Consider the following 50,634-nt stretch of genomic DNA (forward strand, 5'->3'; position numbering starts at 1 on the left):
ATAATGCCTTACTCTCTATCTGTTTTTGCTTTTTTCTGAAAACCTTTTTGTACAAAACTGTCCTTTTCGGCAAGCATTATTTGAATACGAGCTATCAGAAGTGGTCTTGTTAGTGCTCCTCGTGAACCATAATAACATGGATAAGAGTCCTTTTGGTCCCAGTGGTAGAGATCATGGACATCCGTGACACTTGTAATCTCTGTAAATGCCAGTCAGGTGGCAGGAGAGTTACACACCTAAAACAATCGGAAAACCGAAAACGGATTCCTGAGTACTAAGGAGTTGAATGAGGGGTCATGAAGCAGTGGGGCGGGGGGGAAACTGTGGCGGTCACAAGGGTAGACGTGAGACATTTAAAGCATGAGTGTAAATGTCACCAACCAAATGAAAGCACAACGTGTCACACACACGTCAGGGATGCTCCGTCTTGGAGTTCATGGCCACTAAAATGCCAACAGGAACAGGTTGATTTCTATTTTTTGCAGCTTGTAAATATATCCTGAAAATGTATAATGCATGCGCATTTGAATATTTACTTATTTACCGAAAATGATTTGTTGTTTGTTATGTTTCTCCTGGTAATAAAATAACATAACATGTACATATCACGTGACTTTATTACCATGTCAGAAACACAGTTATACTACGACATTATACTACTATACTAAGTAAAAACACACCTCTTGGCTTGCTTTTGCATACGAGCCATTGGACTTTCATCTTACTGGCTCACACATTCATACGCTGAAATATTAATCTGTTGGAGGACTGATAATGCTTCTCCTGATGGCGTAATTAGAAAGCATCAGTCATGTCGATTGCTTTCGGGGCTCTTGTGGATGTTTAAATTATAATTTCACTCAATGACTTCAAACTGGGGGTCTCTCACAAAAGGAAAAGCTGTTCAGCAAAAATGGCACAATCGCGCAACTCCATCTGAATTGATAAGTGGACCTGACATTAATACGAGGGGGAGAGGAAGGGGCTATTCTTCCAGTACAAAGGGGCGGGAGGGGGGGACATTAATTATACATGATTCTGTTCACAGTGTGTTCAATGTGTGAAAAATGAATCAAAATGCATTCAATCTTCACATTTACGTGTGAAGAAATGGTGCACAAAACCAGGTACGCATTTGGCTTGATAGTCTAAAGAACAACAATAAGCCTTAATATAATATAATATAATATAATATATATATATATAAGATTTTGTCAGTTAAGAACAATGGACCAACTTCATGTGACCACTAGCGAAATAGTAGTGATACTAAGGTATCACCACTAGCATGCTAGTTAAGTTTTTGCGATTAAAACATATTAATTTATCTGTGTATATATAGTATATATTATTATTATATTATATTATTATATATAATATTATTCATTCATTCATTCATTCATTTTCTGCCGCTTTTTCCTCATGAGGGTCGCGGGGGTGCTGGAGCCTATCCCAGCTGTTTTTGGGCGAGAGGCGGGGTACACCCTGGACTGGTGGCCAGCCAATCACAGGGCACATATAGACAAACAACCATTCACACTCACATTCATACCTATGGACAATTTGGAGTCGCCAATTAGCCTAGCATGTTTTTGGAATGTGGGAGGAAACCGGAGTACCCGGAGAAAACCCACGCATGCACGGGGAGAACATGCAAACTCCACACAGAGATGGCCGAGGGTGGAATTGAACCCTGGTCCCACTCGACCGCCGTGCCGCTCGTATATAGAGTTAATATATATTATTAGCGTTTTTAATAGATACTATAAGTACTGTTGGAAACAGCATCGTGGTAAAGAAATTCGGTTATTTATGATGTTGAACCGGGACTGCACGGCGGTCAATTGGTTAGCGCGCAGACCTCACAGCTAGGAGACCAGGGTTCAATTCCACCCTGGAGTTTGCATGTTCTCCCTGTGCGTGCCTGGGTTTTCTCCGGTTTCCTCCCACATTCCAAAAACATGCTAGGTTAATTGGCCACTCCAAATTGTCCATAGGTATGAATGTGAGTGTGAATGGTTGTTTGTCTATATGTGCCCTGTGATTGGCTGGCCACCAGTCCAGGGTGTACCCTGCCTCTCGCCCTTGTGAGGATAAGCGGGAGAAAATGAATGAATGATGTTGAACCAAGAAAGCTAGCAGCATTGAATGCTAATTGCTAGCTGGTTTATGTGGAATTCCTCCTCCTCGGTAATCAAAGCAGCTATTGGCTGTCGCAAAGGTCGGTAGAATGACATTGTCAAATTAGCATACTTGGATGTACTGGACTATTTATTTATTTACTATTTATTTCAATTTACTCCAATCTAATTCACACTAATATAAATCAAAATATTATCTAGCGATTTATGTGCAACAGTGAAGACATATTAATGTTTAAAGTAGTCTAGTGTGTTCATCCCACAGGTCTTCTTTCACTTACTCACTTCACTGACTCAGATATAAGCGACCCAAGTGATCAGATACCCTACATAAACACATCTACATAAGTACGAGGCCTTAATTGCAACTCTACTGTTCACAGTCCACAAATACTGTATATGTGAGGTTATGACTAAGCATACTGTATACACATATTTTTAAACAGGATATCTACTAAACAAGCTTTGTACACCACATTGCACCACCAGCCTTACTACTGATTTAACCTTGTCTTAAATACGGATGGATGCAAAACTACAACTGCTCTCAAAGTCTCCGAATTGAAGGCTTTCTTTCTGATTGGGTATTGAACGAATAAAAAATAAAAGGCATGCATATACTGTGCATTTGTGACTCACAGATAATTAAATGCTTTTATGGTTGATCCCTAACCGCACTTGGGCACTGGAGCTAATTAACAGACAGAGCTTTGACGGGGATCTTGCTGATGCAAGATCCACCAAGCTCTGATGCTTCTGTTTGCTCGTCTCCATTTTGCCAGCACCAAAAAGCTCACAGAATCCAACAGATGTGGAGCAAGACTCTTCGACGATTTGCGGCTCATTTATCCGCAAAGGAGACGAGATCAGTTTGCAGACTAACTACAGAACACAAGCTGCTTGCTTTGGCCTCAAATGGGTTTTTATACCGAGGATGAGATGGAGGCTGAGGTCCATTATTGTGCACTAAAATGACCAATTCAAATCAGGGTAAAATGTAGAGTTCCCTCTGAAGAATTTACACCTGCTGTTTTCTACATCTGCCTCATACTTTACATTAAAGTGCAAATGGCTGCAAAGAATGTTTCGCTAGATGCAAACACGAGTGTAATCCCTGCTGGTTAAAAGCTTCAAACTGGTTGCTATTTGCCAGCTGGGAGCCATAAAAGTCTGAACTGGCAAAAATTCCTTCTTTTACAAAATCAGCCAGTCGTTTTGGCTGCAGTGACTATCCATCTAAAGTCGACCACTAAAATAGCCATTTGGGTCCGTTTCAGCCAAATTAAAACCCAGTTGGAGCCAGAAAAGCAATTTGACCACTAAATGGAAGGTAACGCTACATATATAGTTTCCTTAATTGTAAGTGTCATGCCTCTTTTCGGTCTTCCTGTTCCTCCTGATTGAGTGATGAGCCACATTCCAAGTCAAAATTCTCAACTCAATTGGGACATTTAGCCTTCTGTTATCATTGCTAGTATGCTAACATTTTTAGTTAATTAATTAGTTTCATCGGTAGACACATTCATTCATTCATTTTCTAACACTTATCCTCACGAGGGTCGCAGAAGGTGCTGGAGCCTATCCTAGCTGTCTTCGGGCGAGAGGCGGGGTACACCCTGGACTGGTGGCCAGCCAATCACAGGGCACATATAGACAAACAACCATTCACACTCACATTCATACCTATGGACAATTTGGAGTGGCCAATTAACCTAGCATGTTTTTGGAATGTGGGAGGAAACCGGAGTACCCGGAGAAAACCCACGCATGCACGGGGAGAACATGCAAACTCCACACAGAGATGACCGAGGGGGCGGAATTGAACCCTGGTCTCCTAGCTGTGAGGTCTGCGCGCTAACCACTTGTCCACGTGCAATACTTACTACTGTCAAAGTAGGTGTTAGAATGACAATGTTAGCATTTTTAGCCATTTTCATGACTAGGCATGTTAAAAGCACTGTTATGCTATGTGCATGCATGCTAAAATTAGCATTGTAAATTTTCATAGCATGACAGTTATATAAACACTTACCATAACACCATTATGGTAGGTGTTAGCACGTTAACGTTAGCATTGCTAGCATGCCGACATTAGCATAGATGCATTTTTAGCTGTTTCACAGGTAGACTATTATATAAACACTGAGCACTATCATGCCATGTGTTAGCATGCTAACATCATCATGTAGAGCACTTGGCTGAGTGCTTTTCTAGCATGGTAATGTGAACGACAACATTCATTCATTTTCTACCGCTTTTCCTCACGAGGGTCACGGGGGTGCTGGAGCCTATCCCAGATGTCTTTGGGCGAGAGGCGGGGTACACCCTGGACTGGTCGCCAGCCAATCACAGGGCACATATAGACAAACAACCATTCACACTCACATTCATACCTATGGACAATTTGGAGTCACCAATTAACCTAGCATGTTTTTGGAATGTGGGAGGAAACCGAAGTACCCCGAGAAAACCCACGCATGCACGGGGAGAACATGCAAACTCCACACAGAGATGGCCGAGGGTGGAAGTGAAACTCGGGTCTCCTAGCTGTGTGGCCTGCGTGCTAACCACTTGACCACCATGCAACACTTACTACTGTCAAAGTAGGTGTTAGCATATTTTGCCATTTTCATGTCTAGGCATATTAACAGCACTATTATGCTATGTGCAAGCATGCTAAAATTAGCATAGTAACATTTTTAGCCATTTCCATACCTAGACAGTTATATAAACACTTACCATAGTACCATTATGCCAGGTGGTAGCAAGCTAACGTTAGCATTGCTAGCATGCCAACATTAGCATAGTTGCATTTTTAGCTGTTTTCACAGGTAGACTATTATATAAACACTGAGCACTATCATGCCATGTGTTAGCATGCTAACATTATCATGTAGAGCGCTTGGCAGAGTGCTTTTTTTAGTTTGGCAATGTGAACGACAACATAAAAATTGAATTTTAACAAAAACCTGAATTGGGCATCATATCCTGCTGTGTGAACACAGCCAATATCACAAAATGGTCATAACGACATGGTAGAGACGTTCAAGAAGAACCCATTAAAAAGGGATGAGATGAGCACACAATGTCTAAATTGGTATGAAAACATCAAACCAGGACACAGTGCCTCCCTCATAGAAGCCCCTGCACACACCTACCGGTGAGGCGCTGAGTGGCTTTACAAGAAGCCCTCAGCCCCCCTGGACGAGGGGCCCCCATCTATCAAAGCAATCTGCAGTAATTGCAAGTATGGTCCGCAGGCGACAGGAAGAAGCTCAATAAGTGGAGACGTATTCATTTGCTAATAATGCCAGATTTGCTTTCCTGAGCACACACTCACAGAAGAGCATCCTGACTACTCCACACACCATGGCAACATGTTGCACATATTTTCTCACCTAATACGCCATGAACAGCTAGAGGCTAGTCTAGTGACCACCATCTTGTAGTCCATAGTCTCAACCTTTTTGGACACTTGGTCATTTGCATGGCTTTTCTTCCCCCTGAGGATTGTTTCCAAGCAATGGGAAAGCCTGCGAACGACAGCAAAAGAACCATAGTGATTACGCAATAAACACGCAAATGACACGGTTTAATCGCTGTACATGTCACATTTTATTTGTGTATATTTTTCTGTGACATTCTAGATCAGGGGTCTCAAACTCAATTTACTTGGGGGGCCACTGGAGCTCGGGTCTGGGTGAGACTGGGCATCATCAGGTTACAAAATAATAAAAATAATAAAAACACAAAATAATCAAACTTGTTCCACGTTGGTAGGTGTCTATTTTTTTTAAACTCAATGTAAATGGTAATGGTTTTATTTCATTTGAACATGCATCAGATTACAATTGAGTGCATCCCATAATCAGTTCACAGTTCCACATTCCATTAACAAGCAAAGCTTATTAAATCCTACCCCTCCATCTGGTACTTTTACAATCAGTAACTGTTACATTTGTTCACTTCCTGCTTTCCATAATAAAGTTTTTTTTTTTTTGTGATATGACCATACAATGACATAATGGGTACAATAGTAACTGTCCATATGTCCTTATATGCATTTGCATTTTAGGTCATTTTTATGCTTGAAAATGCTAAATCTATACAAAAAATACATACCATTTGCTACAATATGTATATTTTAGACCAAGTATAGGCTGTATTCAACCATGAAACAGCATGATTCATTCATTAGTATTTTTTTAAATCGAATAAAGCTGCAAAATCGATGACTGTATTAACATTTTGGATTGACCAAGAGCACTTGAGAGTAGTAGTTATTAACGAATCTTAAAAGTGTAGTGTATGTTTTGTGTAGTATTTTGGAATAGTGGTTTGAAAGTGATTTGAAGCAATTTTGTGCACAATCTAAAAACAAAGTGCTCTCATAATCAATGAACTGATCTGAGCTTGATTAGAAATGTGAGATACTTACAGCAGTGTGATCACACTTGCATATCGCTAAGCTTATTAAAGGATGCACAGTACAAAGCAGACAATAGAGACAGAGTGCTCGTGCAGGTGCCTGAGACACTGTGTTATTATTCTAATAAAGGAGGAAGATTAGAGGCTGACAGCTTCATGAAAATCTTTGTTCTACGGTACAGTACTTGCTACGACTGAGAGAAACTAGTTGCTGCTCGTATACTTGATTGAATGTGTTGCTTTGTGCTGATGTTGATGAAAAAGGTTTCAGGGTTTTTGATCTTTCAATGTGTCGTCAAAAGATGACGGTCCTAATTACATATCCATCAACAAACTAAATGTCACTTTTTGAATAGTCACAAAAAGGTATTTTTCCCAGGTATGAAAGACCCATGAAAGAGCATATTCAGGTTGTCTTCAAATCTAATTAAAAGCAAGACATAATTCATATAAGCCTATATGGCTTTTTTTATAGCGCTTTTTTACATTTTTAAATAAACGCTAGACATGCATGGTTTTAAACAATGATGTCTCCCACAGGGCGTTTCCCAATTATTCATGAAACTGAATATGGTATGATAAAAAAGGATGCTCTACATCACAGTCAGGTTCCAGTAATAATGTCAGCTCATATGAAACGTTCCTGTTTGCACGATTCGCTTGCTACAGCACCGCAAGGTGCATGCCATGTTCCTACACCGACTGTCGAGCTTGAGTAGGGTGTCTGGCAACACACAGCTGCAGATATCTGCTAGACAAGAACACACCATAAAAATATAGTATCTTAGAGCTGCAAAACAGACCTTAAAATATAAGATATGAACAATTTGAGTTGAAAGCGCCCAAACAAAGCACCCCATGTGCATACTACTGGGGTGAGCTAAATAAATAACCTGCCATGGGGCCAAAGGAAGTTGCAAGTGCCAGCAATTTGATTAAGATGAGAAACACTATTGAACTCAATCTTGACAAGGCTGCATCAATAAGTTATATCCATTTATTATTTTTCCACTGTTTTCTGCATGTAAAACTGTTATTTGTAAAAAAAATATGCTGTTTAATATTAGTGCATTTATCATTGCACTAAAATTAATATATCTGCAATATGTCTATTCCTGCATATGCTCCTGTGCAATACTATGTGTATATTGTGGACATCTTGTATATATCTTGTTAAATTGTCTTTTTTATTCTACTTTTATATACTTTTTTTTTAACTTGACTACTGCACTGAAAGGAGAAGCTCTCCAATCTTGTTGTACATCTTGTATAATGACAATAAAGGCCATTCAATTCCAATCCAACAAATGATTTGGATTTACTTTATTTCCAATGCAGAAAAAATTGCTTTGGTTTTCGCATATTGATATTTATTTTCTGAAAAGTTACCAAATTAAAACTACTGTTACTGCACTATAGTAGTAAATTGTCTTGACTTTTCTAATTATAACATGAATCAGTAAGCGCATTTTAACCCTTTTTTTAATCATCACTTCAGATTTTTTTTTACAAGCCTTAACTTCAGAATTCATCCTTAGTTGAGATCCTCAGGTTATCACTGATTAACCTTGTGCATCTCAAATGTTGTTCCATCATTTGCATCCTAAGCGCTCTTGATTGCCATGAATGTAATTTGCATGAGTATAGTCAGAAAACAAGCGAAGCAATTATTCCCGCTGCATATGCTGTATGTGGCGTTAATCAATGGCTTAACAGGACACACCCACAGAACTGATAACATCAAAGAAATAGTACGCATTTAGCCCGGCTAACTAAATAAACAATGTTCTGTTCTAGTGTGCTGATTAGGAAAAGGGATAATGAGCAAGAAGTTAATTTTTGTGTTGTTCCCTCTCTGCGGAAACTGCAACACTGCAAGAATTATCCACACAATCACTTAGCTGTGAAATGTGCAGCACAGGAAATAAAACGCAGCACACACACCAAAATACACATTAAAAACGTGTAAGTATTAATGAGCTTGTTACAAGATAAGGCTAAAAATCACCAATTAGCTAAAAATGTCATCCAATACTTCTCTACAAGAGAGGAGAAATATGATCTCAGGGAAGAAGTACATTTGAAACACTTCTATGCTAGGACTACGTTATGCTAGCCATAGCATTTCAGTATGTGGAATCAAACTATGGAATGGATTGAGTAAGACCCTCAAACAATGCACAACGATGAGCCAATTCAAGAAACAATACAAGCAGTTGATGTTTGCTAAATACAAGGATGAAGAGTCTTGAACCAGTCATGATGTGCTATACATATCACTATATTGACACTTACTATGGTACCCATTATGTCATTGGATGCTCATATCACCTTGTACTTAGGTACATGAAAAAAAAAGTATTTTTTTTTCTCTCAAAAAATACATTTTTTATTTAAAAAAAACGTAATTATATTAGGAAAGCAGGAAGTGAACAAATATAACTTACTGATTGTAAAAGTGCCAGATGGAGGGGTATGATTTAATAAGCTTTGCTTATTAAATTATTAGCAAATTGTATTTTTTGTATAGATTAAACATTTTCAAGCATAAAAATTACCTAAAATGCAAATATAAAGGACATAGACAGTTACTATGGTACCCATTATGTCATTGTATGGTCATATCACAAAAAAAAAAAAAAAAACTTAAACTGTATTATGGAAAGCAGGAAGTGAACAAATGTAACAGTTACTGATTGTAAAAGTACCAGATGGAGGGGTAGGATTTAATAAGCTTTGCTTCTTCCTACTCCTTTTGGACATGTGGAACTGTGAACTGATTATGGGATGCACTCAATTGTAATCTGATGCATGTTCAAATGAAATAAAACCATTACCAGAGTCCACAAAAACTACACAAGCATATTCCACAATTGTAGGTGTGTGTGTTACTTGACATTAATGTGAGAAACCCATTTCTGAGCAGACGGTAGTTCATTAGGGCCTCTTGGCAATACAGCAATTTGGCCCGTACATCAATCTCTGACTTTTGAGTTGACATCATGCATGTGTCATGAAGAGTCAACTGACCATCTGCCGGCAACTTGGCTCCGAGATAGAAGAGTGGTGTTCCTGACAGATGCAGCGAGTCCAAATAGCGAGTGAAGTCAAGTGGAAAGGCATATGTAGAAATAATGGGGAGGCACCTCAGCTTTGAAATACGACACGTCCTGAGTGGAAAGTTCAACAAATAAGAGACAGGGTCTTTCAAGGCTGCAAAAGGCAGGATGGCATCAGAAGTATTAGGAGGATGGGACTCACCTTAGCAACTCAAATGCATCAATTAAGCCAGTGCTGATACATTCCTGATCAAAAGAAGTAACATGTTGCACTGATCAAAGGGAGTACTAAGTAGAACTTCAAAATGCAAAAAGAACAAATGGGATCGAGTAAAAAAAAACACAAAAAAAAAGATCTGAGGACAACAACTATTAAAGTGCAATTCATCAGCTGAGCAATACTTTAAGACTGCAACCTTTAAAAGCCAAAGTCTTACAGTTACTGCTGAGGTTAGAACCCCCAAAAATGTCACTGGCCCAGCTCCGGAACATTCCATGGGCTGTCCGTCAAGACACGGTCCAATGGTCGACCCAAGTGGTTGCCGCTGGTGCAAGGGTGCAGTTCAATAACCATCAGACGGTATATGTGAGACAAGGGTTATAAGACCAAAAAACTGCCACAAAGCTGCCCGTTGGGACTTCAGGTTGTGCAGGGGCGTCAAATGGTGTGGTAATAACTACCTTTTATATGCTGTTCACAATGACCAAGTCTCCATAATGACAAAGAACTTCTTCCAGAGGAAAAACATCACTCTTTCGGACCATCCTGCGTGTAACCGTGATCTAAATCCAGTTGGGAACATTTGAGATGGTTTACAAAAATGGACAGTTCCAGACAGTGGATGCCTTCCGTGAAGCCATCTTCACCACTTGGAGCAACATTCCCACTAGCCTTCTGGAAATGCTTTTTGTGAGTTTTTTTTTTTGCTTGATCAGCTGATGTACGGCCTATTTCAGTTTAATGGTTTAATGGCTCTTTTGTGTCACATTTCTTGTTTTAGCATTTTGAAGCTCAACTTACACCTTCTTGGATCCAACATATTGTCATTTTTCAGCTGGTCTTAATTTTTTGATGACTGTATAACTGTAAATAATAAAAAAAGTAATATAAACGAAACAGCAAAGTAAAATCTAAAATTTATTCTCAGACATGAACAGTAGCAAAATACAGGATGTTGTTACCCAAACAGTGAAAACATGAGTGCCCTCTGAACAGCAGTTTAGCGCCTAAACTCTATGGGTAAAAATATCCTGTCATCAGCATCCATGCAATCAAAATTAATAAAAAATTTATATCCATGGCAACAGTCAAACACCACACACATCGTCTTCCAGTCATACAAATGACTTACTGATAATCCGAAGGATGAGGTTTTAAAAAAATAGTCTATTAGTCACAATATACTGAAACATCAGCAAGGGAATTTTACCTGACGGGGTTGAACGTCAGTACTTTCTTAGCCGTGATTCCCCTGCACTTACTTAGCTGAGCGTAGAACGCCACATAAAGACATATCACTCTCACTGTAGGAACAGTAAACAGTCAGAAGTATCATTACATGCCTGAGAGGAACATCAGCTTTCCTCTTTGTCTTTAACCAAAAGAGCTGTGTGCTGCCCTCCGCTGGACGCCATCAGTACTGCGCAATTCTCCAGCTGCTTGCCGGTCATCTTCACTGGGCTCCACTCGTCGTCTTCCTTTCCCGTGCCGAGTTGCAGGTTGGTGCCCATTCCCCAGGCGTACACAAAGCCTGGAGTAGACGCGGTTAGCATGACGTGCTTCTCAGCGACTACTTCCAATGCTGGAATGTTCCGTGTGTATTATAGTTTCTTACCGTCTTTAGTGACGGCATAGCTGACGGACGCCCCGCAGGTCACCCCTCTCGCCGATTCTATCCCGGCCACAGGGGTGGGCTCACTTTTCTCTTCGGCCCCTTCGCCGAGACCAAGGCGACCGTACTCTGCTCTGCCCAAGCTGTACACCCGTCCTGTTATAAAAGTCAGAATTCTGTCAATTCAGCCCCCAAAGACGTTACGGAAAAAACGCAATACTAGACGGTTACCTTCTGAATCGAGACAAACTGTGTGATGTTGTCCTCCGGAAAAGTCAACCCAGGCTGTGGTGGAATTCTTGAAGGAAGTCAGTTTCACAGGGACAAAACACATCTTTGTACTTCTGGTGCCTGAACAAACAAATAAAAATGCAAGTTGAGAGAGGAGATGGGCGTGGCTAATTTATTGCACTTTACATTAACACAGTGCTTCTCAATTCATTATTTTCAGTCATGCCCCCCCTAAGGGACAGAAATGTTTTTGATGCCCCCCCAATTTCAAATACTAGAGAAAGAGAGTACTAGAGAGAGTACTTTTACTTTTTATATCTGACTGCTGTGCCCCGCCCCGCTTTTACTCATGTTTTAACTGTGTATTAACCAATGAATGTTGTATTTTGGTGTGTCTTCTACTCTGTTTACTTGCTTTATTCAACTCCATTCTTCTGTAAAGCGTCTTTGAGTATTTTGAAAGGCGCTATACAAATAAAATGTATTATTATTATTATTACTGTACAGACTGAACCTGAAACTGGGACAATACAGCAAAATGGGGAGTATACAAGTGAACATGAGTACTATGACTTTGTTTATGTTGGTAGGTCTGCATTGAGATGAAAGCCTCTCTCTCGTCTCCCCTAACAGGTCCCCCGTGCCCCACCCCACTATTTGACAAGCACTGCATAAACAGCACGTTTTCAATCTGTGGCAGTTTAATTGATTTCATTAATTGGAGGCAACTTGCAGGCTGGCTGCAAAATATACACTCCTAATCAAAAATGTTAAGGCCAGTTGAAATATTTTAAACACTTACATTTTGCACTGTTGAACCAGTGATTTTCAACCACTGTGCCGCGGCACACTAGTGTACCTTGAGAAACCGTCAGGTGTGCCATGAGGACATATCCAATATCACTTTTTATAGTTAAAATATTGCAATTGTCATATTGTCAATAGCCATGAATATATGGACCCAAAAATTCAAATTGCATTTGGTTTATTTGCTCAAACGGAAAGAATTGAACAGGGGTGGAATATTCCTTTAACCAATCTGATTGAGGTATCTTGTACCCGCTCAAACGGAAATTTGTCAGGGTGCGTGTTTTTCTTCTTCTGTTTATTGGCGGTTGGCAAGCAGCTTTCGTGTGCATTAGCGCCATCTGTGGAACAGAATCTAAACCCTTCTATACGCCATTCACAAGTCCAGTTTTATTTAAAAAAAAAAAGAATATATATCTATATAAAACATGTCCCGAGTTTAATTATAAAATATTAGCAAGATTGGATGTGATCTTTTCCTTTTTAAATTTATCCCGGGTGCGTTCTTTCAGCGCATACTCAGATATGACATAACATGCAGATCCAGACATTCTTCAGTTTTAAAAATGGATGGCCAGCAATCGGCACTGGACTAAGCAAAGTTTGTTTTTGATTCAAACTAAATTTCAAGACTGGACAGACGAAAAACTGGCAATACGGAGTTATTCCAACAAGTGAAAGAAAAACTCGAGGAAGTCGGTATCACGTGATGTTGACGTTTACGTTTTACTGCACATGACCCATTGACTATTCTGGTTGATTTTCACGGTGCATGTAGACAAGAGATTGGAATATTCCTTTCCATGGATACCATTGTTTCCCGAAAAGGTCATTCGGAAAGAGAAAAAGTTGTCATGTAAAAACGTGTCTACAGTTGAGTGTCTGTGGTGTAAAGACTCGCAGAGCAATGTAATATTGGTCCATGTGGCAACACCTACCTTGTTCCTTCGATAGACTTTTGGATGCATGTGTGAGGTCGTGGTGACATTTTGTAACTTTTGGTTAGTGGTGTGCCACAAGATTTTTCCGTGCCGTGGCTCAAAAAAGGTTGAAAAACACTGCTCTATACAATGGCGCATCAAAAGAAATGAAGAAAGGGAAGTGAGACTTTTGGGGGGGGGGGGCAATTTATGGCAAACCGTGAAATTGATAAGCTGTTCATCAGCAGATCAAATGTTTAAGACTGCAGCTTATAATATCTAAAATCTTGGAAAATTTGTGGATACAATGTCTTTACTTCCAGTCCTGTCTGTTTTGGGCCAGATTTTTAATGGTTCTCCAGGTATGATGGAGGATCTTGAGCTCCCGTTCTACAGCAGGTGTCGAGTGAAGGGCTACGTGGGAGATGGGGCCTGGTTCTCTTAGTAAGTGTCCAATCCATCTCCACTGCCCTCGCATAATAATGGTGTCCATACTGTTAGTTGCGCCGGGGCGATACGATACGGAGATTATTTCAGTCCACAATATTTCCAGAAGTCTTGTAAGGTTCCTAGTCTGGACGGTGGCCGGTTCAAGGTCTGTTTCAGTCACCCCTTAGCTTGGTGCTACACTGGGATGACTTCCACAAATAGTCTAGCATTCTGAATGTATGTATTCTTGGCCTTGTTGAGGCGATTCCTGATATCGCTGCCTGCTCTGCCGTCATGCCCTTAGAGTGCGCTACTGATGTACGAGAACTCCTCAGTTTTTGGAATATCTTCTCCGTCACCAGTGACCTACTGTATCGCTACCTGTCTTTGCAATGTGTGAGTAGGTTGCTTTGTTTGTTTTATTAAATTTTATTTCATGGGGTCAGCGTCGTTTTACACCTGAATGAACACTTGAATGTAAAACTGTTGACAGCCAACCCCAAAAGGGTCTACCGATTATTAAAACGGCAGGACACTTACCCAACTGGTGGTAGTTGGAGAGGCCGAATCCATACACCTGTTCATCTTTTGACACAGCAAAGGTGGCATAAGCTGCACAGAAGGCGTCGATGAAGTGAACCCTCCCTTTGACTTTCACAATCTGAGGAACCAATAAACGACCTGAAATCACAGGAACAGAAATTAAGCTAGTACAGAGACTAGATCTGTAACAGTATGGCATTATCATGGTTATATAAGTACCACAAAACTATTTAGCCAATAAAATAACATTTTGAATAAAGTAAATATTTATGACATACAACACATTTCAGAATGCCTTTTTATTTTTCCCTTTTTGCAGTTTTTTTTTGCCACCCGGCAATTGAGGAACAAGCAGAGGTCTACAAATGGCCCCTGGGCCACATTTTGGACACCCCAGATCAACGTATTTCACAGGGAAGGTGAAGTGTTACAAAGCGAAGGAAGAATGTCCTAGCATTTCACCCTTCGCCGCTGTAGTTATGCACACTCTGTGGGCTTGTGGAGGTGTCCTGCATGTCTGGATGGCTGCTCCAACAGCAAACTATTTGTATTTGGTTACAAAGTAACAGAGGTCTCTGTCCCGAACCCAAGGCTCCATAATGACAAATCTGAATACATGTACCCTTGACCTCTCATGGAGTCGATGAATGACACATTTACAGTATCGTCGCGAGTTCTCCATACTCACCAAGGCCTTTCCTGCCTCCCCTGACTGAGAATTGTTCAGGCACCCTGCCTAGCTGTCCTTGTTCCGCAGCGCCTGACGTGTAGAGCCTTCCCTCCATGGTCACCATTACCAGGTGGTCGTTACCTGTCAACACATGACCGACCTTTAAAATTCGACTTTTGCCTCATAGTAAAAACATGTTGTGGAAATGTAATCAAGCCCCACCTGATGCTACTTTCACAACGGTTTCTGTCATGGGTAGTTTAAGTGGGAGAGCAGCTGTTTGTAATGGATCCAAGAGCCCGATAACACCATTATTATCCTGGATGGTGGGGAAAAGATCAGTAGAAATGAGGACAACCTTCCCCTCATGCAACATACAGTACTTCAAAAAATACAACAACCCACAATACAGCTAGCATCTACCCAGACCATCATTTTATGATGGATCGGTTGATAACATAATCACATATTATGTTGTGCGCTTTTCAAACAACAGTGAGTGAGGTTTCTGTGGGGAAATCTGCTCTTGTCTTAATAAAAAGGGATTGCTGAAGGAAAGCAGAGTTAATACAGATGTAATTACCAGTGTGCCACTGAGCATTGATGAAAATCTAATTACTAAATAAAATAACAAGACAAATATGAAATCCTGAAAGATGAAAACAGCCCAGATATATAAAAAAAAAACATGGTTTTAACGACATCAACTTGATGGTTTGTCTTCTAGTATCAAATGCTAGAAAAATGAGATGTGTTAATTTAGGTTGGTGAGCACCAGAGACCACAATACAAGTTATAATTAGGAGAAAATAAACATATGCTCAGACAATGCAAGAAATCAAGAGAGGCGGAAGAAATAGGCATATGCAACAGGTGAAAGAGAAGCCGGCAATGGTTACATTGAAAACAAAAAAAAAGGCTAGACAGATTTAAGACAAAATAATAACAGTCTTAAGTTAACCCGTTCTTATTCACATAATTATTTTCAGATACAGGGGGAAAAAAATCAAAATGATATATACTTAATTGAAATGCCCTTATGAACCAATAAACACATCTGTTCACACATCTTCCATTCCCTTATTCATTGGTGGGGACTAACTAGATTTTATAATTTAAATGTGTTTACCAAGTGTGTGAGGCATATAATAATAATAATAATAATACATTTTATTTGTATAGCGCTTTTCAAAATACTTAGACACTTTACAGAAGAACGAAGTTGAATAAAGCAAGTAAACAGAATAGAAGACACACCAAAATACAACATTAATTGGTTAATACACAGTTAAAACATGAGTAAAAGCGGGGCGGGACACATATGTAGGCTTTAAACCTGGATTGTGGTGAGAGTGAAAATGGCAATTAAAGAGAGAAGTGGAGCTGAATCATCTAGTAATTACAACAGCTGCTTTTATTGCAAATGTTGATCTGCAAATGTTGATATTGAAAGACATTCATATCAATTACCCATGGTTTTTCGCTGGTTATGGAATGTAACCCCCATGAAACGCGAGGCTCTACTGTGTTTGTGAGGAGTAAGGAGTCGAGTACTCACCCTGAAGGAGCCCCACACATACACTGTTCCCTCCTCTGTTAGTGCGGCTGTGTGACTGTCTCCTGCAGACACCTGAACCACCTTCTCTTCCAGCACCACCTTCCCTGGAATCATCTCAGACCCTTCCTCTTTAGTGTCCCGACCAAGAGCCCCTTCATCATTACAGCCAAATGTGTAAACCTTAAGAAAACGGTTCATAAGGAGCTCAATTAAAAATGTCACTTTTTTTTTTTTGAAGGTGTGTTAGATGTCTACTTACCACACCCGTTTCGCTGAGGCACACAGTGTGCATTCCTCCAGCTATCACCTGTATTATCTTCTCAGGCAGGGACAATAGAGCTGGCTTCTTCCTCTCAATGATGTCCTCTCCCAAACCCAACTGTCCAACATCACCCTGGCCCAGAACAAGAACATGACCAGGGTCTGTGCCATGACTCCTGTGATAAACTGATTTAAAAAACACACACAACGTACATCAACTCATAAGCCAGCACAATCTTGTTAATATGTATAAATTGGTTCTGCTGCAGTGAATTGTTTTTTACAATCCCCACCTTTTACTCTCTTGGGTTCGGTTTTCACCTCTTCTAAAACAACCTCAGACTTCCTCTTGGTGGTCGACTTTCCAGCAGGCATGGCAGCAACTCTTAAAAACTGTGGAAAACATGAGAGAAGGCGTATTTAAAAGTGATGGGAGTTCCAAACTTTTAGAGATGCATGCTTTAAAGAGAATAACTTTTAAATATTACTTGGGGGAACCCAGAGTGGAAGTGTGTGTGGTACAATAAGGCACTGTATTACAGTTGTCAGGAAGCTGGCACCATTCCAGCATCCCGACTCACAACCTTCGCTTGCTGCTCATTTAAACTAAGCCCTCTTAAATAAAAATACACATAAAGTGAGAACCCGATACTGTCTTCTGTTAAGGAGGCGTCTTATTATGAGGAAATGTCTTCACGTACTGCTACATTTGCAGGGTTAGAAAAGTTACCAGTGTTAGCTTGCGTTGGCAGCATGGACGTGCTTCTAAGCGAGTAGCTCGATGTTCGCGTTGAGAATAACTTACCAAAACAAACTAAACTCTATACTTATTAAAAATATATACGTATTTACCACAAAATCTACTTTGCTAGCAGCGAGGAACGCGTAAGTGTACGTCCGAGTCACAGCTAGCATTAGTTAGCAGCGCTAGCATGCCATTCCGGAATAGGTAACACACAACTTAAACAACAAACATAGAGTTTGATTTACTAGGTTTACTAATTTGTAATCTTTCTGGGAGAAAGTTAAAGTTTTTGATAGTTGACCAACCTGTGACAAATACAAGTTTGTGGCTGGCTGGAAACCGGCATGCACATGTATGTCCCTGGTCTGGAGAACCAGTTGACTATTCTCGCGATAACTCCAATCGTGAGTTGGGTCTTAAAGAGACAGCGCACAGAGCTTTGGCACAAGCGTAAACGAAACGAAAAATAACATTCTCATGTGGGAGAACCGATCTCATTTTCACTGGGAATCTATAGGCATGTTTTTTCCCCCCTGCTTCAATCGCTTTCAGGATTTTAATTTTAAAAACATTTCTCAGAAGCACCAAAGCTTCCGGTCCACTTGGCATCACGCAACCAGTAAAATTAGGCCTTCAAAATAAAAGCAAACTTGCTCTGAATTGGTACGTTTTAATATACATTATGTGCCAGTGTATTTTTTTTTTATCTCTGCTGGAATACACAATTCGGCGGAGTTAACGCGAGTCTATGATCTTGCCAGCAGGTGTCACTGGAGCTCCGTTTTTTCAATGTAAAAATTAAGCTGCCCTTTGAACGCCAACAAAAATAGAACCCTTTAATTGCACAGCAAGTGTTGAATCACTGCACAGAAGGTTCAAGCTGTAAGATTTTTAATTAGATCCAGATGTTACTATGTACAGTTAAAAGGAAAAGAACTATCAGTCCAAACATCTTCACATTCAATTAAAAATGAACTTAGTTTTACAGAAAGGGTACACATTGATATTCCCATTCTTGTAGCATTTTAATCATAAACTAAGATATTTGTGCTTAAAAAAATAGCAACCTATAACACTTTATTTAAAATTTCTTTTCAAACGAAAGGAAGACAAGATATACACAAGCATCAGTTAAACCTATATCCACCTGTACACAGCATAGAGAACCCTGTAAGCTACTGGCCAGACAACACTACAAAATTGAAAAAAAAACAAACAAAAAAGAAAATTCCAGCCAAAATGATCCCCTGTTGACCGTTCACATGTATTATGATTTCTTTTGTGATAAATCCCTGATCTACTAACAACAGCAATTTACATTGGATTCTTAGCAGACAACACCAACATGACCTTATCAGAAAATGGCTACAGAAATGTCTTGCCTGTGTGATTTTAAAGGGAAGTAGAAAAAACTCATAGAAAAGTAGAAATGAAGAGAGGATATCCAGATCCTGGGAACGGGGGGATCCTTATTGGCTCATGCAGATTTCAGAAATAGATGATATGAATACCAATATCCTATATTTACTAGGCATTGGGTACATTGGCACACAAACTCACCAAGAGCATCCTGGCCTGCACTTTCTTTTCTATTTCTACACTCACGCTTAAATGGCCAGCGCACATCACAACGATAAATACAGCCAAGCCCAAAAAAAAAAAAAAAAAAAAAATCAAAAACAAAAAAGCCGTCACTAACGATGTGATCAAAACTTGAATATAAAATATCTTGTGCATGACACAATACTTTGTAATTAGATCTTTGCAAGTTTCATTCTAACGTATTATTATAATAGCAATCTGTACAGTTAATATAAAAACACACAATATCCCAGAGATGTTCAACCCTAAAACAGAATATCCCAGTCTTCAACCTCCAGTCCACACTGGCTAATGCCATGCGTCATCTCCAATATTATTGTGTGGAGTACTAGAAATGAACATTTTTTCTTTACTATTATTATTTTATGTTCTCACATTAACAAGACAAATGAGTTAGCGTTTCCATATACAGTAGAGAAGAAAAAAAGGCAACACAGAATGAGGCCGCATTTAAAGGTATTGACTAGATTCCAGGTCCCTGAGGGCCGCCACATTACAGCAGAGCGAGAAGCAGCCCTGTACTGTTAGGTCCTTTGTAAATGTCACCATTTTGGTTGGCACATGGTTACCCCCTGTTGTCCGGGAAAAAAAAAATACTGCATCTGCATCATCTCCAAACCACTACCGCTTCCGTTGGCTGAAAGCAATGCCGTGTGAGGGTAAATGGAAGGGACGCGAGAAGCATTCATGTCAGTTCCAGGCTGTCCCTGATCAAATGTAGAGTACATTCAGGAAATGAGAAAGGGCAATCTGTCTGCACAGTCAGCAGATGCTTGCCACGAAGACCTTAAGTGCTTCATTCACCAGGTGAAGAAGGCGGAGAGGCTAAGGCCGGTGAAACCTGGAAGGAAATCAAATTCACGTAAACAATACTTATACAGTATTCCAACTCCTTTTATTAAGATGAAAATATACCTTGTGTAGATTCTGCTCTCTTCGTGAACCTCCATTTCAGTACTTTTATAATCGTTAAGCTCTTTCCGAATGGCTGCCTATAAGACAACATCACATGAATTGTAGGAGAGCAAAGTAATGACGCTTTGTCATGCATTCTTTTGACTGACTGACTTACCTTATCAGCAGGAGTCAGCTTGGTCCACGGTTTGTCTGCCCTGCGATCATAGTCTTGGGCATCTGTGACTTCCACATATTCGTGGAATCGCAAAATTTTTCTCGCCTGCAGTTCTGCAACTGTGGGTCTTTGACTCAGCTACAAGAAATGAAATTTTGTTAGTTACAGTATGTCAATATCAGCTAGTAGGGATGTCCCGATCCACATTTTTTGCCATCTGATCAAATTTTTTTTAAATAGTCTTGATGATCTTAATCTTAATTTATGGAAGTGAATATGGTTATGAAAATAACTCATTGAAAATAATGCAACCAGAGTTGCTGAATGTACTTTTTAATTACTCAACACAACCAACAATATAGTTTGGCTTTGGTATCAAACCTCTGAGAGTCAGGCCCCGAATCCAATAGACGACACAATAAAAGTTCAACCATTCATTCTCTACTGTGGGGGTGCTGGAGCCTATCCCAGCCTGGACTGGTCGCCAGCCAATCACAGGGCACATATAGACAAACAACCATTCACACTTTCATACATTCATAAAACCCACATGCACGGGGAGAACATGCAAACTCCACAGGGTGGGATTGAACCCTGGTCTCGTAGCTGTGAGGTCTGCGCACTAACCACTCGCCCACGCGTGCAGCCAAAAGTTCAACCATTCATTCATTTTCTACCGCTTTTCCTCACAAGGGTCGCGGGGGGTGCTGGAGCCTATCCCAGCTGTCTTTGGGCGAGAGGCGGGGTACACCCTGGACTGGTCTCCAGCCAATCACAGGGCACATATAGACAAACAACCATTCACATTCATACCTATGGACAATTTGGACTCGCCAATTAACCTAGCATGTTTTTGGAATGTGGGAGGAAACCGGAGTACCCGGAGAAAACCCACGCATGCACAGGGAGAACATGCAAACTCCACACAGAGAGATGGCCGAGGTTGGAATTAAACCCTGGTCTCCTGGCTGTGAGGTCTGCGCGCTAACCACTTGACCACTCGTGCAGCCAAAAGTTCAACCAATAAAACAAAATTTAAATGGTAGGACGAATCATTTCACATGGTTATTTGACCATGTGATTTCAACACAATAGTCATTTATTGACGGTCTCTAGCAGTTAAGAGAGGCACTTCCCGTGCACTATGACACAGAAGTCCAGGCCCAGTGAGGGGCAACTACTGCTGTTGCTATGGAGCCGAATATCAAACGTCCAACTAATTTAACCATGGTACAACACGGACATGTCTGCATGGTGGCGTTGCGGGGCGGCAGGAGTCGAGTGGCAACCAGCTTTGAGGCGCATTACCGCAAAATTATCAGTCATCCCAATCCTGGAGATCGGATCGGGACATCACCATCAGCTTATACACAATATGAGACATGATGTCAGATGTAGAATTCTCACCTTTCTGGTCAGTCGTCGCTTAATCTCCCGAACTTCCGCTTGTCTGTCAGCCTGATTTTTAGCTGTAAAAGACAGCATAAGAAGAAGAAAAAAGGGCTGTATTTAGACACCGTATTCAAGTCCGGCTTGATGTGCACACAAAGAAGAAGAGAAGTGGCTTCTAAAATTAGATCTATTCTGCAACACAGGTTAAGCCTTCCTTCTCTCCCTCTGATATGGTTCTCTATATGTCAGGTCATAGAAGAGGAGAAGACAGAATAAACAACATAAATCATGTCCCTTGGTTCTAGCATGGTTTAAGTTACTGACACAAAAGTTAAAGCAGGAAAAGTTGATACTAACGTTGGAGGATGTTTCTTTGCTCCAGCTCCTCAGCGGTGGGTCGCTGGCTGAGACGTCTGATGGGAACAAAAGAGAGTAGATTCTATTTTTAAGACAGTTTCATTGCTTTGTAATTCAAACCAAAAAGGTAAGTAGAGCAGTTGACAAGTACTCTTATCATTTCTAAATAAATTGTGTCTTTCTTTACCTTGTGAGCGCCGTGCCAATCTGCGTGCGGATGGCCTCCCACTGCTCCCTGCTCTGCCAGGTGAGGCCGGTCTGTCCCGGTGGCAGAGGAGTGTCATCTCTGGCACTTCTCTCCTGCGAAAATCTGTCCCTGTCAGGTGCAGAGGGACGGCTGTTCAGCTTCAAAGCCAGAGTGTCTTTCCTCTTCACTCTGCTGGCCAGGGCACCTGATTAATGGACACGAGAAGACAATAATTATGGCATAGTTTATCTTCAGGGACATTTCAAAACATATATCATTCTGAAGACTAACTGGATTTACATTAACGCTTATAGGGGAAAATAGCTGTGTTGTTGTTGGTTGTCCTTCATTTATTGCAGTGAATTGGTCCCAGACCCAACCGTGATAATTGAATTTCTACAAACTAGGGTTTGATATTAATACATGGAATACTTAGAGCAGGGGTCTCAAACTCAATTTACCTGGGGGCCACTGGAGCTAGGTTCTGGGTGAAGCCAGGCCGCATCAGGTTTTCAAAAAAAAAAACGAAAAAAAACCCAAAACGCATTTATTACAAAAATTATAAAAAAAATCAATAAAAAAAAAACTATCTTCAATGCTTTTGCTACTACTATACACTACACTTTTTCAGTACTTTGGTTCCGGTTTTCCATACCAAAATATCTGATAAAACATTCCACTGTTCTCAAATATCTTAATTTTAATTTTTTTATACACAAAATAAGTTAAAAAAATAAACAAATTAAGAATAAAGACAATAAATCAATCAATCAGTAATAAATAAGTAAAATAATAATAAAACAGCAAATAAGAAAAACGTAATAAACCACATACAGTTGGTAGAGAAATTATTTTTTTCAGATTCAAATGTACAGTATTAACAGTTATTTAACCTTTAACATGAACATTAATGAAACTTAATAATTTGACCCAATTAGCAAGTTAGCATCGTACTCAGTTCCATCTGGGAGCAGCGTCGTAACTTTTAACAACATGTTTGATGAGATGCTTTATCTTGACGTGTATTTTCCGTTTTATTCCAAATCATTTCCTGCATTTATTTGTACCCAGCGTCATAACCCTTTATCTTCATTGCTAATCCAAAGCAAAACAGGGTGGGGTAACAGGGTAGGGTAACAGTATGGGCGGGGCAAAATCATGTTAATTGTGTCCGGTGTGCACACAGCTTTAAGCTGTCATTTCAACATTAAACTTTGGTATCAAGGTGGGGGCCTCAAACTAGCGTCTCACGGGCCGCATTTGGCCCGCGAGTTTGAGACCACTGACTTAGAGCATAGAAAACCTGTATAAGAACATTTAACATTATTAGAGCCCCGTAGACACCTTTACACCCTTATTATTTAATATAGTAGACATGATAAGTGATAAGAAGACATAATAACTCACACATTAGCATTGGGAAAGTCCCTGGTTGTAGCATATCAAACATAAAGTGGGTTGATTACGTTGCATAAAAAAAACAAAAAGATCCTATCCTCACGTTTGTCACTTGATTGATATAAAGTACAACTAGCCTGACATGCATCTGGCATAAATACACGTACATTTGTATTGCTGTCTTTGTTTACACCACATTGCGCAACTCTTACATGCAGGCTACAGGATCTCTGCCGGGACCTTACGAGAATGTAACTAAGCGACCAAGCTAACTATTTAGCCACCAGTTTCTTTATTCTAAATTTAAGAAAGGGTTTGAAACCGTCACTGGGTGTCAGTCACAACAAAACATCAATGAACCATGACATTCATTACATTGCATTACTTTAACACTGCATGTCCGACTTGACCTATTGAATTAAAAAAAAATCCTCCCATTTTGTGTGGAAGTGGTGAGTTTTTGGCTTCTTACTTCGTCCTTCTTCCCCAATGTTTTGTTGTGACTGACACCCAGTGACCTGAATACAACATATAACTCATCCCATAGTTAGTGATTATTTATTCAATTAAGAATTTTGGAAAAATCTCGGTAAAGAGAGTAAACGATGTTCGAACCACGATGTAGCGAGAGACGACTGTGTTTTTTTTGGTTGTTCTGCTGGTAACAGACACACTGTACATACAAAAAGAAAGCAAGCGTGCTTTAATCAGGATATTGTGATGCTTACTCAGTGGGGGTTCTTCCTCTTCATCCTCATCGGATTCATCATCTCTATAACGCACAGGACCGTCCGAGTCGCTGTCCTCTCGGTGCAGGCCGTGCTCGTCATCATCCTCGTCATCTTGCTCCTCATCTTCCTCGTTGTCATCGTCTCCACTGGGAATGACACATATTCCGACATCGCCGACCAAGCCTCGGCGACTCCGTGGCTCAAGCTCTGGCTGGGGGATCTCCCCGTCGTACTCCTCTTCCTCATCATCATCATCGTCCTCCTCTTCCTCATCCTCTTCGGAGTAGTCGTCCTCAGACCTATTGGGAATGGAAAGTGTGAATGAAAACTTTCATTTGTAGTGTTAATTAACAAGCAAATGCAAATAAGACAAGATCTCTCTTTAAGATCGAGCAGTGGGCTTCATTCATGAAGTGGAACTCACAGTTTCAGTGGTTGGATGCTGACAGGAAGCGGGCGACCTCGGTCTGCTTGGTAATCAGGAGGCGTTTCAAAGAGCAAGCTGTGCGCACGCTGTGACCCGTCCGGGTTGGGTTGAATTGGGCCAGGACTGGACAGAGCTCTCTGGATCATGATATGCAGTGGAATGGGAGCTTGGCGCTGGGGAGACTCGACGGTAGGGCTCGGTGGATCAAACAAGATGGGTATGGGCTGGGGCAGCGGGTGCGGATAAGAGTGCTGATGGTGGAGGTGGTGAGTGTGCATGTGTTGGCGCGGCGGAGAGGGGGGTATGTGCGCTGGCAGCGGAGGAGAGGCAGGAGGGGGTGGCAGCTGAAAGCTCACGGAGCTGTGCTCCTCGACAGAAAGCGGCGAGGGGGGGATGGGATGGCCTGAAGTAGACGGATCCTCCGAGTTGCGTTTGGTGACGGGTGTGGTTCTCTTTGGGGGCATCGGTGGGGAGGGCTTGGCTGGGACAAGACCCCCCGGGCCTTGTGTGACATCTGCTGCAGACAAGAAGCTAAGTCAATAACAAAGTCAACTTTAAAACATCTGACATCATTAATTGAGTGCCATATATTATACTTTGCTTTCTATCTGGCTTGCTAATGTGGAATGAAAGCACATGCTTCTTCTGCTGAACAGACAGACATCCAGTTTGACAGAATACAAATTAACTGAAATTACATGTCTTGTCTGAGCAGGAAGGCATACAGAGAAAATTACATCACATGACTATCAACATGGATGCACACATTGATCTAGTGTGCAACTTGTGCCCCAGCCTGCATGCTCAACACAGCCAGACTAAAATCCTGTGTATCAAAACCTTGTAGACAAAAAAGCTCAATTTCAGCCTTATAAAAGGGACATGCACATTTTGCTGTGTTATGCCTGAAAGCTTTAAAGTCATATCTACAGCATGTTAAAGTCATAGCCGTGATGAGTGCTGCCAATCCATAAGCATGCAGATAAGTCAACCATTATGTGACAACCATTATTGTCCATCCCATCCGAGTAGCCTTGAGGGAATCACTTCCTTAAAATTCCACTGATAAATTGCAGGCTATCGACCTGCTAAAAGCTCACTCTCATTGACATGCCAAATGAGAGCATCAAGCTGAAGTATGCTCAACTGCTTATATACATGAAGCACGCAGCACACTCATTATTCGCTGAAGATGGGCATGCAACTTGTATAAGTCGGTGACACAATCAAGATCCATCAGGAATAAAAAGACATTGGGGAGGAAATACGTGGACAGCCAGAAAGGACGCCACATGGTGAAGAATGCAGACTCCGATGGTGAGGAAGGGGGGTGCTTCAGACATGGGGCATCCTGGTTTTTTCGGATACCAGAGTGTCTCATTTTACCTGAGCGCAGGCCTCCAGCCCGCCGGCACAGGTAGACAGGCAGGGATAGATAGACATCATACTCGCACTCTCGCTTCCAGCAGGACCAGTAGAGCGGAAGCTGTGCATTCTCTCCCCCCTGCAGGGCGGAGACTAACAGGGGGAGATGGAGGCCTTCAGCTGGAGTGTTTAAAAGGCTACGGTGTACATTGCTGCAGGCTTTATGCAGTGTTCAGGTGTGTTTACACACTGTCAACTTCATTTACAACATAAACAAATTTCCTTTAACACTGCTGACAGAGCGACAAGTACATGTTCTATAAACCAGTTGACTTTTTTTTTTTTTTACCCCCAATAGGTTCTCTCGATAATTGGGTTAAAAAACTGAGAAAGATGGTTTTCTACTTGTCCACGTATCACTCACAAATACACAAGTACATCCTGTAATGTCAACATCATGCCTTGAGTTGTGCGCACTCTCGCACACAACACAATGTTCAAAGTTGAATCATCAGTGATAAGTTTCACAACAATGAACCACAGTACAGTCTCACTCCAATGGGAATTAGGCAGCAATCCCATGCGACACAGAAAAAACAACAGCCACTGAACTGCAGCCATGTGAGCGCAGACTCGCAGTCACAAGAGTCCCTGTTGTATTAAAAGTGTCAAATGATGAGAGAAAAAAAATGTTGCGACAATAGTCAGTAATCTGCTGAATAAACGATGCTTAAACTGTTTGATGGGCTCTATCAGACTCGAGTGTTTTCCCCATACATTCATTTATTTATTTGGGGCAGCCTGCCATCAATACATTTGGACCACCACTGATACATCTCTTGATACTTTTTAGGGGTTTTGATTTGGTGTTACCTGTTCACCCTACAACCACCTAATGCCACATATAGATAGCAGTCCTGTGGGAAACACTGCATTCTAACATTAGCCGATTGATAAAATACCCAACGTATTATTTAGAAAAACATACATTTGAGGCTTCAGCGTGTTACTTACCCAGCACGCCCGGGTTGCCCCTGTTCACCGGCTTGGGCGGAGGTAAAGGCGGCTGCTTGGCGGCCTGAGTGGTGGATGACGACGATGCCGCCGATGAGGACTGCTGGGTACTCGCACCCGCAGAGGAGACGTTCCTTGTAGGCTTAGACGCGGCACCCGAGGAGGAAGAGGAGGTCTGGTACTGGGCCGGTGGATGGTTGGATGGGGGGCGAGACGGTCCCTCGCTGCCGGGTTCGGGCGTGGAGCTTATCAGCCACTTTGGAGGCATGATGGACTGTTTAGGCGGCAGAGGTTCACGAAGAGTATCTCTCAGGGTTTCAGGGTCAGGGGCAAAATGGCTGTCTGACTCTATGAAAACAAGCACAGGATTGTAATTTTGAACTTTTGTTTTAGCACATTTGATTATACTACACTAGAAAAGTACAAATGTATATAACAGCGTTTCATTTTTTCACCATTACAAAGTATCATTTTAAATTCTAGCTTAACATGGCTGGCTGTAAATATTGCATTTGAGAGAAACAACAGCGGGCTATTTGCTGCCAGTTCACCACTCAAAGCATGCACCGTGATAGCACTTGATTGAGAATAGCATTATCTCTGGATCAGTGGCAGTGCGATAAACAGTGTAGGCGACTGCAATTACCACCACACCACACAACCCTCAGCCTTCCCCACATGGTATATCCGAGGAATCCCACATTCTTCTGCAATTCCTAAGCCTTTCTTTCTGCTGTAACTCGAAATCATCTGATTATCTGTCTCTACTGAGAGAAGACCAGAGGAAGTGGGTGCCAGCTGGAACTAGCTCACTCGTATTCCATCTTTTTCCACTTATCCGGGGTCGGTTGTGGGGTCATCAGCTCTGAGTACTTCCAGCTCTTTGGAGGATCCCAGATCAGTTGAGAGACAGAGGATGAAGCCCAATTCTACCCCTTATTCCTTGCATGTTCACAAGAATCAAGTGTGGGTAAATTCTAAGCAATAGCCCTAGAAACCAAGTGTGGCCAAGACCTGGCTTGACACGGATTTTGACATCACCACAAAATCCTGTAAACAACATGGCCGTACGCGAACAGGACAACATCATTACTCTATATTTATTTTCAGCACACTATTACTACTATTGCCATTATTATTGCATTTACATTGTGTTCATAGTAGCCAATCAACCATGCTTATGTGTCATTCCTGCAGGAGATCCTGAGCCAAGTGAAGCCCCTCTGCTACACCCCATAGCACTCCAGGACCATTCAACTGCTGCAATCCCGGGGTGGAAAAGTCAAATGCAACAAAATGCCATTCGGGACTTTCTTCCAAAGGGAGAGAACATCAACAACAGTAGGAGATCCAGGCCAAAGCAGGGGGGTTTTGAAATAATGGTTGATTATGTATATACATGTGTTGATGTTCATATTGTTATTTCTATTTCATATGCATGTTTGATACATAGTCTATTTGTATAAATGTAGATACAGTGCTGGCCCATGGGCCAAATGTGGCCCGCAGGACACTAGTTTGAGGCCCCCGCCTTGATATGAAAGTTTAATGTTAGTGCGGCCCACGCAAGTTTGTTATGGATGCTGTATGGTATCATGTACCCAGAAAAAATTATTATTGTTGTATCGTTGGATTAATGTTCATGTTAAAGGTTAAATAACTGTTAATAGTTATCCTCCCTATCCGTGTGGAAGTGGTAAGTTTTTGGCTATTAAGTTTAAAGGAAATAACTTGAAGACTACCGTTTAGGTCGCTAGCTCTCTAGTTTGCGAGTTAGCATGTGTCTCAAGACCCTGCAGTTGCGCAATATGTTGTAAATAAAAACTATAAATGTGACTATAGTCGTGTTTTGTCATGTCTACAGGGCTCTAATAATGCTTTGTTCATTTTAATCTGAAAAAAATAATTTGTCTACCCACCAACTATATGTGGTTTCTTAAGTTTTTATTATTTGCCGTTTTATTATTATTATTATTATTATTATTATTGTATTTATTTATTACTGATTGATTTTCTTTATTCTTGATTTGTTTATTTATTTTTCATCTTATTTTGTGCAGAAAAATAAAAAATAAGATATTTGAGAACAGTGGAATGTTTTATCAGAGCTTTTCTTGTAGAAAATCAGAACCAAAGCACTGAAAAAGTTTGTATATTTTTCTGTTTTTAATAAATGTGTTTTTTTGGAAAACCTGATGCGGCCCAGCCTTGCCCAGACCCTAGCTCCAGTGGCCCCCAGGTAAATTGAGTTTGAGACCCCTGCTGTAAAGGTTTGGTGTGTTTAAGCTCGATGTGTTGACGCTCATTGCGGATGTTTGCACAGCATTTGGCAAAATATCTTTCTTTGAAACAGAAGTAATGCTTAAGTGGAGATTCATTCATGTATTTCTTTTTATTAGTTATTGCCTCTATTTTCATAATTCCTCATATCAGGCCCTATTAAAAACATTTGCTTGTAACATGAAGTTGCAATGTCTTCAGTCCAAATATGCATCCAAAATTCAAGTACAAATGTAAGCTGCCGTAGTAAATCTGTCGTATTACTGCATTAATGCCTGCTCTGTGCATATTTCCAAAACGGGTTTAAACTTGTCAACCTCAGAAGAATGCACCAGTCTTTTCTACATGAGAAATGGAGAGTATTCTTTTAAATACTAGTTCCATAATTATCAGTCATCACCTTTAGTTAAAAGCACATTGCTATTGTCAATATTAATATCGAGAGAACATTTGTTATTGTTATCCTATTTTTAATTCCCTGTCTACACACATACGGGAGACAGAGTTTCTAAAAGTCTCCACCCTGGCTGGAGGGATATAAAACACTGTATGCGTATAAAAGCCAAAATATGATTCAAACGCAGCATTGGAGTGGTCAGCTCAATGTGTGCCTACACAACAGTAATCCATAAAAATCATTGTTCACAACCACTGACAAGCTTGCTCAGTTCAGAATGAGCTATTTTTGATGCCATTTCTTCTCAAGTCCTCCACAAGCACAGTGCATCCACTACACAGCCTCATTCATCAGACTGTGACAACCTGAATCTAAAAACAGCGCTTAACACCATTGTTTCACAAAGAGTAATGTTGCGTTAAAGCAATTAACTTAGCATCTTTACCAATTATCCCAGTGCTAAACTCCTTCACACTGCAAGTGTTAAAGGGCAATGACGGGTATAATGATTGTGCCATGTTAATTAGGAGAGGAGCTGAGAGTACGAGCTATTCCCCAATGTTCCTGAATAAGAAGCTGGAGCAGCACCCCTGGGAGTTGTCAAGAAGCCTGTCTATATCTGGGAGACCAGCACCTGACAGCGAGACCAGTGAAATATGCTACCACCCTTTAAAACAAAGAAGGAGGTCATTGTGTAAAACATGTGGAGCCTGCTGTTTCCTATGTGAAATTTGAGGAGGTAAACATGCACAACTCACCTCTACGAGCCCGTCCCTCTTCAGCAGACGCATGACGCGGGAGCGTGGGCTTCCAGTCCACATCAGTCTGCCGACTCCTCCTGCCATCCTCTGATGGAGCTTTCTGCAGCCCAGGTCTCCTCTGTCCATTTTCAGGGAGAAGCTGGCCCCCAGTTTGGCCGTCGCTCATCTGATTGTGAACCTGTCCTTGCCAGGCCATGTTAGACTTCCACTCGTTCTCCCCGTGTACTCGAGTTCCCATTAAACCACTTCCTCTCTGGACTTCTTCCGGCGGTCCAGAACCCCTGGAGGACGGAACTCTCCGTCGATCACCATCTGAGGGAGATCGGCCCCTATGGTCGTCCGTCTGGGGGAGCCAGGTAGGGTTTATCCTAAAGTCCGAATCAGAGGGGGCTTTGCCCTGGTTGCTCCGTCCAGCATTCACACCCCCTCCTCCACTCACAGGCAGAGTGTGACCATTCTTCACGTAGGGGTGCTTCAGGCTTTGGGACGCTCCATCTGCAAGACAACATTGCAATTATTCCTTTATTTGGCTTTTTGAGAAAACATAACACTTCTTGCAGCAAATGTAGAAATTAACTTTTGGCATGGAAGTTAATAAATATATTAATCGTTACAACTTGTGTTGATTGTGTAGCACTGATTGAGACACAATGGACTGCCCTACTTAACTGCAACCAGCAGAGGCGCTGTTGATTCCATCTCAACCAGCTCAGGTATTAAGAATAGCAACATGTCGGCTATACAAAAGAACTACATTCACACCATTGCTGAACCCTTTCAGGTACTCGTATAAGTGCTCTGGGCACAGATATTGAAAGAGGAGTTCAAAACATTCAAAGACTTGACAATGTATTCTAAAATGGTGATTAACATTAGTATGATAAATAACATTTTAAAATGATTTCCTACTATTTAATGATATTTTCATCCATGCCCAGCCTAAATGTCAATTTACTATTAGATTCTCAATGGAAAACTACATGAAACATGAACACACGTCTCTTTTTTGTGCGTTCTAAGATATAAAAACAGATAAAGAGAGACTTTCTCTGCACGTAATGGATCTACATTACTGGTGTGGTATGGCCAAGTGTCAATGAGCAAGTAATGCAGTTCAATGGCAGTAACAATGTTAACAATAACAACAATGCAGGTTGGTTCATGTGCATGTCACATTATAAGTAAATGGAGCGATGTTTGCTCTTTTTGGAGACGACTTCATAGGTGGAATACGTTCAGGAATGAGCCGTCTCTATATGTTTTTGAACACAAAGAAAAGAAAAAAAACATGCGTGTTGAAGTCTTAAACATTGTGGATGATAGGCAAAATAACAAAATAAAATGTGCCGTTTTGACCGTCATTTGCCAGTGAAGAAAAACGATTCAGAAAATTGATTAATAATTTGGGTAATTTATCAAGAAAATATGTCTTGATTTGTGTTTCACTAATATTTGCTTCATGATCCAGAAAACACTATCAATTAAATATCTGTGGGCTGTGTCAGCTACTGAAATACATTTTCCATACATCCCTGTCTGACATAAAATAGATAATAATAAGTTGCTTATTCAATACTGAAAATAATCAATGGCTAGAGCCCTTTCCACAGTCATAAAAAAACAAGCCCTGTAGACACTGATGTGTGTGTGTGTGTGTGTGTGGGTTAGTATGATGAAGGAGCAGCTGGAGATTTAATAAATGGGCTCCTGCAACAGCGGCCCGCTGCATTTTGATTGCACACGCCCCATTCAAAGCTAGTTTGCTGCAGGCCACCATTTGTTCCACTTTACCTCAGCTCGAGAGAGGCATTTTAAAAACAGAGATTACATTACCCCTAAAAACAAGCAAGGTGAAAGGACATTTGACATTTTCTAAATATGTCGCTGACACCCAAGGGGGCGTGGCAAGGATTTGTGACGCCATGAAAAAAATATCCTGTTGGACCCCCGCCCCCAAAAGAGTAAGTCATGGGCATGTCTCTTTCGCCCCCTTACAGTGCCCCTGCTTGATGGGAGTACAGTGTTCCTGCTATTATGTACTGATGACTTCACTTTGCAGACTGTGTGGGTGCAACAGCGTCAGCACTGCAAAAGAGCGGATACCGACGTTGCTGTGCAAAGATCAGATGAATCACAGACAAACTTGTACCATTGTCCGGCACCTCCTTCAGCACTCCCTGTTCTATAAGCTCCTGTCGGGTACGCCTCGTCGACATCCTTCTCTCCAGTTCTGCCATAAAAACACAAAAATGCATGCGTTAATATGGCAATCACGTAGGTTACAAGGTCCCTAAACAACAGGGTATCATACTACCGCTAATTGTCATTGTTCAGTGTGTACCAGGAGCCACATCAGACCCATCACAGAATATCCAGTATTAAGAGCTCGGCAAGTCACACCCCGATCCCTGCATTCCCTTTTACACAGCTACAGCAGCTCTGATAGTACCCTCCAAAACGTGAAATATTGGAGGGAGTACTACACTCCCCCATTCCCTGTCAGTGCTGTTTATACAGAACAGCTAAAAGAAAAAAGCTCTGTAAACACAATAAATTTCACAAAAACAAACCTTCTGATGCTTCCTTGAACTTCTCACTGCTTTTCTTCTTACGCCATTTCCACGGCTTGAAGATCTTGCCAAGACTGGAGAACTTGCCCTTGCGTTTTGTGGGAGGGGTGCTGTCCCCCGTCGTGCTGCCTGCCTCTGCCACCATCGTGCTGTGGTGCTGCTCACCTTCATCATCTGAAATGAAAGAAAAGATGTCATAAGTAGGTATTTAGAGACAGCGACACATAAACAACAGCATAATTTTGTCTTGAGTGGTTGTTTGATCTGGTAAAGTGGGTCTGCTTTGGTTGACCTTGAAAGGATCACACATTAGCATTCTTAGCATATAGGAAGGACCACAAATTTGGGGTAAAAATATGCCTTCCTGGCATATTGTGCAAGGTCTCAGCAAATCTTATGAAATATGCTCTTAAGTGCGGGTTGAGTGAATAAACAGTGGCCACATAAAGTAGGAAGTGGAACCATGGCGAGAAACTACATTTACTGATAAACCCAATGGAATTCTGGTCCCAAACCACGTTCGATTTTTTTTTTGTGGAAGAAAAATTGCACGCAGGGCGGCCTAGTGGTTAGCGCGCAGACCTCACAGCTAGGAGACCAGGGTTCAATTCCACCCTCGGCCATCTCTGTGTGGAGTTTGCATGTTCTCCCCGTGCATGCGTGGGTTTTCTCCGGGTACTCCGGTTTCCTCCCACATTCCAAAAACATGCTAGGTTAATTAAATCCAGATTGTCCATAGGTGTGAATGTGAGTGTGAATGCTTGTTTGTCTGTATGTGCCCTGTGATTGGCTGGCGACCAGTCCAGGGTGTACCCCGCCTCTCGCCCGGAGACAGCTGGGATAGGCTCCAGCACCCCCACGACCCTCGTGAGGAAAAAGTAAAAAGAAAAAAAGAAAATGAATGAATGAATGAATGAAAAAATTGCACGCAGTCAATAATTGGTGCCTGGTGTCAAGAACATACTTGAATGTAATGAAAGGGTTTTATGTCTTGCAGGAGTAACAATTGTTTCAGAGATGACTACAGCTTCACCAAAAGCCTCAGTATCCTGACACTAGATGTTGTTTCAATCACTGTAGACCCAAGCTAATCTTCCGCTCCAAACCGAGTGAGCTCCAAGTATTCTCGTTGAACACTGTTATTATCTTTAGCTCAGAATTCTCCAGCACTGAGTGTGTCTTGGCAGGATGATGCCGAGAGCTCATTGACACGCCGCATATCCACAGTTAACAAGAGAAGTCTGATGCTGGCATTCAGCCAGAGTTCACCAGCATTCCTTGGCTTGGCGGAGACCAGTACCTTATCAGCCTTCCAGCCCCCACTGCCTCAATACAGAAACCAGGCACACACACACACATGGATGAGGTCAGGGAGCACATATGACTGTCAATCAATGTTATACGCAGCATAACTTTAAGAAGGCGATGCAAAATAAGTGCCTACTGTCATGATTACATACTCTGAACTGGTGACTGACAGGCCAACCAAGGGTAAGTCAAATGACAGGATGCTGAGAGTTTAATTGTTGACGCTGTCAATGGAGCATCTGTGGCTTCAACCGGCATAAGGTTTACTTTTGCTAGGAGAACAATGTCTTCTTCAAAACATCTAATTCCATGCATACAATGTGCTACAAAAGTATTTGCACAATTGCAGCATTTTGTGTTTTTTTGTCTTTATATGTACTACAACAGTTGGTTAGAAGTCAGTGTGATTGAAGTAAGTTTCCCTGTCAACATGCAACACAACCATTTTGGAATTCTAGCCAGGACATTGCTTTAGAATTTCTCAATTTTAAGGGCTCAAAAATTGGGATTTACTTACATTTGGTAATGGTTTTATTTAATTTGAACATGCATCAGATTGCAATTGAATGCATCACATAATCAGTTCACAGTTCCACATGTCCAACAGGAGTAGGAAGAAGCAAAGCTTATTAAATCCTACCCCTCCATCTGGTACTTTTACAATCAGTAACTGTTACATTTGTTCACTTCCTGCTTTCCTTATATATTTTAAGTTTCATTTGCTGCCTTTGGTTCTGTCTTCATTAAAGAGAAGCATGCTTTACACAGCCACAAGGCAAATTATGCCCCGTCTTGCAATGCCACTGCCGTGGTTAATCGCATTTAGTCCACAGTTAACGCAATTAATCACATTGAATCACAGATAGAAATATTACATCAAATTTTATGTAAAAGGATATCAATTTCGGAACTATGTGCCATTATTTAAAACAATACAGTCAGCAAGCATATTTTAGTATTACTATTTTTCTTTATTATTAGCATATTAGCTCTTAAACTCGCCCACAAGCGTTCAGAAAATACAAAATGTGAGTGAGTGAGACGTCTCACAGACACAAGCATGATGTACGAATGTTTAATGTGAGCTGCAATTTGTCCGACTTTGTTTGCCGGTCATTGAACGCACCATCTACCATTTGCCGATGCACAGAGGGATGTATGGATGTATATTCCACTTTTTTCTTTCACCTTATATGCTCCAAATGCTGATACTATGTGGGAATGCATAAAAGGTAAGATTTGATGACTATGAGTGTTAATGGGCATCATTGTCATACACAACCTCTGTGGAAAAACAAAGCCCACCAAGCGGGATGGTGGCTCTGTATTCATTTAGTGCTTTTCATTTGATGTTGTTCCTGCCATACTTTTATACAATACATCATAAATAGGATCAATTACATGGCTATAATGTACGTATGTTGTACTCAGATGTTGAAAATCTTCATATAGGTATGAATGGGAGTGTGAATGGTTGTTTGTCTATATGTGCCCTGTGATTGGCTGGCAACCAGTCCGGTCTTCCTAAACGTTTGGAGGCAAGAGATGCATGCATGCGCGAGGCTGGCAAAGTTATCAAGTTAATTAATTACTCACACAATAAATTAAAATTAACTTATTATTTTCCCAGGCCTAGTGCCCAGAAGACATTTTTTTTCTCAATGAGAAATTTTGTGATGTTTTAATCTCGCGAGATACTGTGATACGAGATCTTGTGACACCACTGACATACATATTATATCTTTAATCCGTTGTGGTGGTGTATGAAACCTCTGCCATTGTCCAGAAACTTCTCACCCTAACATAGAGGATGTCTTGGCGGCACCAATGCCTTGCAGTCAGATTCCAACAATGTAAGCCTACAATGCTGATGTGGATTACTTCAAAGAGGAAGAGAACATAAGGGTACAATGACAAAATACTAACTGTTCCAAGAATTTAACCTTTTAGCTGTGAAGTTGAAATTCACAGATGACACTCTTTGTCTGTAACACCTCTCAGTGCAACAGTTGTCATCTAAAACACAAATGCATTATCATCTATTTATCTTCAAATGAATGAATGTTTGTCTCCGAATAAGATAATGATAATTCTACCTGGAAAGTGGCTGGTAAGTGTCCAGCTTCCATGGCGACGGCTTTTAAAACAGCATGCCATGGAAAAAAGGCCACGTTCATTCAGCAATTCCAAATGCAACTTGAATCAGCATAGGCCAAAAAGTCAGAAAGTCTGGATAGCAGGAAATACCGAAATTTTAAATCACAGCGGGTCGAACTTGAACAGGCGCATTTTCCACACTGAGGAAATCCATTTTAATATTGTCGTAGTACAACTCAGGAGGATTCTGATTGGCTGCCATAACGTCCCAATAAAGCAGGGCGGTTGCCCTGTGATCCAAATGTTTGTCGGTTGACTGCAGTGTCCAAAGAGCCCGTGTCACACTGGCTCAGCTGAAGCCAGTCAAGCAGGATAAAAGCAGGCTGTGCCAGGCCAGCACACATACTACCCAGCCAGGGCAGTGGGCATCCATTTGTAAAAAATGACAGAACAAATCCTTTGAAGACAAGCACTTTTACCTGATTAAATTATCACACACAAAAAAAAATCCAAATGAGAGTTCAGATTCAAACGCAGTTCAGACGCAGACAATCGGCCTAAAAATGAAGGTTTCGTGTGAGAACAGTGAGTGACCGTGGGACTGGAAACGGGTGTAAAGGGGAAAAAGACACAAAAAAAAGCACAGGAGTGAAGGGGGGCAGCCTGGAAACACAGAGAGGAAACGGCACTCCACCCTGATTGTGTGACTGGGAACAAAGACAACCTCTTCCCCTCGCAAACTGTAACATCGCACTGTACAACACTGTTCCGCAAAGTCCAATCCGGTGACACCAGTGACACCAGTGAACCATGACCACTACCTGCTAACACATTAACAACAACCTGCTGGGTGTAAAACATGCCGTTGCAATACAGGACACAGGAATTCTGGTCGTTGCGCTGTGTAATCTGAAGCTGAAAGATAAGGCATTTGAGTCAGGAAACATGGGGGTGTGCGGCTATGGGAGGCCACACCTACCAGTCCTGTAAACATGTGCCACAGTGGCTAAGATTTCCCTCTGACCTCATAATTCCATGAGTCATGACAGCCTTGGTCAGGTGAGCATGTGATCAGATTGTTGCTTGAAAAAAAAAATCCTTAATGATCACTTACATAAGAGGCCTACTACCACCAGGAGCAACACACAGTGAACAATTATATCCGCTTTAATAACCAAACCACTGGCAGGGGAAGATTATGCCTTTGCCTGACAATCCTTTTTTTTCACTTTTACACACGATTAGTACTATGTATTATTCACCCATATAATTAACAATACAATCAACTGAGGTTTCTAGTGTCATGCAATAACTGTGTGAGTGATCCCTATTATGAATATAAAGTGTGCACATATGCACGAGTACATGAAAACACAGCTGACATTCCTCCACGTGATCCAAGTGATTTAACATTCCTTGTGGTGGTAAAGTAAATGGAAAACTGAGAACTAATCGTGAGCTCGCTCTCTGCTCAGTAAGTGATTGAAACATCTTCCACAAGTAACTGTAATGGAGAAATACACACAGAAAGTACACTCAAGAGTACAGGAGTGAGTGCAGACACTCACCGCCATTGTTGTGTTGTTCTGGATCCTGAGCCGAGGTCTCCACTCGGAGACTCTGTCCCATGATCTAGCCCCCTGCGGGGCCTCTACCTGTTCCTGCACCTTCAAAAACGTGCTCAAACTGGATAGATGCAAGGCTGCACCTGCCTTGCTCACCCTCTTCAACAAAGCCCTCTCGTCTCCGCCATGTCAAGTCCTATCTTGTTTTCAGCGTTCCTGTTGTCTACCCTTCCTCAATTCCTTTCAGTACTCCCCCCTCACCCCTCCCCTGTCTCAATCTCCTTAAGTCCTCCCCTCCCTGCAGGAGCTGGACTCCCTCTCGATGACTGACCCTCCCTCCTTGGCTCATAGCGCAGGTCAGCCCTCAGTGAAAGATGCCAACCATTCCTGGGAAAGCTGAGTTATGTTTTAAATGGTGTGTGTGCGTATATGAAAGACAGAGATGGTATGTAGGGCAATGTATGCAAGAAAAAAACAAAACCACAAAAGATCAGTCCCGTAGTGTACCAAAGTTATGTCACTATTTATTTTGTCTTGCAAACCTGCCAAGGAAAACTCAAGAAGGAAATAAGTTTTGTGAAAAAAAAAGTTGAGAAGAAAATGACATCTGAGTAGAAAGTGAGCACTTCCAAGAAATATGAATTCATATAGAATCAAACCTATGCGGACAGTTATTAATTAAGATGACAAATACATTTGCTGTTGTTTATCTCATATCCGCCATGCTTGTTCAGAAGCAACAGAGTGTGTTTAACATGCTGCTCACCCTCTCATTAACTCCAAACCCCATTTACTGCAGTTTTCCGAGTCTCTTGATGACAGTTCTGAACAGCATTAGTTTGCTTTACTTGAAATGTTTACCAAGGAACCTGCACAAAGACAGACCACTACACAAGGGGGGTGGGAGTGTGAGCAGTGGACCCCAAGAATCAGTGCTTTGATTCCTTTGGAGGTTTGAGTGTCTGCAGAGAAACTTGTCCAAGTGTGCCTCCAGAGGCCTCCAGAGCACCGAGCTGTGTCACTATGTCTGGATGGAGTTTTCTTAGCATTTGGCTGCATCTGGGCTGGTTCTAAAGATGGAGAGCTAATGTGTGTGTGTGTGTGTGTGTGTGTGTGTGTTCAACAGTGTTCTTTTGCTCTTCTTGTGCCCCACATACAGTCTCCACACCGGGCCGGCTTCCAGAAAGAGCTGAGCCAATCCGCATGAGCCCAGAACCTGTCGGCCTGACCTGGATAACAGACTGAGCCAGACTTCGGCAAGCTGAGGCAAGTTTGCAATGTGGAATACAAATACATGCGTGGTACTACGAATGTTTGGAAACGTCCCTTTACCTCATCATTGAGGTCTCAAACATGCGGCCCGCGGGCCAAATGTGGCCCGCAGGACACTAGTTTGAGGCCCCCGCCTTGATATGAAAGTTTAATGTTAGTGCGGCCAGCGCAAGTTTGATATGGATGCTGTATGGTATCATGTACCCAGAAAAAATTATTACGTTTCATTAATGTTCATGTTAAAGGTTAAATAACTGTTAAATAGTTATCCTCCCTCTCCGTGTGGAAGTGGTAAGTTTTTGGCTATTTAAGTTTAAAGGAAATAACTTGAAGGCTACCGTTTAGGTTGCTAGCTCTCTAATTTGCGAGTTAGCATGTGTCTCAAGACCCTGCAGTTGCGCAATATGTTGTAAATAAAAAGAGTATAAATGTGACTGTAGTTGTGTTTTGTCATGTCTACAGGGCTCTAATAATGCTTTGTTCATTTTAATCTGAAAAAAATAATTTGTCTACCCACCAACTATATGTGGTTTCTTAAGTTTTTATTATTTGCCGTTTTATTATTATTATTATTATTATATTTATTTATTTATTACTGATTGATTGATTTTCTTTATTCTTGATTTGTTTATTTTTCATCTTATTTTGTGTAGAAAAAAAAAAGTAAGATATTTGAGAACAGTGGAATGTTTTATCAGAGCTTTTCTTGTAGTTTTTTTCTTTAAGTTTCTTAAATTTTTTTGTTTTTAATAAATGCGTTTTTTTTGTTTTTTTTTTGAAAACCTGATGCGGCCCAGTCTCACCCAGACCCTAGCTCCAGTGGCCCCCAAGTAAATTGAGTTTGAGACCCCTGCCCTATCACAATAAAAGACCTTTGTGCAAATTGTATTGTTACACAAATGAACGGAATACATACCGTAAACAAGTTACAACAAGATTTAGACTGCACAGTCGGAGTGATTCTTAACCATGGGGCAAGGCCATAAGCGCCCCGTAGAGGACCGCCCCAAAAAAACTGCTTTGCACCTGTGGGCAGCGAGAAGCTCAGTTGCAGAACTGCTAAAATGTACATGTTTTGTACTCTGCACACACCTTTAATTACGCATGCATGATTCTCCGCTCTCTAGGTACGCTTTTTCCACTTTCAGTTTCTAGTTGCCATGGCAACTCCGCAAATCAAAAACACTCCCTTTATAATTGCCATCAGCGGCTGCCACTCCTAGCAAGTGCTAGGTGGAGTCAATGCCTCAAAACAAGCAGGTAGTAGAGCTGAAGTTTATGTTGGGGCTTAAGTGGTGCTGTACGTACCTTGTAGAGTACCATGCATCTAGTCAGAGTTGAGTTAATGAATGGCCATAGCAATCATATGACTGACGACTGTATGTAAATATGCCCTGTCTTGCAAAGGTGAATGAGTGAAGATAAATTCCTTTACTTCCTAAATCCTTTCACTCAGCTTCATGAATCTAACTCAAACAATAACCATACTAATATATTCCAGTACTCTCGTCAACAAACCATCGCATAGCAGAACTAGGAAGGACACAAACAGACCCTCAATCAGACTCTGTGGCCCAGCGGATGTGTGGCTTAGTCCTTGAGTGGCTCATAAAGTGTCCACAAGCTAGACAGCGCTCATAAACACAGTGGCTGTATGGCAAAGATGACGATGGCTCGACGGTTCTTTCTGCAACATTAACACGGCACTTAACAAACCACAACATCCAACTTGGTACTCACCACGATTGTCCATCACAGAGTTTGCAGCACACCAACCAACGGTTCCTGAAAAACAACATTGACACACATTCAGTTGAACAAGTCAGTTCATTCTCAGTTCTAAACAATGTTAAACAAACAAACTCAATTTGGTCAAGATTTAATTTAATTTCATTGAAATACAAAATGTAAAGTGCAAACATACACAGTAGAAAGTCATGAGTGGGGGTGGCAGGTTTCCTCAGCAGCGATATTGCAATTTTTTTCCTCAGGTTTTCAGCATAGTGAACATGGCAGCTCCACCCATGTCACCCCCCCTTGGGAAAGAGAAACAGAAGACATTAAAAGCTTGCCAGGCAGTGCTGATGAAGCAATTATAGAGATCCGCCAACATATTTAAACTATCCCTTTGCTTAGAATGATGGCGATTTTGATACCAAAAGGTTAAAAAAAAGTGCGACTGCAAGCATTGTAAGCATTTTCACAGATGTAGTACAGGTAAGTTCTTGGGTAAGGAACGAGTTCTGTTCTTGAGTCCTAATTCTGTTCTTATACCGAAGTTTATGCATGTCATGATAATTAATAAATTAATTAACCACACAATAAATAAAAAGTAACTATATTGACATGCGCATGTTTGTTTTCCTCCTCTCTACCAAACAGCCTGGATGACAATAAGGTTCACTCTGTTCATCCGTCTCAACATCTGGGTATGTTGGTTCTATAGCAGTTGTCATCATGGCTTCGTCTTCATATGGCTTGATGGTTTTTATGGTTTCGGTTGAGTGACGGTGGTTGATATGAAGGAAATGTTGCTGCACTGGAGCTGGTTGATGTGTGGCCTGTTGATCGTTGGTCTCAACGATTTGCGTCACAAAAATGTTTTTAGAGGTGCACATCACGCAATACAAAGCTTGTTGGTGTGGTGTGCACTGGAACCTCTGGCCAGGCTTTGGGGACAGCAGAGCAGTCCGTTAATGGGTGTGTTCAGTGGTCAAAATGTGTGTTTGTTGGTCATGCCCAATTCCTACTGTTGCTGACTATTGTTCTCTTGTTGGTTGATCAAGCTTTTTCCAACAAACATTCCATGCTACAAAACAAGAATGAAGACTTGTGATGATATTGGATCGGTATTGGGATCAGACCATATTCAAGGCTGCAATTTCGGATTTGTATCGTATGCTAGAAGCAATATTCTGTACGAATTGACCAGCAAGGTCAAAGGTTAACTTGCTGGACAAGCATAATCCCGAAACAATGACTGAGTTCATAGTTAAATTTGGGTTACATAAGGAAATTTCCACTACTTAAGCTACAAAGGTAGTGTACGCATGACATGTCAACGCCATTGTAGACCATGTACGTTGTGTAAATACGTACCATGAGCAAACACAACACTGCTTCACTTCACAATTACACACACACACACACACACACACACACACATACAGGGCCTCACTTCAATGTTGCACATGAAAATGGGATGTTGGTGGCCTACTTCCCTCAACATGTTAGCCCTCTAACAACTTTGAGCCACAATGACAATCACTGCAAAGCAGGGGTCTCACAATCACAAGTTTCACTCTCAGTTTCCCATTCACAAGACGATACACAAACTTTTTGCTTTACTTTAAAAGATAAGTACAATGAAAATATATTTTTTTAAATTAATGTTAATTACAACATATTGCAATCTACTAATATAATGTCTACTGCGTTACGCTCTTCTGCCTCCACCCACCAAGACAAAGCAACTGTGCGAGTGCCAAAAGACCATGCCAAGGTGCTGAAATCAATGCACAGAGTGAACCCTCTGACGAGGAAAACAGACATATAGAAGACACTGATGAACACTATTTGAGTAAAATATTGTAGCAAAGAGACAAGGCAGGCAAAATACCGGGTCACCAAACAGGGTCCTCATTAACATGTAGGACACCAGGGGGAGTATTTTCTTTTCTGTCCATCACAGAAACACACTCAACAATCAGGCATGCCAAACCAATTCCTGAAGCCGTGACTGTACAACCATCTGTGGAGTCCACACACCCACTCCGCTACACTTTCTCTGCGCTAATTCAATTACGACAAGAGAGGAAATGGCAGCAGCTGGCTGGGTTATGCCATCTTTAAATAGCAGTTTGCTTCACACACACTCAGGCTCGGGATTTGGGCACAAAGGCCAGCGGAGGAAAATCATTAACTGCACTCACAGGACTCTGTTGAATGGCGTTTGATGCCTGTGCAAATAACACACACAGCAGTAGTGAACACCTGATTGTGTCGCTGCAGTTCATGAGAAGTTTGGAGACTAGCACTGTAACCGTCCACTATAGTCGCTCGTCTGCAACCCACTCAGAATGAATGAGGATGTCTGTTTTCTATCAGGGTCAATTGAGCGTCACTGCCCTAGAAAAGAAACATTCACCACAGGGACTGGTGGCCCACTTTCAACAGGAGGCCAAAAATGCTACTTGGTGCTTTTTTTGCTCAACTTTTTTTTGTATTCTGTGCTCCTCAACCTGTGTGATGAAGATTACATCACAGGGTGAAACATCAGCTGACAATACTGCTGAGCAATGAGTTGTTATTGCATGGGCTTAAAATGTACTAACTCATTAAAAGCGACTCTTAATTGACGATTCAACCAACCAAGTGTTCAGTTAGTAACCCCTGACTACTAAATATTTAACATACAATATATGTTAACGCACAACCAAGGTCCAAAAAGATGTAGAACTAGTGAGAACAGAGGCACATTGGTGACCTTGTGAATGTCCCCCACAGTCACAAAAGAGCGTCTTCATGGTTTCTTCCATCTTCCTGGAGGTCGAATGGCCAAGAACCCATCCATATAGCGCAGCATAAATTCAACTATCCACAACTACGTGTCTTCTTGTCAGCTGAGGGAGGGTGGAGACAGAGAAGAGACCCTTTTTTTTTTAATTAGGCATCACAGCTCAAGCTTATCTGTGAGCAAATCAATCAAGGGGGCTGACAGCTCACCCATCAGAACTGCCTCTTAATGGTCCATTAAAGAGCGACGGCCAATTGCAAGTGGATGGAAAGGGCTGTAGCTCCAGTTGACATTTTCTCTGAGGAGCAAATTGACTTGAGGAGCTATTAGGCCTCAAGCTGATTGAACCAGAGAAAATGTTGCCATAGGAGTGGCTATGGACGTTGTTAGGTCTATTTTAGGGGTGCCGTTGTTACACTATAAACTTCCTAAGGCTTTTTTTCTTATATAAGAAATTAGTTCAACCATTCACTTAACACAAACCATGAAGAATATGAGAATAAATTAATTATAATAGGTACACAAGTTGTTAATTGATCACGATTATCAATCTGTTTAGGTATTGGGTTCGGTAGGGGGAAGCTGCATGTCATGTTAATGAAAGAACTCAATAGCCACGTTTACATGGATCAAAATATTCCAATTCCATTCGGGTTATTTGCTCAAACGGAAAGAATGTAACCTTTGTATACACCTCATTCCGAAAGAAAAGTGCCAATCCGAATGAATATATAATAGGATTCCCAGGGGTGGAAAATTCCTTTCCCCAATCCGATTGAGGTATCTTGTACCCGCTCAATCGGAAAGTTGTCAGACTGCGTTCTTCTTCTTCTGTTGTTTATTGGCGGTTGGCAAGCAGCTTTCGTGTGCATTAGTGCCATCTGTGGACAGAATCTAAACCCTTCTATACGCCATTCACAAGTCCAGTTTTATTAAAAAAGAAAATATATATCTATATAAAACATGTGCCGAGCTTAATTATAAAATATTAGCAAGATTGAACTTTATCTTTTCCTGTTCCCGGGTGCGTTCTTTCAGCGAATGCTGAGATATGACATAACACGCTGCTCGAGACGTTCTTCGATTTAAAAAAACGGAGGTGAACAATCGACACTGGACTGCTGCGGAAAGTTTGTTTTTATCCAAACTAAATTTCAAGACTGGACGAAGGAAAAACTGGCAATGCGGAGTTATTCCAACAAGTGAAAGAAAAACTCGAAGTCGGTATCACGTGATGTTGGTGTTTACGCTTTACTGCGCATGCCCCATTGACTATTCTGGTTGATTATAGCGGCGCATGTAGACACGCCATTGGAATATTCCTTTCCATGTATACCATTGCTTTAGGAAAAGTAATTCGGAAAGATTTCATTCGGAAAGAGAAAAACTCCTCATGTAAACGTGGCTAATGAAAGATACACATTTGGGCTGCACAAAAAAAAATCCTCCCAAAATTGCATCCTTGATTCACGCTATATGCAATTACTATTAACGAGCCGCATCACAAACAAACGCTGCCGTTTCCCTCAATGACTCACATTGAGGAAACTCAATGACTGGCATGACTGCTGACACTTCCTCCATGCTCTGGCCGGCCAGGGCGTGTTGGCTCCGCTCCTCTGGTTCTATCCCCGAGGGCCAACACCACCAGCAAAGGCTATCATTCACTGGCTATCATTCATCAGCAGGGGGGGGGGGGTTAACACTGTAGCAACAAGTATATACAGTGACACCTCGATTTTCATACGCCCCAGTTTCCATTGCACATTTTGACTAAAGTTTTGCCTCAGCTTTTGGACAATATGGCACTTAAACTAGTCAGTTTGCCCTGTACTGTATCACACTGTGAAATCAGATCCCCAAACAAAGAACCCCAACACATTGCTAGCCGTCTGATGCAATTTTTATTGAGTGTGACTGCTAAATAACCCACCATGGAGCCAAAGTGGGAGCAATTTGATAAAGATGGAATTTTATCTTGCCAAGATTGTACAGTAAGTCCGCATCAACAATAAGTTTCATCCATTTGTTTATTTTATAATTATTTTGCATTGTTTTTTTTTTTCATTATTTTCTATAAAATAATATTTTGGGGCTTGAAAAACAGGAGCATTACAGGCTAGCTAATGCTGAGGAGGCCTGCATGATTGAATGTCTGCAGACAAGATATAGAGAAGACATAGGTTCTGTCCACATGTAAGTGAAAAGACAATATTTTTCAAACATATAAGCTTATCAGGAAGCACTCAAAAAATGTATGTATGTAGCGCTGCAAATCTAAGCACAGAACACAAACAGCACATGCTGTGGGCACGCTCCAAGTAGCCACAACTGGACTCAGCTACCAAAACAAGACTGGAGTTGAGACGAAGGACAGTGTACGTGTCCCTGTCGTATCTGAAACAACATTTTATCAATACTGCCTAATGTATTATCTTACAGACGAAAAGAAAGTAGGTGCGAGTTCAGCCACTCAACCTCTATTTTCATAGAACGCAGCCATCGTTAATGTCATGAGGTCGGTCAATAGAAAAGACTTGTTTATGTATTTAGGAGCCAGGTGCATGGCAATCGCTTTTGCATGCAGATTGCGTGACAGTGGTAAAATAGCAGAAGATTGCCACAGCACTCTTATGTCAATAACTTAATTACTCCTGTTCTGTTAAGTACGATTTAATAGGGACAGAGACTGGGATATCCCGATCAGCATTTTTGGCCTTGGATTTGATCCGATCATTTTGACAATAGCCACGTTTACATGAGATTTTCCTCTTTCTGAATGGCGTACCAGAAAACAGTGTATACATGGAAAGGAATATTCCAATCTCCTGTCCACATGCACCGCTATAATCAAACTGAATAGTCAATGGGGCATGCGCAGTAAAACAAACAACATCATGTGATTCATCGAAGATGGCGGACGAGAGTGTGATTACCACGGTTGTTGGGATAGTTGCTACGCTTTTTTTTAAAGCAGCAACTTGAAATCCATGCGATTCTGCGAAAAATGACAGCGAAGAAGAGGCATAGAGGGAATGGAATTAATATTTAATAATAAATTAATAATAATAAATAGTTTTTTGCCCGTCCAGTCTTGCAATTACTTTCAGTTCTTTTAAAGTTTGGATCAAAAACAAACTTTCCGCTGTAGTCCAGTAGACTGCTCACCGCCATTTTCAAAACCTGAAAGACGTCTGCGTGTTACGTCACAGCTGAGCATGCGCTGAAAGAACGCACCCTGACAACTTTCCGATTGAGCGGGATCGGATTGGGGAAAGGAATATTCCACCCCTGGGAATCCGATTATATATTCATTCGGATTGGCACTTTTCTTTCGGAATGAGTTGTATACAAAGGTTAGATTCTTTCCATTTGAGCAAATAACCCGAATGGAATTGGAATATTTGGGTCCATGTAAACGTGGATACTGTTATTATAGCTTGTGGACGTGAGACTGTTTTAGCACATAAACACAATAACACATTTTGACAAAGCTTATTTCATTGCTAGTATTGTTGTAAATCAATAACATAGCATCACAATGACAGAATATAGCGTGGCTCCACATATTCTAAAATATGGCAGAACCTCACATTCCACAGAAGCAATAAATTGGACTACCTTTTCAGTGATGCGCTGTGCCTTTTCGCTCACTTTTGGGTACTTCCTCTGGAAGTCCGGAGTGGTTTTGGCATAGCAGCCAAAACACTTCATACTATACTTTATGTTTGGCCCTTATTTAAATATTGGTATCCAATGCAGCTCTACTAGTACTACCCGTTGAAACTGTCACTCAAAGCACTTCACAATGAAGTGAACCCATTATTCATTCACACACTGATGGTAACCTACATCTGTAGCAACAGCTGCCCTGGGTTAGTCTGACGGAAAAGCGGCTGCCTCTCTGACCACCACCAAACATTCATTGGCATTCCTACACCAGTGTGGGTGAAGTGTCTTAAGGCAGCTGCCATAAAGATTGGTTGGGCTCATCCTCACATCTACGATCCATTAAAAAAAAAAAAAAAGACAAAAATTGGCCCAATCTCGAGGACATCTCTATTTAAAAACATGACCCACATAATGTCCCACATTTTTACGACACAAGCCAAAACTCTCCATTCTGCTCGTATGTACATGAATCCTGAAGATTGAATTTCTAACTAAATTTCTCACCCTGACCAGAGTTTTCCGTTAGCTGAGTTTTAAACGGCCAGAACACACAGAAAAACAGTATGTTTTTAAAATGTCCGTATATGCACATAGCCTGGGCTAGGTATCAGGTCCTGATAAGTGATCTTAAAATAACGAATTAATTGATAACGTCTGTGTAGGTTCCATTCTTAGGTTGCGTTCACACTTCAGCGCGGTCTGGTTTGCGTTGGTCATACTTAAGCATACGCATAAAGTTGTGCCTCAACTGAACGGCGTATTGTCAGACATCGTCACATGTCAAAACTACTCTTCTGAGTAACAAACAAAAATGTCTTTGGACATTTGTTTCTATGGAAGATCTTTTACCAACTGGCATATCAACAAGCAACATTAACCCTCTATTGAAAAGAGCTATGATTCAACTACTGTACACTATTTTCGACTGATTATAGTTTCATTATTTTGGATTTCATGGGTGTTCCTATGTATCACCTGGTTACACATTTGGTGACATCATATCCGGTGTTTTGGTCCGTTTCACACTTGCCTCATTCAGACTCGTCTGACTGAGACCCATCTTTCAGGTGGTCTCGATCCCCGTTTAGTTTCCTCCCGCTGTCATCACACTTGACTAAATAAATCGTACTAAGAGCAAACTGACTCAAGTCTGTTTTGAACAGAACAAAAAATGACAATTGTGAACGCACCCCTGAACGCACCGCCTCCCTCCTTTCTTTCAGTCCAAATGACGTCCTTAGGAGTGGCTAACAAAAGGTTCAAATACAAGTGTAGGGACACAGAAGCGATGTAGAATATATATCAGGTCAGCAGTTGTGTGAACCAAATGACAAATATGCTCCATATGGCACCCAGAAACTCGGAATGAACATACATGAATCAACTCCTGTATGGCTAAACACAGCCCGTACCGTAATTAGCTCTACATGGCGTGTTACTTTACAACTGTAGCGACATGCGTGACGTTTACTTAATCGTTTTATTTCCGTGACAAGGTGCACGTTACCTGGGTAGTTGGCGCGGTTAAAGTGAGTCGAGCCTCGGGGGGGTAAAGAGCCTCTGAATTCCTGGTGTAATAGAACGAACAACATTACTACCAATACTTCCGGTATCAAATTGTGTCTTTTAGCCCGAGGTGTCCTCGCGCCAAGTGGGCTAGAGATGAGTGAGCAGTCACTCAGCCTGAGGGGGGGGGGAAGGAACAACATCCGGTGTTGCCTTTCACAATAAAAGCTTGTCTGGTTCTTTCTAGCAGACTGTCGATATGACCGGTCTTTTGTATTTTAACTGTCAACCGCCTTTCCCCATACACTGTTAACCATTCGTGGTCTCTTAATTTGGCGTACAACACATAAATCAATAAAGTGTGACGTAGTAGCATAGTTAAGAGCGACTACGAGAGTGGGTGGTTGTTCACAGGCCTTAACCGCAAAAAGCACGTCGTCAATATGCAACACTGATCACTCAAACCAGATTCTAATTTAATGTGTGCAGTAATACGGAGTGCTTATGATACATGTAGTTTTAAAAAATCAACTACATACCACATATCATCACGTACCCTTTGTTTGTGTGGATTCCTTGTGCAAGAAAATGTGCAAAATACCTCCCATTTAAAGAGGTGGGAAACAGCAGGTAATCCATAAAGGTATTTTTAAAGCGGTTCCCATGGTAAGCGACATTTACACACAACATTACTGTACAATACCTTGTAGCCGATCAGCCAACTTAGGTTTATTATCCTCCAAACAAACAAACTCGCCAGATAACAATGGATTCACATTCCTCCTCATTGACTCACCTTTCTTTTCTCCGCCCTCCTCTTTTCAAAAAAACTACAGCCAATGTGAAAATATCACCCACGATCACTTTCCCCCCACTTCCAACAACACTGCGACACCTCAAAGTCCAAACATTTTAGCGGACTTACCGGAAGCCATCCCGTGCCGGGCATGGTGGTACCGGTAGTCCTCGATGGAAGCTGCGGGTCCTCTGCGGACGCTGTGTAACCGCCTCTTCTATGCGTGCTGAAGACTTCATTACCCACAAAGCCTTGCGGCCAAACTATACGGGTGAGGAGAAGGGCGGGTGATGGGGTTATTAGCCAGCTACTAGCTAGGACGCTTCCACCATTGTCGATGATTTTGCTCTACAAAATGCTGTTAATAAATACATTTATTTAGACACACTACCAAAACGTGTATTTATTTACCATTTGCAACAGTTCATAGCAGCTATATAACAACACGCGTCTAATTTTGCGACGTGAACGTGTCACAAGCTAAAAGTAAAGGTACATACAAACGTATTTACATTGGTGTTGAACATTTCTAGAATGCATTCCGCTAAATAGGTACAAAAAATACAGATCATTTGTCCAGGTTTGGCCACCATGCTGTGGAAACGCCATTACAGCTTGACTCGAGTTTGCCATCTAGTGGACAACTGCCATTACAATAGTTTTTAAACTTATTTTTCATTCATTCATTTTCTACCGCTTTTTCCTCACGAGGGTAGCGGGGGGTG

At 41.4% G+C, this 50,634-nt stretch overlaps 2 protein-coding genes across 10 annotated transcripts; both read right to left on the reverse strand.

Annotated features, from left to right (window-relative positions):
- Nucleotides 1-10,753: 10,753 nt before the first annotated feature.
- Nucleotides 10,754-18,083, reverse strand: rcc1 (regulator of chromosome condensation 1). 2 transcript variants are annotated; one of them, XM_058084519.1, is made up of 10 exons: nt 17,930-18,083; nt 17,173-17,272; nt 16,878-17,065; nt 16,619-16,798; nt 15,283-15,379; nt 15,079-15,201; nt 14,388-14,528; nt 11,692-11,811; nt 11,464-11,616; nt 10,754-11,379 (listed from the first exon to the last, which is right to left on the reverse strand). In XM_058084519.1, the coding sequence occupies exons 2-10, from the start codon at nt 17,252-17,254 to the stop codon at nt 11,204-11,206; spliced, it is 1,260 nt and encodes a 419-aa protein (XP_057940502.1). In that variant the 5' UTR covers nt 17,255-17,272; nt 17,930-18,083; the 3' UTR covers nt 10,754-11,203. The 2 variants fall into 2 exon arrangements, with proteins under 2 accessions (XP_057940502.1, XP_057940501.1); XM_058084518.1 differs by lacking the exon at nt 17,930-18,083 and adding an exon at nt 17,732-17,886.
- A 415-nt stretch (nt 18,084-18,498) lies between these two features.
- On the reverse strand, nt 18,499-50,145 carry phactr4b (phosphatase and actin regulator 4b). 8 transcript variants are annotated; one of them, XM_058084510.1, is made up of 17 exons: nt 49,910-50,000; nt 49,115-49,175; nt 41,344-41,455; nt 41,160-41,204; nt 33,178-33,351; nt 32,757-32,837; nt 30,605-31,102; nt 27,170-27,517; nt 26,177-26,308; nt 24,788-25,304; nt 24,361-24,662; nt 22,235-22,439; nt 22,048-22,103; nt 21,706-21,767; nt 20,299-20,436; nt 20,142-20,218; nt 18,499-20,067 (listed from the first exon to the last, which is right to left on the reverse strand). In XM_058084510.1, exons 4-17 carry the CDS (start codon nt 41,170-41,172, stop codon nt 20,052-20,054), a joined length of 2,619 nt encoding a protein of 872 aa, XP_057940493.1. In that variant the 5' UTR covers nt 41,173-41,204; nt 41,344-41,455; nt 49,115-49,175; nt 49,910-50,000; the 3' UTR covers nt 18,499-20,051. The 8 variants fall into 8 exon arrangements, with proteins under 8 accessions (XP_057940493.1, XP_057940496.1, XP_057940494.1 ...); XM_058084513.1 differs by lacking the exons at nt 49,115-49,175; nt 49,910-50,000 and adding an exon at nt 50,039-50,145; XM_058084511.1 differs by lacking the exon at nt 49,115-49,175 and having other exon boundaries at nt 49,910-50,044.
- Between the last annotated feature and the right edge of the window lie 489 nt (nt 50,146-50,634).

This window comes from Doryrhamphus excisus, chromosome 10, assembly GCF_030265055.1.
Source record: "Doryrhamphus excisus isolate RoL2022-K1 chromosome 10, RoL_Dexc_1.0, whole genome shotgun sequence".
In the NCBI taxonomy this organism is placed as follows: domain Eukaryota; kingdom Metazoa; phylum Chordata; class Actinopteri; order Syngnathiformes; family Syngnathidae; genus Doryrhamphus; species Doryrhamphus excisus.

Excerpts from the sequence above, each read along its gene's own strand:
- rcc1 (XM_058084518.1), bottom strand. The coding sequence starts at position 17,794 with ATGCTAGCTGTGACTCGGACGTACACTTACGCGTTCCTCGCTGCTAGC. Across the intron at positions 15,202-15,282 it reads CGTTGTGAAAGTAGCATCAG|GTAACGACCACCTGGTAATG; the intron begins GTGGGGCTTGAT and ends ATGTGTTGACAG. Across the intron at positions 14,529-15,078 it reads GGGAGGCAGGAAAGGCCTTG|GTCGTTTATTGGTTCCTCAG; the intron begins GTGAGTATGGAG and ends CTGTGATTTCAG.
- phactr4b (XM_058084509.1), bottom strand. The coding sequence starts at position 38,211 with ATGGGACAGAGTCTCCGAGTGGAGACCTCGGCTCAGGATCCAGAACAA. Across the intron at positions 24,663-24,787 it reads AGCATCCAACCACTGAAACT|GTCTGAGGACGACTACTCCG; the intron begins GTGAGTTCCACT and ends CATTCCCAATAG. Across the intron at positions 22,440-24,360 it reads AGAGGAAGAACCCCCACTGA|GTGCCCTGGCCAGCAGAGTG; the intron begins GTAAGCATCACA and ends TCCATTAATCAG.